This window comes from Thamnophis sirtalis, unplaced genomic scaffold (genome assembly GCF_051295495.1).
Source record: "Thamnophis sirtalis isolate CommonGarterSnake01/CBP01778 unplaced genomic scaffold, rThaSir2_p1.2 scaffold_9, whole genome shotgun sequence".
Classification (NCBI taxonomy): Eukaryota; Metazoa; Chordata; class Lepidosauria; order Squamata; family Natricidae; genus Thamnophis; species Thamnophis sirtalis.
In genome coordinates, this window is record NW_028261389.1 from 3,290,071 (window position 1) to 3,360,503 (window position 70,433).

General features: G+C 44.3%; 3 protein-coding genes across 3 annotated transcripts; all 3 read right to left on the reverse strand.

Annotated features, from left to right (window-relative positions):
• Positions 1–717: 717 nt before the first annotated feature.
• On the reverse strand, positions 718–5,703 carry LOC148044001 (tubulin alpha-4A chain-like). The gene is given in 5 exon segments (XM_087722447.1): positions 718–1,627; positions 1,629–1,690; positions 3,769–3,917; positions 5,486–5,558; positions 5,560–5,703. Coding segments are annotated over 5 exon segments (1,302 nt in total). The 5' UTR covers positions 5,668–5,703.
• A 6,280-nt stretch (positions 5,704–11,983) lies between these two features.
• Positions 11,984–12,671, reverse strand: UCN3 (urocortin 3). Its single transcript, XM_087722448.1, has one exon. The coding sequence runs from the start codon at positions 12,659–12,661 to the stop codon at positions 12,215–12,217; it is 447 nt and encodes a 148-aa protein (XP_087578574.1). The 5' UTR covers positions 12,662–12,671; the 3' UTR covers positions 11,984–12,214.
• Positions 12,672–25,449: 12,778 nt separating this feature from the next.
• LOC148044003 (uncharacterized) lies at positions 25,450–52,039 on the reverse strand. The gene is made up of 13 exons (XM_087722517.1): positions 52,008–52,039; positions 47,350–47,430; positions 46,141–46,194; positions 43,495–43,548; positions 40,127–40,189; positions 38,407–38,469; positions 36,509–36,625; positions 33,972–34,049; positions 32,477–32,530; positions 32,006–32,054; positions 30,401–30,550; positions 26,602–26,776; positions 25,450–25,660 (listed from the first exon to the last, which is right to left on the reverse strand). The coding sequence occupies exons 2-13, from the start codon at positions 47,371–47,373 to the stop codon at positions 25,450–25,452; spliced, it is 1,092 nt and encodes a 363-aa protein (XP_087578643.1). The 5' UTR covers positions 47,374–47,430; positions 52,008–52,039.
• Between the last annotated feature and the right edge of the window lie 18,394 nt (positions 52,040–70,433).

Here is a 70,433-nt window from a genome sequence, read left to right on the forward strand (position 1 = left end):
AAGATGTGTGGACTTCAACTCCCAGAATTCTCCAGCTGGAGAATTCTGGGGTTGAAGTCCACACATCTTAAAGTGGCCAAACTGGAGAATTCTGGGAGTTGAAGTCCACACGTCTTAAAGTGGCCAAACTGGAGAATTCTGGGAGTTGAAGTCCACACATCTTAAAGTCGCCAAACTGGAGAATTCTGGGAGTTGAAGTCCACACGTCTTAAAGTGGCCAAACTGGAGAATTCTGGGAGTTGAAGTCCACACGTCTTAAAGTGGCCAAACTGGAGAATTCTGGGAGTTGAAGTCCACACGTCTTAAAGTGGCCAAACTGGAGAATTCTGGGAGTTGAAGTCCACACGTCTTAAAGTGGCCAAACTGGAGAATTCTGGGAGTTGAAGTCCACACGTCTTAAAGTGGCCAAGTATGAATATCTCTGTTTTATGACTTCAAACGGTCACTAAAATGAACCGTTTGTAAGTCGAGCGCTACCTGTACATTGAGAAACAAGCCCCCGGAAGACATCCTAAGACACCGATTTGCAAAATTGACTTTATTAAGTGCTCAGAAAGGAATGGAAACAAACCACGTTCCTTGCAAGCCAGGATCCCCAGCGTTGCCTGGTTGACCCCCTGCCTTGTCAGGTTAGGCTGACAAGAAGCCGGGATCCTCTTGCCGCGGAAGCCAAACCGTCATCAAAAAGAAAGGTGGTTGCTTTTTTTTCCTGGAGGGTCAATATTCGTGATCATCTTCAGCGTCGGATCCATAAACTTCTCCCACTTCTTCGTAATCCTTCTCCAACGCCGCCAAGTCTTCTCGGGCTTCCGCGAACTCCCCTTCCTCCATGCCCTCGCCCACGTACCAGTGGACGAAAGCCCGCTTGGCGTACATGAGGTCGAACTTGTGGTTCAGCCGGGCCCAGGCATCGGCGATCGCCGTGGTGTTGCTGAGCATGCAGACGGCCCTCTGGACCTTAGCCAGGTCTCCCCCGGGCACCACGGTGGGCGGCTGGTAGTTGATGCCCACTTTGAAGCCGGTCGGGCACCAGTCGACAAACTGGATGGACCGCCGGGTTTTGATCGCCGCGATGGCCGCGTTGACGTCCTTCGGCACCACGTCACCCCGGTACAAGAGGCAACACGCCATGTATTTCCCCCGCCGCGGGTCGCACTTCACCATCTGGTTGGAGAACTCAAAGCAGGCGTTGGTGATCTCCGGCACCGAGAGCTGCTCGTGGTAGGCTTTCTCGGCCGAGATGATGGGGGCGTAGGTGGTCAAGGGGAAGTGGATGCGGGGGTACGGCACCAGGTTGGTCTGGAATTCGGTGAGGTCCACGTTCAGGGCCCCGTCGAACCTCAACGAAGCGGTGACGGAGGAGACGATCTGCCCGATCAGCCGGTTGAGGTTCGTGTAGGTCGGATACTCGATGTTGAGGTTGCGGGTGCAAATGTCGTAGATGGCTTCGTTGTCCACCATGAAGGAACAGTCCGAGTGCTCCAGGGTGGTGTGAGTGGTCAGGATGGAGTTGTACGGCTCCACCACGGCCGTCGAGATCCGCGGCGCAGGATACACGGAGAACTCGAGCTTCGATTTCTTCCCAAACTGTACTGAAAGTTCTTCCATCAGGAGGACGTGAATCCTAACCCGTGCCGCCTCCGAAGCTGTGGAAGATCAGAAAACCTTGGAGGCCTCTGCATTGCTCGGCCTGCAAGAGAAGGACCTTCATTTGAGCTCCTGGTAGGATTTTGGGCATGAAGCATTTGAGACACGCCTGTGGAGAAGAAGGGGAGGTGGGACACATCCGTGGGAGAAGCTGTTCTCACCCGGCCAGGGTGGGATACCAGTACTACTGGTTTAATAACCGGTTCACTGAGCAGGCGCTTCGCTCCCAGCTGGTCTTCAGAGCTACCAGTTGGCACAAACTGGTCTGAAGCAGTTTATCTATCAGTATCTTTTATCATCTGTATCTATCTATATCATCAATCCATCCATCCATCATCCATCCATCCATCCATCATCCATCCATCCATCCATCCATCCATCCATCCTGTCTGTCTATCTATCTAACCATCCATCCATCCATCCATCCATCCATCCATCCATCCATTCATCTCTCTATCTCTCTATCATTATTTTTCTCTCTCTCTCTATCCATATCCATCTATTTATCTGTATTTATCTATATCATCTATCCACCCATCTACCCATCCATCCATCTTGTCTGTCTGTCTGTCTGTCTATCTATCCATCCATCATCTCTCTCTCCATCATTATTTCTCTCTCTCTATCCATATCATCTATTTATCTGTATCTATCTATCTATCTATCTATCTATCTATCTATCTATCTATCTATCATCTATCTATCTATCTATCTATCTATCTATCTATCTATCTATCTATCTATCTATCTATATCTATCTATATCTATCTATCTATCTATCTATCTATCTATCTATCTATCTATCTATCTATCTATCTATCTATCTATCTATCTATCTATCTATCTATCTATCTATCTATATCATCTATCCATGCATCCATGCATCCAGCCATCCAGCCATCCAGCCATCCAGCCATCATCTATCCACCCACCTACCCATCCATCCCTTGTCTGTCTGTCTGTCTGTCTGTCTGTCTATATCTCTTATCTATCTATCTATCTATCTATCTATCTATCTATCTATCTATCTATCTATCTATCTATCTATCTATCTTTTCTCTATCATTATTTCTCTCTCTCTCTATCCATATCCATCTATTTATCTGTATCTATCTATATCATCTATCCACCCATCTACCCATCCATCTTGTCTGTCTGTCTGTCTGTCTGTCTGTCTCTGTCTGTCTGTCTGTCTGTCTATCTATCTATCTATCTATCTATCTATCTATCTATCTATCTATCTATCTATCTATCTATCTATCTATCTTCTATCTATCTATCTATCGTCTATCATCTATCATTCTCTCTCTCTATCTGTCTCTGTCTATCTGTCTGTCTATCTATCTATCTATCTATCTATCTATCTATCTATCTATCTATCTATCTTCTATCTATCTATCTATCGTCTATCATCTATCATTCTCTCTCTCTCTCTCCCCGCTTTATTAGGAGCGCCGGCAGCCCCAGCAAAAAGTTTATCTCACAGGCTGACAAGTCCATCCAGCAGGGAGAGGAATAGTTGTCTGCCCCATCTAGTCATCTCCACCCCCTGCCTTTCATCCCCAGAGCTCAGGTGGGGCTTCTCCAACAGCAGTGGCTCTTCCGTGCTGAGGACCGGCCCATAGATTTCCACTGCTCTCCTCTCCTCTGCCTTCTGTTAATCCGTGTGTCGGGCACTGGACTCAGCTGTTCCTCCTCTTCCTCATCAGCCACCTCCAGACCTGGAGGCTGTTGACCCTCCATCTGAGGGCTGATTGACAGTCCAGACTCCCCCTCTGCCCCCCCCTCTGCCAGCTCCCTTCCCTCTTCCCCCTCGGAGCTCCCAGGTTGCCTTGATGCTGACCCTGACTCCCATGCCCCCCTCCTCCTCCTCCTCCTCCTCCTCCTCCTCCTCCTCCTCCTCCTCCTCCTCCTCCTCCTCCTCCTCCTCTGATTCAGCTTCCGGAGGGGCCACAGAAGCCCTCTAGGACCAGAGATTATGGTAAAGACGCCAAACCAGAGGAACTGGTTAGCCGCAAAGCTTGGAGTCCCTCACAGGCCAGCAGGTCAGAGACGGTGGTGTGAGGTCCTACTTCAGTGCCTTCTACCCGGAGGCAGCGAGGGAGGCGGCGTCCTGCTCACCATTTTGCGAATCCTATCCAGTACTTGCTCGATGATTTGTTTTCCAACCGTGTTGTGGCCTCGGGCGTAGTTGTTGGCGGCGTCTTCTTTCCCGTTGATCAGCTGCTCCGGGTGGAAGAGCGACCGGAAGGGACCACAGCGGATTCCGTCTGTAGAGAAAGGGACGGAGGAGATTTAACAACGTCGAGCCAGTTCTCGAGAGCAAACCACCCAGATACGTCACACACCCCACACCGCAACGATCAGCTGCCACCCCACGCTCGGTGCCAGTCTGCCATGGGCCCCAGGAGGAGAGGGGGGGGGCAGAGGATTAGTTGGGAGGGGGGAGGATTTGAGGGAAAGGGAAAGTTCTCCGTATCTGCCTGAGAGGCTGCTTCAAGGTCACACGGCTGGGATGGGACACGGCTGCACCCACAACCCACCCGCGAAGGGTTCCTTCTGGCTTTGCATTACTGTACAGGTAGTCCTCGACTTAGAACCGTTCATTTAGCGACCATTGAAAGTTACAACGGCACTGGAAAATGTGACTGAGGGCCATTGTTTACAATTATTACAACCGTTGCAGTATCTGCCGGGGTCTTGGGATCAAAATTCAAACACTTGGCAACTGACCCATCCCTCCTTCCTTCCTTCCTTCCTTCCTTCCTTCCTTCCTTCCTTCCTTCCTTCTTTACTTCTTTCCTCCTGCCATCCAGCCTTCCATCCATCCCTTACCTTGCTTTCCTTCCTTCTTTCCTTCCTTCTTTCATCCATCCACTTCCTTCCTTCCTCCCTCCTCCCTCCCTCCTTCCTTTCCTTCCTTCCTGCCATCAATCCTTCCATCCATCCATCCCTTTCATCCATCCATCCATCCTCCCTTCCTCCCTCCCTCTCTCCTTCCTTCCTTCTTTCATCCATCCATCCACCTTCCTTCCTTCCTCCCTCCCTCCTGCTTTCTTCTATCCTTCCTTCCTCCATCCATCCATCCTGCCATCAATCCTTCCTTCCTTTCTTCTTTACTTCCTGCCATCCATCCTTCCATCCATCTATCCTTTCACCCAGAGGTGGGTTCCTACCAGTTCGCACCTATTCGGTAGAACCGGTTCGTCAAATCTACCGAACCAGTTAGAAGAGGTTCCACCAGTGGACCCGGACAGCAGGCCACACCTACAGAAGAGGTTCCCAAAAATTTTTTAAACCCACCACTGACACACACACACACAGACTGACAGAGAGAGAGAGAGAGAGAGAGAGAGAGAGAGAGAGAGAGAGGGAGAGAGAGAGAAAGGAAGAAATAAATAAAAAAAGAAAAAAGAAAGAAAAAGAGTGAGAGAGAGAGATGAAAGAAAAATAAAAAGGGACAGAGAGACAAAAGGAAGGAAAGAGAGAGAGAGAGAAAGAGAAAGAAAGGAAGAAATAAATAAATAAATAAAAAAGAAAGAAAAAGAGTGAGAGAGGGAGACGAAAGAAAAAAGAAAAAAGGGAGAGAGATACAAAAGGAAGGAAAGAGAGAGAGAGAAAGAAAGAAAGAAAGAAAGAAGAAAGAAAGAAAGAAAGAAAGAAAGAAAGAAAGAAAGAAAGAAAGAAAGAAAACACATGGCCGGCAAGCCACTCCCACCAGGTCACATGCCCAGCAAGCCACTCCCACAAAGGAGGCCACACCCACAGAGTAGGTTCCAAAAATATTTTTGAAACCCACCACTGCTTCCACCCACCCTTCCTGCATGTCACCCAGTACCTATGACAGATGGTTCCAGGTCTATAAACACAGCTCGGGGGACGTGTTTCCCGGCCCCCGTTTTGCAAAAAAAACGTCTCGAAGGAATCATTGGCTTGGCCCAGCCCGTCGGTTTTCATGATCGTCCCATCCGGCAGGATCCCGTGTTCCAGGCAATACAGCTCCCAGCATCCGTTTCCCATCTGGACACCGGCCTGACCGACATGGATGGATAGACACTCCCTCTGGAAGACAGAGACATACGGACAGCATGACACTACAGATCCCATCAGGCAGGGGTCCCCAACCTTGGCAACATGAAGACATGAGGACTTCAAGTCCCAGAATTCTCCAGTCTTCAAGTTCTTGAGATAGCTGGGGAATTCTGGGAGTTGAAGTCCACCCATCTTCAGGTTCTCAAGATAGCTGGGGAATTCTGGGACTTGAAGTCCAGCCATCTTCAGGTTCTCAAGATAGCTGGGGAATTCTGGGAGTTGAAGTCCAACCATCTTCAGGTTCTCGAGATAGCTGGGGAATTCTGGGAGTTGAAGTCCAACCATCTTCAGGTTCTCGAGAGAGCTGGGGAATCTGGGAGTTGAAGTCCACCCATCTTCAAGTTCTCAAGATAGCTGGGGAATTCTGGGAGTTGAAGTCCACCCATCTTCAGGTTCTCAAGATAGTTGGGGAATTCTGGGGACTTGAAGTCCAGCCATCTTCAGGTTCTCGAGATAGCTGGGGAATTCTGGGACTTGAAGTCCAGCCATCTTCAGGTTCTCGAGATAGTTGGGGAATTCTGGGATTTGAAGTCCAGCCATCTTCAGGTTCTCAAGATAGCTGGGGAATTCTGGGACTTGAAGTCCAGCCATCTTCAGGTTCTCGAGATAGCTGGGGGATTCTGGGACTTGAAGTCCACCCATCTTCAAGTTCTCAAGATAGCTGGGGAATTCTGGGAGTTAAGTCCAGCCATCTTCAGGTTCTCAAGATAGCTGGAGAATTCTGGGAGTTGAAGTCCATCCATCTCAAGTTCTCAAGATAGCTGGGGAATTCTGGGACTTGAAGTCCAGCAATCTTCAGGTTCTCAAGATAGCTGGAGAATTCTGGGAGTTGAAGTCCAGCCATCTCAAGTTCTCAAGATAGCTGGGGAATTCTGGAGTTGAAGTCCACACATCTTCGGGTTCTCAAGATAGCTGGGGAATTTTGGGAGTTGAAGTCCACACATCTTCAAGCTGCTGAGTTTGGAGACCCTGGCCATAAGGAACTGACATAAAATGCACCTCCCCCATTTAAGGAACCTGGATAGTTATTAGCTGATAATAATTAGCCTGTCACCTGAGAGATCCGCGAGACACTCAAAAGAAACTGGAAAATTAAGAATTTTCCGTGTTGTTTTCTTCTAGTTTTTTCTGTTCTTCCTTCTGATGTTTCTCAAACTTTGCAACTTTAAGGTGGGTGGAATTCAACTCCCAGCATTCCTCAGTCAGCGCCCTTTCAGATATATGGACTTCAATTCCCAGAATTCCCCAGCCAGTAAGTAAGCTAGCTGACGATCACACAAATTAAAATTGCCGAGTTGCCTGGGGAATTCTGGGAGTTGAAGTCCACCCATCTTAAAGTGGCAAGGTTGAAAAAATTCTGCAGGGACACAGGTATTTCAACTACAAGGGATTTAATTAATCACTGGAGGTTTTCAAGAAGAGACTGGACAATTGTCCAAAATGGTATAGGATTTTGTGCTTGAGCAAGGGGGTTGGACTAGAAGACCTCCAAGGTCCCTTCCAACTCTGTTATTCTGCTATTCTCCTTCTTCCCTCCCTCCCTCCCTCCCTCCCCATCACTGGAAGTTTTTTAGAAGAGATTGGGAAACCATTTCTCGGAAATGGGTTAGGGTCTCCTCCTGAGCAGGGGGTTGGACTAGAAGACCTCCAAGGTCCCTTCCAACTCTGTTATTCCATTCTATTCTCTATGACCTGTTGGGACACCCCCCACCCCCACCCCAGCCAGCAATGCTAAATTAAAATATTCCTTTGCCCCTGATTAGTCCTTATTTATTAATTTTTTATCCCACCTTTATTACTTGATAAGGGATTCAAGGCATCAAACAGAACCACTTCGTCCTCTTAATTTCACTGGCGAATTTATGCCAATCCCCAGCATAAACCTTCTTTCCCCTGAGTTCATTCGAACGTCGTGTCTTCTGAAGTTACCTACCATTGTGAGAAAACACTCTTCCGCCTGCCTCCTCCCTTTTTTTCCTCCTGGGTGTAAAAACTCCCGGATTAAGGGCGCTGCTTTCTACAAGGAGACTTATACGAGGAGGGGAAACAGACGCAGCTGTAAAGAGGCTCCAATTTAAAAGCGCAGGTCTGCTTTTTCAAGAAGTGTTTGGCTGCGGTCATCCCACAGGCAACATCTGGCTTACAGGGGTTGGGGATGCAGAAGGGGGTGTCCATGTGTCCCTGGGATGTGGGAACCCTGCTATCTTTTTTTAAAAAATGCCCTTGCGTGGTTTTTAAAAAAAATCTTGCTAATGTTTTTTTTTAATTGTTTTAATTGTTGTGTGTTAGCTAGCACAGATGATGTTCCCTAGTTTGTGCTGGATAAAGTTCTATCTATCTATCTATCTATCTATCTATCTATCTATCTATCTATCTATCTATCTATCCATCTATCATCTATCATCTATCATCTATCATCTATCATCTATCATCTATCATCTATCTATCTATCTATCTATCTATCTATCTATCTATCTATCTATCTATCTATCTATCTCTATCTATCTATCTATCTATCATCTATCTATCCATCTATCATCCATCTATCTATCTATCTATCTATCTATCTATCTATCTATCTATCTATCTATCTATCTCTATCTATCTATCTATCTATCTATCATCTATCTATCTATCATCTATCTATCTATCATCTATCTATCTCTATCTATCTATCTATCATCTATCTATCCATCTATCATCTATCTATCTATCTATCTATCTATCTATCTATCTATCTATCTATCTATCTATCTATCTATCTATCTATCTATCTAAATACGTACCTACCAACCTACCTACCTACCTATCCATCCATCCATCCCTCTCTCTCTCTCTATCATTATCTCTCTCTCTATCCGTATCCATCTATTTATCTGTATATCTATATCATCTATCTATCTATCTATCTATCTATCTATCTATCTATCTATCTATCTATCCATTCATCCATCCATAAAACATCTCTCTCTCTATCATTATCTCTCTATCCATATCCATCTATTTATCTGTATTATATCATCTGTCTGTCTATCTATCTATCTATCTATCTATCCCTCCCTCCCTCCCTCCCTCCCTCCCTCCATCTATCATCTAACATCTATCATCTATCATCTATCATCTATCATCTATCATCTATCATCTATCATCTATCATCTATCATCTATCATCTATCATCTATCATCTATCATCTATCATCTATCATCTATCATCTATCATCTATCATCTATCATCTATCATCTATCATCTATCATCTATCATCATCTATCATCTATCATCTATCATCTATCATCTATCATCTATCATCTATCATCTATCATCTATCATCCATCCATCCATCCATCCATCCATCATCTCTCTATCATTATCTCTCTCTCTCTCTATCCATATCCATCTATCTGTATCTATCTGTACCATCCATCCATCCATCCATCCATCCATCCATCCATCCATCCATCCATCCATCTATCTATCTATCTATCTATCTATCTATCTATCATCTGGCTGGGGAATTCTGGGACTTGAAGTCCACCAGTCTTAAAGTGCCAAAGTTGAAAATCCACATTCCAGATTCCCGTAAGAGATGGAACTACAAAGACAATTGCGTCACATGATGCTAAGCTTCAAGAAAACCGAACCATGATTTAAAGCAATGTTGATTCTTCCCCACGAGGCCAGCCAAAAATGGTCTGTGGAAATCTGGATTTTAAGGTCAAGACCCCAAAACTACAATTTACGGTTTTGGGAAAATGGGAGTTCTGCTCATAAATTCAGGATTTATTTATTTATTTATTTATTTTGAGCAGGGAGTGTAAATTAGGAGAAAACTTGAATGCTTAATCCTCTCTTGGGTTTAATCCCCTCCTCCCCATTTTTGGAGCACAACATTAGATCTCTGTGGTATGTGTCCCAACTCTGTTTTTTTCCTTCTGATTAATAACAACGGCAATGCAATGTCATGTCCTTATCTCCGACTTCGTTGTGCAAATCTGAAAACGGAACTAGAATTCAATAACTTAAGAGCAGATCTGGGAGTCTCTCTTTTTGGAAGGAAATGTCCCTCTGGGTTCAGTTCCAAGTAGGGAAAAAGGCACTGGAAACATGGAGGCTGCTTGGAAAGATGGTTGAATGGTTTGAGGTCCTGGGGAAAAAGGGAAGAGATGCTGAGAGGGTTTTATCCCCTCTTTGGGCTTTGAACTGTAGGAAGTTATAGCAATAGCAATAGCAGTTAGACTTATATACCGCTTCATAGGGCTTTCAGCCCTCCCTAAGCGGTTTACAGAGTCAGCATATTGCCCCCAACAACAATCCGGGTCCTCATTTCACCCACCTCGGAAGGATGGAAGGCTGAGTCAACCTTGAGCCGGTGAGATTTGAACAGCCGAACTGCAGAACTGTAGCCTGCAGTGCTGCATTTAACCACTGCGCCACCTTGGCTCTTCCCACCCCCTCGCCTAAAAAAAATGAAATATCCCGGGAAATATTGAAAAAGGCAGAATGTTATATTTCCCCTGGATCAGAAATGGAGAAACGTGTTTTTTTAGGCAGGAAGCCGACTCACTCTTAATAGCCCCCACCTTTGTCAATTAAAAGGCCTGAGCCAATAGCAATAGCAATAGCAATAGCAGTAGACTTATATACCGCTTCATAGGCCTTTCAGGCCTCTCTAAGCGGTTTACAGAGAGTCAGCATATTGCCCCCAACAATCTGGGTCCTCATTTTACCCACCTCGGAAGGATGGAAGGCTGAGTCAACCCTGAGCCGGTGAGATTTGAACCGCTGACCTGCTGATCTAGCAGTAGCCTGCAGTGCTGCATTTAACCACTGCGCCACCTTGGCTCTATTCTACATAACAAAGATATCCCCCTTCAGCTCCAGGGTGATGGGATTAAGGCACGATAATATTAGCCCTTTACCCATCTCTCAAGCAGGATACCCTAACACCACTTTCCTCCTCCTCTTCTTCCTCCTCCTTTTCCTCTTCCTCCTTCACCTCTTCCACCTCCTCCTCCTCTTCCTCCTCCTCCTCGTTTTCCTCCTCCTCTTCCTCTTCCTCCTCCTTCACCTCTACGCAAACCCCACTCTCTTTTAGCACTGATGATGTTACCTACCAATCATTGGGCCATAAAATGCCTCCAACTCAACACCAAGGATCCCATGGTGCTCCCCCTCCTCCCTCATCTCCCCCTCCGCTCTGCAAACCCCACTCCCTTCTAGCACTGATGATGTTCCCTAGTTGGGTCACGAAACGTCTGCAAGAAAACCACCCAGCTCAAAAACCACCGAGGTTCCCACAATAATCCTCCTCCTCCTCCTCCTCCTCCTCCTCCTCCTCCCCCCTCCTCCTCCTCCCCCCTCCTCCTCCTCCTCCCCCTCCTCCTCCTCCTTCTGTGCACAAACCCCACTCCCTTCTAGTACTGATGATATTACCTAGTGGGGTCATGAAACGTCTGCTAGAAAACCAAGCTCAGGGAGCACCAAGGACCCCACAATCCTCCTCCTCCTCCTCCTCCTCCTCCTCCTCCACCACCACCACCACCACCACCTCCACCTCCTCCTCCTCTCCACAAACTCCACTCCCTTCCAGCACTGATGATGTTCCCTGGTTGGGTCAGGAAACGTCTGCAAGAAAACAACCAAGCTCAGAGAGCACCAAAGATCTCTGTGTCTTTCTCTTCCTCCTCTTCTCTCTGTCCGTCTCTCTCTCTTCCTCTCTCTGAAAACCCCCCTCCCTTCTAGCACTGATGATGTCAGGAGCCGAGGTGGCGCAGTGGTTAAATGCAGCACTGCAGGCTACTGCTAGATCAGCAGTTCAGCGGTTCTAATCTCACCGGCTCAGGGTTGACTCAGCCTTCCATCCTTCCGAGGTGGGTAAAATGAGGACCCAGATTGTTGGGGGCAATATGCTGACTCTCTGTAAACCGCTTAGAGAGGCCTGAAAGCCCTATGAAGCGGTATATAAGTCTACTGCTATGTTCCCTGGTTGGGTCAGGAAACATCTGCAAGAAAACAACCAGAGAGCACCAAGGACCCCCCACTTCAGAATTCTTATGGCGCTTGTGGCAACCAAAGCTGACTTTGGTCGATGCGGTGGGTGAGATATTTGTGACTCCGTGTTGTCAGCAAGAAAAAATAAATAAAAGAACGAAAGAATTAGAAACTGAAGAGAATTTGCTTTAATTGGGACTTGCATCACATGGAAAGCAAGGAACGTTTTTATCCTTAACATTTTTTTTGAGGGGGGGTTCGTCTTTCTAAGTTCCACTTGGCCAAAGTTCCTTGGGGGTTAAACTTGAGAAGGAGGAGGATGAGAGAGAGAAAGGGAGGAGGAGGAAGAGGAGAGAAAGAAGGAACGAAGGATGGGGAGCTTCAAGAGACCATCCCTGGCGGAGAACAGCGGAGAATTCCCATCACGGAAGATCTGGAGATGGGTTTGAGGCCTACTCTTTGGCCAAACTCTTCCTAAACTCTTCCATCACTTTCTCCGCCCGATCTGGGCCATCAGCTGAGCGTTGGTGGCCGCTTTGGCCCTCAGGTTCTTGGCCTTGGCGATGTGGAAGAGGATGTTCATCAGGTTGGTTGGGACGTCCAAGGAAAGAGTGAACTTCGCCCGCCGTTCGTCCTTGGCTTGGTTGCGTGACATCTTCCCTTTGGACTGGGCGAGGGAGACGTAGCGCGTGACGGCCGGGAAAGTCCGTTTCTCCTTCTCCCTCCCCAGGTCCTCCTCCAAGGAGCCTTCGGCCTCCAGAGGGACGACGAAGGAAGTCCTCTTCTCCAGCACCGAGTTCTCCGCCATGAGGTCCTCCTTGGCCTGGGAGAGAGCAGAGCTGAGGCAGCTGAAGATGGAGTCGGTGTTGAAGGACACGCCCGTCTTGGCAGTGGAGAGAACCAGCAGCAGGAGCAGAAGTCTTGAGGAGGACATGGTACCACGAAGCCTGCGCCACCAAAGGAAGGAGAGAAGGTTTACGAACATGGCCCACGGGGGAAGATCTTGGCTACATTTCTAGAGGAGCTGAGTCCATACAAGGTAGTTTCTACCTCTTATATCCGTGACCGGTCAAAACCGCGTTCCACAAAAGCGCGGTCAACGAAATCGCGTATGTGACGTCATCACAACGCGACGAAAAAGATCGAAAAATTGAAATAAAAATTAAATTACAGCAAGCCGATTCACATAAAGGTAAGGGTTAGGTTAAGGGTTAGGGTTAGGGTTAGGTTTAGAGCGTTAGCGTTACGTTTAGCGTTAGGTTAAGGGTTAGCGTTAGGTTTTTCGTTAGGTTAAGGGTTAGGTTTAGGGTTAAGTTAAGGGTTAGGTTTAGGGTTAGGTTTAGGGTTAGGTTTAGGGTTAGGTTTAGGGTTAGGTTTGGGGGGGTTAGGGTAAGGTTTTCGCTTTATTTTTACATTTTTCGATCTTTTTCGTCGCGCTGTGATGACGTCACATACGCGCTTTCGTCGACCGCGATTTTGTCGTCCGCGGTTTTGTGGTGGAACCCTTATATCTAACCACCGGTACAACACATTCCCCTGTTGAATAATATTCTGGATCTGCTTTATCTTTCATTCTTTTTTTTTTTTTAATTGAAAATTTTTTTGGGGAAAAAATGCTTTTATAAATATTTACCTCCCCACTCGAACCCAACCCCCCCAACCTCCCCCCCCCCGACTTCCCAGAATAAATACAGGGTATAAATCTTTTAACAAATATGTTCTAAAATAAACTTTAAAAAAAAGTTAGTATCATCTTTCATTTGAGCTTTAACTCCTCTTTGCTAGGCTAACTCTAAACAGATTATATCATTCCTTGTTTCTTCAGTCATAAACTATCTGGAATTTCTTAGTCCCATATTTATTTTGAGTATAATCAATCCATCTTCTCCACTCCAGTTTATATCTCTCATTGGAGTGGTCCTTGAGATATGCTGATATTTTAGCCATCTCTGCTAATTTTGTAACTTTTAATGTCCATTCTTGAATGGTAGGCAAATCTTCCTTCTTCCAGTATTGCGCCACCAACAGTCTTGCTGCCGTTATTAAATGCAAAATCAAGTTAGTCTCTATAACAGTACAATCAGTAGTTATACTTCCTTTTTTTAAGAACATTTTGCATAATCCACCATATTTTTATCCAAAATGCTTTAACCTTTTTACAAGTCCACCATATATAGTAATATGTAGCATCAACACAATCACATCTCCAACATTTAGGTTGTAAATTCGGATACATACAGGCCAGTTTTTTTAGGATCTAAATGCCATCTATAAAACATCTTATAAAAGTTCTCTCTCAAATTTTGGGCTTGTGTGAATTTTACATTTCTTACCCATATCTTTTCCCGTGTATCCAACATTATTGGTCCTTTATCTTTCATTCTTAATGTCAATCTATCCATCTCTGCACAGTCTCATGTTGTCCAAATATCGGCTCATATTTATGACGATCGCAACATTCTGGGGTCACGCGGTCCCCTTTCGCGACCTGCTGACCAGCCAAGTCAATGGGGGGGGGGGGTTAAGCCAGATGTGCTCAACAACAGCTGTGATTCACTTAACAACTGTCGTAAAACGGGGCAAAACTCACTTGGCATCTTTCTCACTTAGCAACAGAAATTGTGGCCTCAATTGTGCGAGGACTACCTGTATGGATTTTGAAACAGGTGTCCAGTTCTGGCATTCCCCCCCCCCCTATTTCCCCCGTTTGCACTTCCATAAGGCCAATTTTAAACTTTGCATTACAACTTCCACAATTGTCTCTGATGTTGGAATCTGGGGTGCAGAGGTGAGTTCCTACTGGTTCGGTCTGGTTCGCCCGAATAGGTAGTGAAAATCTGGTGCACTTTTCCAAGCCAGTAGTAATGGCAACCTGGCCACCCCCGCCTACTGATTCGGTCTGGTTCGCCCGAATAGGTAGTGAAAATCTGGGGTACTTTTCTGAGCCAGTAGTAATGGCAACCTGGCCACCCCCGCCTACTGATTCGGTCTGGTTTGCCCGAATAGGTAGTGAAAATCTGGTGTACTTTTCCGAGCCAGTAGTAATGGCAACCTGGCCACCCCCGCCTACTGATTCGGTCTGGTTCGCCCGAATAGGTAGTGAAAATCTGTTGCACTTTTCCGAGCCAGTAGTAATGGCAACCTGGCCACCCCCACTCCACGAACTGGTTCCCCAGTCACCACTCACTGGTCCTGCCCCGTTTCGCCCAGTCTCCACTCTGCAGCTTGCCTTCCTCCCAGAACCGCGACAGCAAAGAAACAGAGCTGGCGAAACCAATTTTCGCGGTTCTGTAGATGTGGCTACAGCATGTGACTGCATGTGCGTGAGTGATGTCGAGTAGGCCACGCCCACTCGGCCACATGCTCCTCCCACCTAGCCACGCCCATAGAACCGATAATAAAAAAAATTTGAAACCCACCCCTGCTGGGGCGGGATGTTTCCCCCTCCCACCCCAAACACCAGATTCAGACAATAAACTCATGTGGATCAAACCAGAGGCATCTGTCAGGTATCTATTCTCATCTCCCCTCCGCAGGCCTGCAAAATGAAAATAATTGTTGCCGTTCGGATAATGTCTTTAAAAAAGCAGTATTTTTTAAAAGAAAAAAAAATAAAATAATTTAGCATCGTGGCAGGGCCTTTTTTTCCTTTTTCTTTAATGGTGTCATTATCATAAGTGGAAAGCTGATAACGTCTTTGAGTTGGGGAAAATGTGGAGGGTTATTATAATAATAATGATGATTCTTGGTCTGTTCAAATGGCTTTTGCAATTATTGGGCGCCACCTTGTGGCTGTCATTGAGCGCTGCAACTCCATTCAACTCCATTCATTGGACATTCTTTAAGAGTTTGGTCGCATCTTTCGCCGTTGGCAGAGTTTATGAAAAAGGCAGGCACGTCCGGGCCTTTTCATACATTTGGTGAGTTGTAAAATATGCCCCCCCTCCACTCATTCAGAAAGCAGAATTCCTACGCCTGGTCCATCTCTCATGGAAGCAATTTGAAAATAAAACAAACGTTGATGTAAGGTTTCTAGTAACATTTGTGAATTTCCTGATTGTTCACAAGCTGAATGTGAACTGGCTACTTTATTCTCTGTCTGTCTGTAATGTATGTAGGTATGTATCTATTTATCTGTCTGTCTGTCTGTCTGTCTTTCCATATCTATTTATCACTCTCTCATCGAACAATCTTTCCACATCTATCTATATCTATCTCTATCTATCTATCTATCTATCTGTCTGTCTGTCTGTCTGTCTGTCTGTCTATCTATCTATCTATCTATCTATCTATCTATCTATCCATCCATCCATCATCCATCCCTCATCTATCTCTCTTTCTATCTCTCTCTCTCTGTCTCTCTCTCTCTCTCTTTATCATCCACCCATCCATCTCTCATCTATCTTTCTATCTCTTTCTCTCTCTCTCTCTCTCTCTATCACCCATTCATCCATCCATCTATCCATCCATCCATCATCTATCTTTCTATCTCTCTCTCTCTGTATCTATCTTTATCATCTATCCATCCATCATCCATCCATCCACCCACCCACCCATCCATCATGTATGTATGTATGTATGTATGTATGTATCTATCTATCTATCTATCTATCTATCTATCTATCTATCTATCTATCTATCTATCTATCTATCTATCTATCTATCATCTATCATCTATCTTCATCTATCTATCTATCTATCTATCTATCTATCTATCTATCTATCTATCTCTATCATCTATCCATTTCTATATCTATCTATCTATCTATCTATCTATCTATCTATCTATCTATCTATCATCTATCTATCTATCATCTATCTATCTTTCTCTCTATCTATCTTTATCATCTATCTATCTATCTATCTATCTATCTATCTATCTATCTATCTATCATCTATCTATTTTTCTCTCTCTATCTTTATCATCTATCTATCTATCTATCTATCTATCTATCTATCTATCTATCTATCTATCTATCTATCTATCTATCTTTCCAGAAGTATCTATCTATCTATCTATCTATCTATCTATCTATCTATCTATCTATCATCTATCTATCATCTATCTATTTATTTATCATCTATCTATCTATTTATTTATCCATCCATCAATTTAGGTAGTCCTCAACTTACGAACCACAACAGAGCTCCCACGGGAGCATGGAACACTGCGACCGTCATAAATAGAAGTCGGTTGCCAAGAGGCTGAATTGTGATCATGTGAGTAAAGAGACGCTGCAACGGCATGAAAAACAGTCATAAGTCCCTTTTTCAATGCCGTTGTAACTTTGAGTGGTCGTTAAATGAATTGTTGTATGTTGAGGACTGTCTGTCGTCTGAAATTAAAGCCAGCATCCTAGAGAGATGAGTAACTTTTCCTGGATATGCTCAGTGATAAGTGAACCACCCTTGGTCGAAGATGTGTTATTTAACAAATGTCTCACTTAACAACAGAAATTTTGTGGTCCGTTGTGGTCGTAAGTTGAGGACTACCCATATCAGGACTCTGCATGGTCAAAACTCATCCAAGGGGCAAATAAAAGCATTTCAGCAAACCGGATTTCATAGTTCTGGTCCAGATGATTTTTACTTACTATTGTATTGTTTAAACACCCCCCATCCACGATGGAGTAATGGAGGGGAGGGCATGGAGCATTTTGAATTTCATCAGACTTCGGCTCAGTCTAGAGTTCTTCCTCCTGAATTCCCAGGGGATTCCTTATGGATTTACATATCTTACCATTTCTTTCGTAAAAAAAAAAAACCACATATGATTTTAAGGCTTTTAAAATCTTTGCTCTGTTCTCTTTACTCCAATTGTCATGAGAAAAACAGAAGGCGTTTGTTAAGAAAAAATCACCCTCAGAAATGCCTTCCTCTTTCCTTCCTTCCTTCCTTCCTTCCCTCCCTCTCTCCTTCTTTCCTTCTTTCTACCCTCCCTTTTTTCCTTCCTCTTTCCCTTTCTCCCTCCTCCCCCCTTCCATCCCCCTTGCTTCCCTCCCTCCTCCCTCCCTCTTTCCTTCTACCCACCCACCCACCTCATTCCTTCTTTCCTTCCTTCCCCCTCCTTCCTTTCCTTTCTTCCCTTTCTCCCTTCCTCCCCCTTTCATTCCTCCCTCCCTCCCCCTCCCTCCCTTTCTTCCCTTTCTCCCTCCCTCCTTCCTCCCTCCCTCCCACTTTTCTTACTTCCCTCCTCCCACCTTCCTTCCTTCCCTCTCTCCTTCTTTCCTTCTTTCTACCCTCCCTTCTTTCCTTCCTCTTTCCCTTTCTCCCTCCCTCCCCCTTTCCATCCTCCTTCCTTCCCTCCCTCCTCCCTCCTTTTCCTTCTACCCACCCATCCACCCTCATTCCTTTCCTTCCTTCCCCCTCCTTCCTTCTTTCCTTCCTTCCCTTTCTCCCTTCCTCCCCCTTTCATTCCTCCTTCCCTCCCCCTCCCTCCCTCTTTCCTCCCTCCCTCCCTCCCTCCCACTTTTCTTACTTCCCTCTTCCCACCTTCTTTCCTTCCTTCCCTCCCTCTCTCCTTCTTTCCTTCCTTCCCTCCCTCTCTCCTTCTTTCCTTCCTTCTACCCACCCTTCTTTCCTTCCTCTTTCCCTTTTCCCTCCCTCCCCCTTTCCATCCTCCTTCCCTCCCTCTTTCCTTCTACCCACCCTCCTTCCTTCTTTCCTTCCTTCTCTTTCTCCCTTCCTCTACCTTTCATTCCTCCTTCCCTCTCCCTCCCTCCCTCTTTCCTCCCTCTCTCCCTCCCTCCTTCCTTCCCTCCCTTTCTCCCTCCCTCCTCCCTCCCTCTTTTCTTACTTCCCTCGTCCCACCTTCTCCTTCCTTCCTTCCTTCCTTCCTTCCTTCCTTCCTTCCTTCCTTCCTTCCTTCCTATCCCTCCCTCCCTCCCTCCTTCCTCCCTCCCTCTCTTCTTTCCTCCTGCTTTAACCTATTGGGCAAATAACAGGAAAAAACAAGAAGAATCTTAGTCTAACCCTTCTCTATCTCAGTTTGCCTCTCCTGGTTTATTGTAGCCAATGGAGATTCTGGGTTTTAACCAGCTTTCTCTCTTTTGGCACTTCTAGGTCTATTTTAGGCAGAAACAAGGTTTCCCCCTCTTGTGGATGTCTTCCTAAACTTGCAGCTTCACATCTAATAAATGTTGTTGTCTTTCTTTGGCAGTTGACAATCCAATTGTATTAGAAGTGTTTGTCTCTTTAATGAATCTTTAAACAACCTTCTACTAATTAATTCCAGGTTTTTTTTCCTCAACCTTCACTGGCTGGGGAATTCTGGGTGTTGAAGCCCACCCCTCTTATAGTTGCTAAGGTTGAGAAACATTGGCTTAATTGCTCGGTCTTCTTTTAGCGCTTTGTGGAAGCTCAGAAACCCATATGATAAGGAATCTGCTGAATTCAGATCTCCAACCCAGATCCTGTTTTATGCCAGCCTTTCAGATCATATCCTTCAGCTGCCTTGAAAAAATAATAAACACATTCATGCCTTAAAAATGTGCATATTTTACATACCCGTATGTGTATTCCTTTTAAAAAAGAACAATAACAAATACATATTCTTAAAATGTTAGTATTTTAAACGTTACCTAAAAAAAATAACACGTATGCCTTAAATATGTGCAGATCTTAAATATATGTATAAATATAATGTGTGTGCATTCTTTAAACGTGTATATGTGAAAATAACATTGTAACAAAATAAAATTGTGCATTCTTTAAATATGTCAAAGTCTAATATTTATTAGAGTCCAGAATCAACACATCTTTAAATATGTGTACACTTTAAAAAATAATAACATATGCACACCTTAAAAATGTGCATTCTTTAAATATGTATATGTAAAAAAATAATAACATTTGCACATTTTAAGGCAAGCAAATATTATTTTTTTACATATACATATTTAAGGAATGCACATTTATCTTAATCGTGGGTATACCTAAAAAATGATATATGTGTGTCTTAAAACATACATCCCTTAAACATGGATATAATTTACATAAACAAATAGCGTGCACAGCATAAAAATGTACACACCTTAAACCTACGTATGCTTCAAAATAATAGCATGTGTCCTATAAACCTAGAGAAATGTCTTTAAAATGCACACTATGGACTAGATTTTTGAATTTAAAGGGACTAAAAACATCCTAGGAGGAAAATAAGAGAGAGAAAATACTGGGTTTCCCAAAGTTATTTCCCACGCTGTTGCTAAAACATCTTCGGATGTGGAGGTATTTCTGGAGCAAAAGTTCTGCTTTCAACTGGTTTGAAACTGGTTTGGGGCAGGAAAATCTCCCTGTTAAAGCCAGTTTTAAGGATGCTCCTTTGAATATTTCAAACCTCGACTCTCCTTTTGACCCTCTGCTTTGAATATTTTCTTTGGAAATTAACTATTATCGAAACTGACGCGACTCAATGGGTCCCCCATTCCTTTGCACCTCCTTATTTTGGCAAAAAAAAACACCTGGGGTCACCCCTTCTTCTTCTTGCCCTCTTTTAACGCATCTCTGAAACTCTTCCCTGCCATCCTTTGTGATGATGTCTCTTTCCGAAGATTAACGTGACGGTAAAAAAAAAATTGCAAATCAAAAATCCTACTTTGCAAACAAACTTCCTTCCATCCCTTTGGCAACACAAGACACACACACAGAGAGAGACACACACAGCCTCGAAAAGGTGAATTATTTACATCCTCTGTTTAAAATTTACTTCTGGCTAATTAACTTCCATCCCAGCCTTACCTGCCTCGCAGCTCACCTGTGATCCCGTCCGGTAACTATTTCTCCTCTTCTGCGATTTAAATTCTTACGTTTCCTTTTGCAAAGTTCCCAGGTTCCTTCTCCCTTGCAAAAGCAGGCGAGCCAAAGAAATTCACCTACCTGCAATTGTCTTTTTTGGGGGGGTGGGGGAGCCCAAGTCTTTGCTCGTCTTTCAGGTCAAGATTGAAGAAGGCATCCCAGGTGGCTCCTGAAACTTGGCTTGTTCTTCCCTCGGATTCTTGAAACTGGCTTCTGTGTTCTCTATGGGAAAACACTTTCTTTCTCCTGCCCAGCCTTGGAAATCTTTTTTTAATATCACATATATATAGATATAGATATATATAGATATAGAGAGAGATTTATTTATTTATATAGGGGGGGACGGAGAGAGAGAGAGAGAAACAGAGAGAGCAAATGATACGTTAATGACTTTATAACGTAAATCCGAAAGATAGGGAGCTGTGTATGAAGATGAGGATTCTCCTTTCGAACGAGATAATATTGGCTAGTCACGTCAGCAGGTAGAAATGTCACAGAGATGTCTCTCTCTCTCTCTCTCTCTCTGTGTGTGGGGTGTGTTTGTGTGTGTGTGTTTAGAATGGGGGGGGATTTTATTACACAACTTATCGCTGGCCACGCTCAAATTTATCTGCGGTGTTTTTTTTTTCTCGCCCTGCTGGCTTAAGAGCCCTGCAAAGTATAATCAACAGGGTCGAGAAGCAAAACGAAAAAGAAAAAAATAATGGAGCAAAAATGCACAGGTGGTTAGAAAAGGTGATAGGGAAACATGCAGCTTTTAAACCTGAACTGCTTTTATGAGGTGTAGTATCAGAAAGATTAGATAAAAAGCTTATGTATTTAATATTACATCTCCTAACAGCAGCGAGGATTATCTTCGCCCAACGTTGGAAAAAAGGAAGGGGCCCCACTAGATGACGAGATAATAAAGAAGATATTATGGTAAAGGTAAAGGTTCCCCTGGCACATATGTGCTGGTCGTTCCCGACTCCAGGGGGCGCTGCTCATCTCCGTTTCAAAGCCGAAGAGCCAGCGCTGTCCGAAGACGTCTCCGTGATCATGAGGCCGGCATGACTCAACGCCGAAGGCGCACGGAAGGCTGTTCCCTTCCCACCAGAGGTGGTTCCTATTTTTCTACTTGCATTTTTTTACCTGCTTTCGAACGGCTAGGTTGGCAGAAGCTGGGACAAGTCACGGGAGCTCACTCTGTTACGCGGCGCTAGGGATTCGAACCACCGAAATGCCAACCTTTCTGATCAACAAGCTCAGCATCTTAGCCACTGAGCCACCGCATCGCCTAAGAAGATATTAGATTGTGCAGAAATGGAGACAAACAGATATGGATACAGATGAGAGAGAGAGAGAGAGAGAGGGAGGGAGGGAGGGAGGGAGAGAGAGAGAGAGAGAGAGAAAGAGAGAGAGAGAGAGAGAGAGAGAGAGAGAGAGAGAGAGAGAGAGAGAGAGAGGGAGTTTTAAAGAAGAGATTGGACAATTGTCTCCAGTGATACAGGGTCTCATGTCTGAGTAGGGGCTGGATCAGAAGACCTCCATGTCAAATCTGGAAGGTTTCTGTCGACCTCATTAAATCCCGGAACAAATTGCTTAAGATTGCTTCCTAATTCTCTCCTCCTAATGAATTTGGAAGAGTGAGCTAAGTGGACACTAATGAGAGAGGAGACCAAAGCCTTCTAACCTGTCAGAAAATCTCATTTTTGAAAATCTTTTTCAGAGGGAGGCAGGGTGTGTGTGCAAAACGGACATAAATCAGAGCTACGAAGAAGCTGTGTTCAGCGTGCTGGTGTGAGAGGGATTGCAAGATCAAGTGAGGGACTAATCCCACTCTGTAAAGCCTTAGTAAGGCCACACCTAGAGTACTGCATCCAGTTTTGGTCACCCCACTATAAAAAGGTTGTGGAGACTCTGGAAAGAGTGTAGAGAAGAGCAACCAGGATGATGAGGGGATTGGAGACTAAAACATACGATGAACGGTTGCAGGAACTGGGCCTGGCTAGTCTAGTGAAGAGAAGGACCAGGGGAGACAGGAGAGCAGTCTTCCAATATTTGAGGCGCTGCCACAGAGAGGAAAGGATCAAAGTATTTTGCAAATATCTGAATGCCAGACAAGGCAGAATGGATGGAAACTGACCAAGCAAAGATTCAACCTGGAAATAAGGAGGAAACTTCTGACCGTGAGAACAATCAACCCATGGAACAGAAGTTGACTTAGGAAGTTGTGTGAGATTCATCCCTGGAGGCTTTCAAGAAGAGACTGTACTGACATTTGTATGACATGGTGTTGGGTCTCCTGCTTGACTAGATGACCTACAAGTCAACGCTGAAAACTAGCAGGTTCTGACATTTTCTGGAGAACCAGTAATGGAAATTTTGAGTAATTCAGAGAACCGGTAGTGGAAATTTTGAGTAGTTTGGAGAACCGGTAGGGGAAATTTTGAGTAGTTTGGAGAACCGGTAGCAGAAATTTTGAGTAGTTCAGAAAACCAGTAGGGGAAATTTTGAGTAGTTTGGAGAACTGGTAGAGGAAATTTTGAGTAGTTTGGAGAACCGGTAGTGGAAATTTTGAGTAGTTTGGAGAACCGGTAGGGGAAATTTTGAGTAGTTTGGAGAACCGGTAGCAGAAATTTTGAGTAGTTCAGAAAACCAGTAGGGGAAATTTTCAGTAGTTCGGAGAACTGGTAGAGGAAATTTTGAGTAGTTTGGAGAACCGGTCGTGGAAATTTTGAGTACTTCGGAGAACCGGTAGCGGAAATTTTGAGTAGTTCGGAGAACTGGTAGCGGAAATTTTGAGTAGCTTGGAGAACCGGTAGGGGAAATTTTGAGTAGTTCAGAGAACCGGTAGGGGAAATTTTGAGTAGTTTGGAGAACCGGTAGCAGAAATTTTGAGTAGTTCAGAGAACCAGTAGGGGAAATTTTGAGTAGTTTGGAGAACCGGTAGGGGAAATTTTCAGTAGTTCGGAGAACTGGTAGCAGAAATTTTGAGTAGCTTGGAGAACCAGTAGCGGAAATTTTGAGTAGTTCAGAGAACCGGTAGCAGAAATTTTGAGTAGTTCAGAGAACTGGTAGCGGAAATTTTGAGTACTTCGGAGAACTGGCAAATGCCACCTCTGGCTGGCCCCAGAGTAGGGTGGGAATGGAGATTTTGCAGTATCCTTCCCCTGCCACGCCCACCAAGCCACACCCACAGAATCAATAGTAAAAAAAAATTGAATTTCACCACTGCTACAAAGACCCTTCCAACTTTGTGATTCTGTTAAGATTCTGTCTGCCTCAGAGGATCTCAGTCCTGAGCAGGGTTAGATTAGAAGACCTCTAAAATCCTTTCCCATTTTATTTATTTTATTTATTTAGGGAATTTATATTGCCGCCTATTGGCAACTCACTGCAGTTTACAGAATATAAAATCTCACATTAAAAACAATAAAACTCTTAAATGAAGTGTCATTCGGGGGGGGGAGGGTCATTAAATGGATGGCCAGGAATACATTTTAAGCTGGCTGGTCGGTGCAGGTAGCCACTTCATCTTTGCAGAGTCGGGCTATTTGCTGATATTTTGCCCTAGTTACGTTCCCCTCTTTATAATTGTTCTTTTTGTCTTTCAATTTATCAGAGAGTTCTTTGTGCTGTTTTCTTCTGAGAGCTGTACTTTTTCTTCTTCTTCATTGGTATTGTGTTAGCCTGGGCTTTTATAATTTCCTTTTTCAGAATTTCAAAGTCCTGGACTTACAACCACAGTCGAGCTCCACACCTACGTTTGCTAAGCACAACATGCGTTAAGTGAAATTTGTTGCCCGTTTTACTACCTTTCTTGACACGGTTGTTAAATGAATCGCCGCACTTGTTCCGTTAGTGACACGGTTGAAAAGTGAATCCTGCTTCTCCTTTGACTTTGCTCTCCAGAAGGTTGCAAAGGGGGAATCACATGACCTCAGGACACTGCAACCGTCATAACTACGAGTGCACAAAGCATCTCAATTTGGATCGCAGGACCGTAGGGATGCTGCAAAGGTCGTAAGCCGTGAAAAACGGTCGTAAGTCACCTTTTTTCCGTGCCGCTGTAACTTTGAACGGTCGCTAAATGAATGGTTGTAAGTCAAGGCTTGAGACCTGTGTGCTTTTGACACCTGGACTTCAGGACAAACCGTAGAAAAGGAGAGGAGAGGAGGACAGTCTGAAGTGGTGCAGGGTTTCCTGCCTAGGCAGTGGGTTGGACTAGAAGACCTCCAAGGTCCCTTCCAACGCTGCTATTCTATTCTATTCTATTTCTTATTCTATTCTATTCTATTCCATTCCATTCTACTCTATTTCTTATTCTATTCTATTCTATTCTATTCTATTCTATTCTATTCTATTCCATTCTACTCTATTTCTTATTCTATTCTATTCTATTCTATTCTATTCTATTCTATTCCATTCTACTCTATTTCTTATTCTATTCTATTCTATTCTATTCTATTCTATTCTATTCTATTCTATTCTATTCCATTCTACTCTATTTCTTATTCTATTCTATTCTATTCTATTCCATTCCATTCCATTCTACTCTATTTCTTATTCTATTCTATTCTATTCTATTCTATTCCATTCCATTCTATTCTATTCTATTCTATTCTATTCCATTCTATTCCATTCTATTCCATTCCATTCCATTCTACTCTATTTCTTATTCTATTCTATTCTATTCTATTCCATTCTATTCTATTCTATTCTATTCCATTCTATTCCATTCCATTCCATTCTACTCTATTTCTTATTCTATTCTATTCTATTCTATTCTATTCTACTCTATTTCTTATTCTATTCTATTCTATTCCATTCCACTCTATTTCTTATTCTATTCTATTCTATTCCTTATTCTATTCTACTCTATTTTATTCTGTTTTATTCTATTCTATTCTATTTTATTCCATTCTATTCTATTCCTTATTCTACTCAACTGTACTCCATCCATACATCCCATTCTCTCTTCTCTTCCTGTCCTATGTCAATAACCACATCCTTTTTCCAAATGGATTTATTAACACAAATGTTGTTTACACAGAATATTTCAGGGGCAAAAAGCCTCCAGCTTTCAGTACAATTTGGAGATAATTGTCTTTGCTCTTCCTGATGCCACCTGTATGCTCTGCAGATGGTCACCTTCCTGGGAGAGAAGGGGGGGAAGAAAAACAAAGAAATATAAAAATATTTTAAGCGATCTGGAAGAGCGAGAAACAGAGAGCATGTGGGAATTGACAAACGGTTCAAGCCCCATCCTTAGGAAGCCTGGATCAGGATTCAGGTTTAAGGCAAAGACGTACGAGTCGAGGGAATAAGGTAGTAGGCTAGAAACCAGGAGACGGTGAGTTCTAGTCCTGCCTTAGCCATGAAAGCCGACTGGGTGACTTTGGGCCAATCAGCAGGAGATGGGAGTTCTAGGGCTTCTTTAGACATGAAAGCCGACTGGGTGACTTTGGGCCAATCACCAGGAGATGGGAGTTCTAGGCCTTCTTTGGACATGAAAGCCAACTGGGTGACTTTGGGCCAATCACCAGGAGATGGGAGTTCTAGTCCTGCCTTAGCTATGAAAGTTGGATGGGTGGCTTTGGGCCAATCACCAGGAAATGGGAGTTCTAGTCCTGCCTTAGCTATGAAAGCTGGCTAGGTGACTTTGGGCCAATCACCAGGAAATGGGAGTTCTAGTCCTGCCTTAGCTATGAAAGTTGGATGGGTGGCTTTGGGCCAATCACCAGGAAATGGGAGTTCTAGTCCTGCCTTAGTGATGAAAGCTGGCTAGGTGAATTTGGGCCAATCACCAGGAAATGGGAGTTCTAGTCCTGCCTTAGCTATGAAAGCTGACTGGGTGACTTTGGGCCAATCACCAGGAGATGGGAGTTCTAGGCCTTCTTTAGACATGAAAGCCAACTGGGTGACTTTGAGCCAATCATCAGAACATGGGAGTTCTAGTCCTGCCTTAGCTATGAAAGTTGGATGGGTGGCTTTGGGTCAATCACCAGAAGATGGGAATCGTAGTCCCTGCCTTAGCCATGAAACCTGACTGGGTGCAAAATGGCTCTCCTGCCCCCCCCCCCCTTGGGCTCCAACTCCCCTTTTCCTCTCTGGCACCTCCTTTCACAGCTCTGCTTAGAGGGAAACTGATTCGCGTTTCCACCGCAGCCGCCATAGATGAAGGGACGGCAGGCCTCCGTTTCCTGGTGAAAATACCACAGCACCACGTACTGCAGGCAGGCGCCCTCGTCCATCGGCCAGGCACAGGGATCTGCAACGCAGGACAAAGCCCCCATCCATTAAATTCAGACCACTAAGCTGGAAGGAAGGAGAGAGGGCGGGAGGGAGGGAGGGAGGGAGGAAGGAAAGAAGAAGGTGGAGGAAAGAAGAGAGGGAGGGAAGGAGAAGGGAAAGGAAAAAGGGAAGGGAAAATTAAGGAAGGAAGGAAAGAAAGAAAGAAGGGGTGGAGGAAGGAAGAGAGAGAGGGAAGGAGAAGGGAAAGAAAAAAGGGAAGGAAAATTAAGGAAGGAAGGAAAGAAAGAAAGAAAGGGGTAGAGGAAGGAAGAGAGGGAGGGAAGGAGAAGGGAAAGAAAAAAGGGAAGGGAAAATTAAGGAAGGAAGGAAAGAAAGAAAAGAAAGAAAGAAAGAAAGAAAGAAAGAAAGAAAGAAAGAGAAAGAAAGAAAGAAAGGGTAGAGGAAGGAAGAGAGGGAGGGAAGGAGAAGGGAAAGGAAAAAGGGAAGGGAAAATTAAGGAAGGAAGGAAAGAAAGAAAGGGTAGAGGAAGGAAGAGAGGGAGGGAAGGAGAAGGGAAAGGAAAAAGAAGGGAAGAAGGGAAGGGAAAATTAAGGAAGGAAGGAAGGGGGATGGAAGGGATGGTGGGAAGGAGAAGGGAAAGAAAAAAGGGAAGGGAAAATTAAGGAAGGAAGGAAGGAAGGAAAGAAAGAAAGAAAGAAAGAAAGAAAGAGGTAGAGGAAGGAAGAGAGGGAGGGAAGGAGAAGGGAAAGAAAAAAGGGAAGGGAAAATTAAGGAAGGAAAGAAAGAAAGAAAGAAAGAAAGGGTTGAGGAAGGAAGAGAGGGAGGGAAGGAGAAGGGAAAGGAAAAAGAAGGGAAGAAGGGAAGGGAAAATTAAGGAAGGAAGGAAGGAAGGAAGGGGGATGGAAGGGATGGTGGGAAGGAGAAGGGAAAGAAAAAAGGGAAGGGAAAATTAAGGAAGGAAGGAAGGAAAGAAAGAAAGAAAGAAAGAAAGAAGGGGTAAAGGAAGGAAGAGAGGGAGGGAAGGAGAAGGGAAAGAAAAAAGGGAAGGGAAAATTAAGGAAGGAAGGAAGGAAAGAAAGAAAGAAAGAAAGGGGTAGAGGAAGGAAGAGAGGGAGGGAAGGAGAAGGGAAAGGAAAAAGGGAAGGGAAAATTAAGGAAGGAAGGAAGGAAGGAAGGAAGGAAGGAAGGGGGATGGAAGGGATGGTGGGAAGGAGAAGGGAAAGAAAAAAGGGAAGAGAAAATTAAGGAAGGAAGGAAGGAAAGAAAGAAAGAAAGAAAGAAAGAAAGAAAGAAAGAAAGAAAGAAAGGGGTAGAGGAAGGAAGAGAGGGAGGGGGGGAAGGAGAAGGGAAAGGAAAAGGGAATAGGAAAATTAAGGAAGGAAGGAAGAAAGAAAGAAAGAAAGAAAGAAAGAAAGAAAGGGTAGAGGAAGGAAGAGAGGGAGGGAAGGAGAAGGGAAAGGAAAAAGAAGGGAAGAAGGGAAAATTAAGGAAGGAAGGAAGGAAGGAAGGAAGGAAGGAAGGAAAGAAGGAAGGAAGGAAGGAAGGAAGGGGGATGGAAGGGGCATGGAAGGGATGGTGGGAAGGAGAAGGGAAAGGAAAAACGAAAGGGAAGAAGGGAAGGGAAATTAAGGAAGGAGGAAAGGAAGAGAGGAGGGATGGAAGGAAGGATGGAATGAAGGAAGGAAGGGGGAGGAAGAGAAGGAGGGAGGGAGTGGTAAAGGAAGGATAGATCCAGATCCAGGAGAGATTTCCCAAAAGCCCCATAAAAAGGAGATTCAGAGATGCTGCTGCATTAGATTCCTTGAACATTGGTGACATTCGCCCTCTGGTTTTCTCCCAAAGGAGCAGAAAACGTGGAGAAAGAAAGAAAAGAAAGAAAGAAAGAAAGAAAGAAAGAAAGAAAGAAAGAAAGAAAGAGGCTTGGAAAGAAAGAGCATCAGTGATTCTCCTCCCCCTCCCAGGAAGGCCATCCATTACCTGTGTGAGCTTCCCCGCAGCCCCCCTCAAGGCCGGGGGGGGGGGGGGGGGAAACTTGCAGCTCATGGGGGGGGGGGGAGCATGCAAATAAATTAGCCACAATTCAAACACAGATCATTATGGGCTGCCACAAGACCCACCAACTGCCCCCCCCCTCCTGCTTATACAATACCTCACCAGGAAAATGCCAGGGGGAGGGGCAGGCGGAAGGAAGGATGGGTGGGTGGCTTTTGGGTTTTTACAACTTGGGCAAAATGAGTGAGTGTGTGTGTGTGTGTGTGAGAGAGAGAGAGAGAGAGAGAGAAAGAGAGCGGGGGGGGGGGGGAATAAGGCTGTTGGAGGGAGGGAGGGAGGGAGGGAAGGGAAGGGCGCATAGACCTTCGAGAGCTGGGATTCTCAACCTGAGCCACTTTGATGGGCGAACTACAAACCCCAAAATTCCCAAGCTGGCATCCATGCATATTCAAGTTGGCAAATTGGAACATACAGCAATATCGTTTCTTTCCTTTCCTTTCCTTTCCTTTCCTTCCTTCCTTCCTTCCTTCCTTCCTTCCTTCCTTCCTTCCTTCCTTCCTTCCTTCCTTCCTTCCTTCCTTCCTTCCTTGCATTGCTTTTTCTCCCTCAATATAGTCTTTCTTTCTTTCTTTCTTTCTTTTTTCTCCCTTCCTGACTCAATAATAGTTTTTCTTTCTTTCTTTCTTTCTTTCTTTCTTTCTTTCTTTCTTTCTTTCTTTCTTTCTTTCTTTCTTTCTTTCTTTCTTTCTTTCTTTCTTTCCTTCCTTCCTACCTCCTTTTTTTCTCCCTGCCTTCTGCCTCAATATAGTCTTTTTTCTTTCTTTCCTTCCTTCTGTCTCCCTTCTTCTCTTCCTTCCTGCCTCAATATAATCTTTTTTCTTTCTTTCGTTCTTTCTTTCCTTCCTTCTTTCTCCCTTCTTCTCTTCCTTCCTGCCTCAACATAGTCTTCCTTTCTTTTTCTTTCTTTCTTTCCTTCCTTCTTCCTCCCTCCCTTCCTGCCTCAATATTGTCTTTCTTTCATTCTTTTTCTTTCTTTCCTTCCTTCCCCCTTTTTTCTTCCTTCTCCCTCCCTCTCTTCTTTCCTGCCTCAATATTTGTTTCTCTCCATCTTTCTATCACTCTCTCTCTCTTCTCTCTTTATACCCCTCCCTCTCTTCCTTGCCTCCCCTTCCCTCTTTCAACTCTCTTTCTCCTTCCTTCCTTCCTTCCTTCCTTCCTTCCTTCCTTCCTTCCTTCCTTCCTTCCTTCCTCCCCCCTTCTCTTCCCTGTGTTAAGCAGCCATTGGAAGTTATAATGGCCCCGAAAGAGTAACTTTACAACCAGTCCTTGTACTACAACTCTCGCTGCTTCTCACAATAACACAATCCCATTTGAACGCTTCCCACTCAGCTTCTCACAAGAAGAGCCCATGGCCGTAAAATTTCAAGGGGTGGTTATGGGATGACCGTGGCGATTCCCTTAACATTCCCAAACAGGATTTGGTTGCTGTAACCCCCACTGCAATCATGTGATTTCCTCCTTAGTGGCCGGCCCCTTAGTGACAGAATTGCCCATCCCAATTGCGGTCTATAAGCGAGGACTACGTGTATATACATTTGTTAAATCAATGAATGGATGGAGGGGAGTTTCCCCATTACCAACCCAGTACCTTTCTGCTTCCCTTCTCTGGTTTTGCCCAGGGAGTCTCCTTCTTCTGCTGGATCTTTGCCCAGTGGTGCTTCCTCTGCCATCGGTTGGGCATCTGCCAAGGAGGTGGCACCCGACTCTGCCAGGCGTTTGGCTGCACAGATGTTTTTGTCTGCAGGAAAGGAAAAAAGAGGAAGAATCACGAAAAAAAAAAACTTCTCCATTGCTGCGGGAATTCCACTCATCCTACCACAAGTTCACAGCTGGGCATAGTTAGATTTGCACTGTAGATCCCACGTCAAGGGGAACCGAGTTTCGGGGGATTGCCCGGGATCGGTGATGACTTTGATGCCATCATCTTATTATAATGTGCCAACAAAGCAGATGTGATGTGATCTCTGCCTCCATTGCCCAGCTGTCTCAAGAATTCGAAGGGGAATGGACTTCAACTCCCATATTTCCACAGCTATCTCAAGAACAGGAAGATGAGTGGACTTCAACTCCCAGAATTCCCCAGTTGCCTCAAGAACTTGAAAATGGGTGGACTTCACATCCCAGAATTCCTCAGCTATCTCAAGAACCGGAAGATACCAGGACTTCAACTCCCAGAATTCCCCAGCTGTCTCAAGAATTTGAAGAGGAATGGACTTCAACTCCCATATTTCCACAGCTATCTCAAGAACAGAGCCGAGGTGGCGCAGTGGTTAGAGTGCAGTACTGCAGGCCACTTCAGCTGACTGCTGTCTGCAGTTCGGCGGTTCAAATCTCACCAGCTCAAGGTTGACTCAGCCTTCCATCCTTCCGAGGTGGGTAAAATGAGGACCCGGATTGTTGGGGACAATATGATGACTCTGTAAACCGCTTAGAGAGGGCTGAAAGCCCTATGAAGCGGTATATAAGTCTAACTGCTGTTGCTATTGCTAACAGGAAGATGAGTGGACTTCAACTCCCAGAATTCCTCAGCTATCTCAAGAACTGGGAGATATGTGGAATTCACATCCCAGAATTCCTCAGCTATCTCAAGAACCGGAAGATAACTGGACTTCAACTCCCAGAATTCCCCAGTTGCCTCAAGAACTGGAAGATACTGGGAACAGCCACAACTGGGGAATTCTGGGAGTTGAAGTCCAGCTATCTTCTGGTTCTTGAGATAGCTGAGGAATTCTGGGATGTGAAGTCCACCTATTTTCAAGTTCTTGAGGCAACTGGGGAATTCTGGGAGTTGAAGTCCAGCTACCTTCCGGTTCTTGAGTTAGCTGAGGAATTCTGGGATGTGAAGTCCACCTATTTTCAAGTTCTTGAGGCAACTGGGGAATTCTGGGAGTTGAAGTCCACCCACCTTCAAGCTGCTAAGTTTGAGAAACCCTGCCTTAGAGAATCAAAAGCCCAGAGCCGGGCTGTGATGTGAAAATAAATCACAGACTTTGACACTCTGCTAGCAAGAGGATTGTTTTAAATTAAGATTCTGCAGGAAAACCATCCCCACCCACTCACTGCTAAGGTCAAGGGCCACCCGCCCAGTTTCTGCTATGATTTCTCGATGTTTCCTCGTTTCTAACGAGAGGAAATTTCCTTTGCCGGCCGGGGATGTGCTGGCATTCAAATTGATCCAATTTACAGCCCTTACCATCCTTCCTGCTCATCTCGCTCCTGACAATGACCTCCACGTCTTCCGCCTGGGAAGAGAAGCACAAAAACGTGAGCTTAAGATCCCGCAACAGGCATGTTCCGGTCAGTTTCCTTCCCTTTTCAAGTTTCTTCAGCCCCATAAGTGTGCAAACAAAGCCAATGGGAGGTTCGCTCTGGTTATCAGGGAGCGACCGTTTTTCACACTTACGACCGTCGCAAAGCATCTCCGCGGTCACATAAATCAAAACTGAGACGCAACCGATTCATATTTATGACATTTGCAGCGTCCCGGGATCAGGTGACTCCCCCTTTTTTGTGGCCTTCCGACGAGAAACGTCGAACGGGGGGGGGGGGAGCCGGATTCACTTAACGACCGCATGGTTCACTTCACAACTGTATCCAAATGAGGTCGTAAGTCGAGGACTACCGGTAATCTGAAAGAAGACAACTTGAGTGTACTGTCACTTACAGAAATTCCTGGTTCTCCTTTTTCTCCCTTCCGGCCAGTGAGGCCTTTTTCTCCCTGTTAAAAAGATCCAGTAATAGTCAAAAACGTCCCATCATCAGACTGGCCTTGCATGGAGTTGGAAGGACCACTTTAAGAGTTCAGCTTTAAGACCTGTGGACTTCAACTCCCAGAATTCCCCAGCTGTCCTGAGAAGCTGAAATTGGATGGATTTCACATCCCAGAATTCCTCAGCTGCCTCAAGAACCTGAAGAGGAATGGACTTCACATCCCAGAATTCCTCAGTTATCTCAAGAACCGGAAGATGGGTGAACTTTAACTCTCAGAATTCTCCAGGTGTCTCAAGAACTTGAAAATTGGTGGATTTCACATCCAAGCATTCCTCAGCTATCTGGACTTCAACTCCCAGAATTCCCCAGCTGTCCTGAGAAGCTGAAAATGGATGGATTTCACATCCCAGAATTCTTCAGTTATCTCAAGAAGCGGAAGATGGGTGAACTTCAACTCTCAGAATTCTCCAGGTGTCTCAAGAACTTGAAAATTGGTGGATTTCACATCCAAGTATTCCTCAGCTATCTGGACTTCAACTCCCAGAATTCCCCAGCTGTCTCAAGAACCTGAAGAGGAATGGACTTCAACTCCCATATTTCCACAGCTGTCTCAAGAACCTGAAGAGGAATGGACTTCAACTCCCAAAATTCCCCAATTGCTTCAAGAACTTGAAAATAGATGGACTTCACATCCCAGAATTCCTCAGCTAACTCAAGAACTGGAAGATAGGTGGACTTCAACTCCCAGAATTCCTCAGTTTGTTTAAGAACTGGAAGATAGGGAATTCTGGGAGTTGAAGTCCTCAGGTCTTAAAGTCACCCAAGGTTGGACATCTCTGTTGTAGATCATACATAGTGCTTATTGGACATAAAGCTCAATGCTTTAGGACAAGATGTCTCCAAACTCAACCACTTGAAGACTTGTGGACTTCAACACCCACAATTCCTCAGCTATCTCAAGAACTGGAAGATAGCTGGACTTCCACTCCCAGAAGTCCTTAGCGTTCTCAAGATCTGGAAGATAGGGAATTCTGGGAGTTGAAGTCCTCAGGTCTTAAAGTCACCAAGGTTGGACATCTCTGTTGTAGATCATACACAGGGGTCTCCAAACTCAACCGCTTGAAGACTTGTGGACTTCAATTCCCAGAATTCCACAGCCAGCCATGCCATGCTGGCTGGGGAATTCTGGGAGTTGAAGTCCACAAGTCTTCCAGCGGCCAAGTTTGAAGGCCCTTCCTTGAGAAGCTTGGAAGGAAGATCCACCTGGCCCAGGAGGACAGGAAGGTAGGACATGTTACGTTGGCATGGGTTAGGGATGTACAACTGGTGGGGTCACAGAGAAGGACCTTCTCGGTGGTGGCCCCTTCTCTGTGGAACATCATTCCCCTGAGATAAAGACTTGAGGATTTCAGATGTTCAGATCTACTCTCGGACGATCAAATCCTCACCGTTTCTCCTTTCTTGCCGGGGCTCCCCGGGGGTCCCCGGAGGCAGAGCGAGGGTCTCCCTCTTCTTCCTTTTTCTCCCTGAAAGCAAAAAAAGAAGACTTTGTTGAAAAACGTGTGGCTTAATTCACGCTCTCCTTGTTATTTATTTATTGGCTTTTGCGCCTAAGGTGATACTAGAACTCACCATCTCCTGGTGATTGGCCCAAAGACACCCAGTGACTTTCATGGCTAAGGCGGGACTAGAACTCACTGTCTCCTGGTGATTGGCCCGAAATCACCCAGCGGACATTCATGCCTAAGGTGGGACTAGAACTCACAGTCTCCTGGTGATTGGGCCAAAGTCACCCAGCAGGTTTTCATGCTTTAAGGCAGGACTAGAACTCACATTCTCCTGGGGATTGGCCCAAAGTCACCCAGCCGGCTTTCATGCTGGCTGGCTGGGGAATTCTGGGAGTTGAAGTCCACCCTTCTTAAACTTACAGAAGTTGGGAAACAGAGCCGAGGTGGCGCAGTGGTTAAATGCAGCACTGCAGGCCACTTCAGCTGACTGCAGTTCTGCAGTTCGGCTGTTCAAATCTCACCGGCTCAGGGTTGACTCAGCCTTCCATCCTTCCGAGGTGGGTAAAATGAGGACCCGGATTGTTGTTGGGGGCAATATGCTGACTCTGTAAACCGCTTAGAGAGGGCTGAAAGCCCTATGAAGCGGTATATAAGTCTAACTGCTATTGCTATTGCTAATTCTGATTTAATGGGGATTAAATCTATACGTAAAGAAGTGTAAAAGTTTAGCCTAAGCAGAAAAAAAAAGCCTGCTTCCCTCCCCCTCTTTCTTTCTCATTTGAAAGTGCAGGAGATGAATAATGGATTTGAAATGAAAAGCTAAATTTAAATTCCAGTTGACTGTCAGAAAAAGCAAAAAAATTCCCAAGAGTAAATGCATTTTAATAATTGGAACGAAGATCGTAGTTTATCGTTTGATTCATTCACTTTAAAGGAGTCACATTTAATAGTTTTAAGTATTATTATTTTTTAAAAATTCGTGATGCCGGCTGAGATATTTAGCAGGCCCCAGACATAAATTTGTGTGACGAAAAAGACAAATGCATACAGGGATCAGTGAATCTGCCCCTCTAAAGGTAGTCCTCGACTTACGACGGTTCATTTAGTGACTGTTTGAAGTCACGACGGCACTGACAAATGCTGACTTAATGACCGTTTTTCACACTTACGACCACTGCAGTATCCCCTATGGTCACGTGGTCAAAATGCAGACGCTTGGCAACTGACTCATATTTATGACGGTCATAGTATCCCAGGGGTCACGTGATCCCCTTTTGCGACCTTCCGACAAGTAAAGTCCATGGGGAAGCCGGATTCACTTAACGACCGAGGTTACTCACTTCACAACTGCGGGGATTCAACTTAAGTAACGTTGCAGAAATAGTCGTCAAATGGGGCAAAACTCACTTAACGAACGTCTCCCTTAGCAACGGAAATTTGGGGCTCGATTGTGGTCGTACGTATTGTGGGAGGGCTACCAAGAATTGCTTTGCAGAAAATCCAGACTTTCAATTTAGCTCATGTGAATTCCTCTCATTCACATCCAGCAAAGTCCCGGCAAACGGTCTTTCAAGGGTGTATTTACAACCACAGACCTTATCAGGCTTGGAGAGCTGCCAGGCCGATATCTTCCAAACTCCACGCTGTAGCAGCAATTCCTCGGCAAGGAGTCAGGAACTGTCAGCCTCTGCTTTGCTATCGCTTCGGCTGTCATGAAACGGGGAGGGAGGGCATGGTATTTGGGAGGGGTTACTCATTGTGCTGGAGGAAGGTTCTGGAGTTCACCGGCTGATCGGACAACACATGCGTGGGTGTTTCCCGCCAGGACTAACGGCACCGACATTCCATCTTTGTGATGCCTTTTGAAGTTATCTCACACCTGACACTTGGAAGAATTATGATTGGACTGGAACTGTGATGCCAAGGGGTGGGGAATGGGCTATTCTATATATCAATTGCTTTCACGCCTAAATAATCAGACTTCGCTTCGCTATGCCTTTAATCATTCTTAATTAGTAAAAGTACACTTGATTTCCACACATGGAGTCTTGTGGTCTTTCTTTCCTAATTAATTAATGGAGAGGTGTTGACAGGAACAGATTTTCACCCTTATCCATTGAACTAATGTTCTCCTGCAAACTCCACTCCCCTTTCGCTCCTCTTTATTCCCTCTGGGAGGGGTCATTCACCGTCCACCTGTGGCCTTACTCCCGAGTTTGCCCTTGTTCCTTAACTGTTCCCTTCTCCTGACAGCTCTGCGCATGCGCACATCGGGAACAGGCTCCAGCTGTTCTTCTGCCTCACTGATGTCCGATTCCGAAGGCAGCTGATAACTGTCGGACGGCCCTGCCCCCCTCTCTGCCTCCGACGCAGAGCCCTCATCTGAGCCTTCCCCAGACTCCAGGATTGGCCCAAGTTCTTCCCCAACCCTCCTCACTGTCCGAATATGCTGGTGTCCCACAACACTTCCTTCTTACCTGTGATCCTGGATCACCTCGTGGTCCTTGGTTCCCCGTTGGCCCAGGAACGCCGGCCTTGCCAGGTAGGCCCCCTTGGCCCTTGAAGCCAGCCAATCCAGGAACACCTTTAGCACCCTGAAAATCCCCCCCCCCAAAGAGATAACTATGGTGTTGGAAGGAACATTTTTTAAAAATATCAGATTTTAATGAAGCTGAAAACCTTTTCTCCGTTGCTCCCGGGAATGAGACCGGATCAAAATTCCAGATTTTGGTGGGACATTGGGACGTTTTTATGAATGCGGGGAGGTGCTTCTCGGCACCACAATTTCTGCATAGATAAGTGGGATTTGTCTATCCGCATTCTTTTCTGCTAAAGCTGGAGGGTTGCTTGGGAAAAATTAAGATCTTTTTGTCCCTCTGAGCTTGGCTGTTTTCTTGCGGACGTTTCGATACCCAACTAGGCAACATCATCAGTGCTAGGAGGCTAGGAGCTAGAAGCAGACCCCCCATTGACTTCTAGCACTGAAAATGTTACCTAGTTTGGTAATGAAATGTCTGCAAGAAAAGGGTCAAGGTCAAAGAGCACCAAGGGACCCCACAGGCTTCCTTCTCTTCCTCCTCCTCCTCCTCCTCCTCCTCCTCCTCCTCCTCCTCCTCCTCCTCCTCCTCCTCCTCCTCCTCCTCCTCCTCCTCCTCCTCCTCTTCCACAAACCCCACCCCCTTCTAGTACTGATGATGTTACTTGGTTGGTTCATGAAATGTCTGGAAGAAAACCAGCAAGTTCAGAGAGGACCAAGGCCTCCACAGAACTTTCTTTATTTTCTTCTTTCTTTCTTTCTTTCTTTCTTTCTTTCTTTCTTTCTTTCTTTCTTTCTTTCTTTCTTTCTTTCTTTCTTTCTTTCTTTCTTTCTTTCTTTCTTTCTTTCTTTCTCTTTCTTTCTTTCTTTCTTTCTTTCTTTCTTTCTTTCTTTCTCTCTCTCTCTCTCTCTCTTTCTTTCTTACTTCTTTCCTTCCTGCCTCCTCCTCCTCTTTCCCCCCTCTGCTCCTGCCTCTCCTCCTCCTCCTCTTCCTCCTCTTTTTCTTCTCCTCCTCCTCTTCTTCTTCTTCTCCTCCTCCTCTTCCCCCCTCTGCTCCTCCCTCTCCTCCTCCTCCTATTCTTCTTCTTTTTCTTCTTCTTGTTCTTCTCCTCCTTTCCTCCTCCTCTTCTTCTTCTCCTCCTCCTCTTCCCCCCTCTGCTCCTCCCTCTCCTCCTCCTCCTCTTCTTTTCTTCTTCTTGTTCTTCTCCTCTTCTCCTCCTCCTCCTCTTCTTCTCCTCCTCCTCTTCCCCCCTCTGCTCCTCCCTCTCCTCCTCCTCCTCCTCCTCTTCTTCTTCTTTTTCTTCTTCTTGTTCTTCTCCTCCTCTCCTCCTCCTCCTCCTCCTCTTCTCCTCTCCTCCTCCCCTCTGCAAACCCCACTCTCTTCTATCAAGGATCAAACCAATATACATATCTTAAAACCACTTCTTCCCCTATTAAACCCACCAGAGTCCAACCCACATACCCCATTGCCCTTTCACCACCCGTCCATCTGCTGCCAACCGTAATACTTTGAGATGGTACATTCTGGATTATTCCAGAACCCAGCCTCATTTTATTATTTAAAATAGACCGTCCAGCCTCTGGGGGACAACAGGAGCAGCCTCTGGATGCCAGAAATTAAATAAAAGATAATGCCTCTGCGGAGATAATGTCCTAATAGCCAGACGCCTGGAGCAACAGGGTTAAACGTGCCACGCAGGGCCCACCTTGAACAAACCATCATTGGAGAAACGTGACATCCGCAGAGCACGCAGGGATCGGGATAACCTTGTTTGCAAGGGGTTGATGGATGTCCTACCACAAACTGACCTTTGTTAAGATGACATTTGCAGACCTCACCTTTTCTCCTTTCTGGCCAAAAATTCCTTTGGGACCATCCGTGCCCGACAAGCCACGTTCTCCCTAAGCAGAGTGCAAAAGTCGAGGTCAGCGTGCTTGAATAAAATAAAAAGAAAACTTACCAATGCTCTTGGAGAGAGAAAAAGGAGTTTGGAAATGAAGAAAAGCTAAAAAAAAAATATAAGCAGACAACCCACTTAGATAAAGATATAAAACTGTTAGTATGGGTATGATGAGAATAATGATGTTTAATTGAAATAGGAGCCAGCCGTGCGCAGCAGCTGCCAAAAAGGCCAACACAGTTTTAGGCTGCATCAACAGAGGGAGAGAATCAAGATCACATGAAGGGTTAATCCCACTTTATAATGCTTTGGTAAGGCCACACTTGGAATATTTGCATTCAGTTTTGGTTGCCACAGTACAAAAAAGATGTGGAGACTCTGGAAAGAGGGCAGAGAAGAGCAAGAAAGAGGATTAGGGGACTGGAGGCTGAAACATATGAGGAACGGTTGCAGGAACTGGGAATGTCTCGTTTAATGAAAAGAAGAACTAAGGGTGACATGAGAGCATTATTCCAATATCTCAGGGGTTGCCCCAAAGAAGAGGGAGTCAAACTATTCTCCAAGACACCTGAGGGCAGGACAAGAAGGGGGCTCTGCTCATCTCCGTTTCAAAGCCGAAGAGCCAGCGCTGCCCAAGGACGTCTCCGTGGTCATGTGGCCGGCATGACTCAACGCCGAAGGCGCATGGAAGGCTGTTCCCTTCCTACCAAAGGTGGTTCCTATTTTTCTACTTGCATTTTTTACGTGCTTTCGAACTGCTAGGTTGGCAGAAGCCGGGACAAGTTACGGGAGCTCACTCCGTTATGCAACGCTAGGGATTCGAACAAACTGCCGACCTTTCTGATGGACAAGCCTAGTGTCTTAGCCACTGAGCCACCATGTCCCTCATGTTTACATGGTATATATTGGAAGTGGTTTCCCTTTGACAGCTGTGTGCAATGAAATTTCATTTTAATGTATGCCAATTAGTGTACATTTAACTGACAATAAATATTACTTTCTTTTCTATTCTATTCTGTTCTGTTCTATTCTAATTCTATTCTATTCTAATTATTCTATTCTATTCTTTATTCTTATTCTATTCTATTCTATATTCTATTCCATTCTTTATTCTTATTCTATTCTAATTATTCTATTCTTTATTCTTATTCTATTCTATATTCTATTCTATTCTAATTATTCTATTCTATTCTTATTCTTATTCTTATTCTTTATTCTTATTCATTCTTATTCTTTATTCTTATTCATTCTTATTCTTATTCTATTCTATATTCTATTCTATATTCTTATTATAATTCTATTCTATTCAATTCTATTCTTTATTCTTATTCTAATTAGTCTATTGTATTCTATTCTTTATTCTATATTCTATATTCTATATTCTATATTCTATATTCTATATTCTATATTCTATATTCTATATTCTATATTCTATATTCTATATTCTATATTCTATATTCTATATTCTATATTCTATATTCTATATTCTATATTCTATATTCTATATTCTATTCTATTCTTTATTCTTATTCTATTCTATTCTATATTCTATTCTATACTCTATTCTAAGTTCACATCTCTCCTAGTGTTGGGCTGGGGAATTCTGGGAGTTGAAGTCCGCTTATCTTAAAGCACCTTTAAAAGGGCCTGTATTTTACCTTTGATCCCTGGATTCCTTCTGCACCTGGGATTCCTGGTTTGCCAGTGATGCCACCTTCCCCCTGTACACCGAAGGAGAGACAGAGAACTTAATTAGGAAGGAAGGAGGGAGAAGGAGAAAGGAAGGCGGGAATGAAAAAAGGAGAAAGGAAGGGAGGGGGGAAGAGAGAGGAAGGAAGGGAGGAGGAAGGAAAAAGGAAGGTGGGAAGGAAAGGAAGGAGAAATTGAGAAAGGGAGGAAAAAGAGAGGAAGGACGGAGGGAGAAGGAGAAAGGAAGGAGGGAATGGGAAAAGGAGAAAGGAAGGGAGGGGGAAGAGAGGAAGGAAGGGAGGAGGAAGGAAAAGGAAGGTGGGAAGGAGAAATTGAGAAAGGGAGGAAAAAGAGAGGAAGAAAGGGAATGGAAAAAGGAGAAAGGAAGGGAGGGGGAAGAGAGAGGAAGGAAGGGAGGAGGAAGGAAAAAGGAAGGTGGGAAGGAAGGGAGGGAGAAAGGAAGAGAGGAATGAAGGGAGAGAGGGAGTAAAGAGTGTGGAAGGAAGGAGGGGGAAGGAGAAAGAAAGGAGGGCGGGAAAAAGGAAGGAGGAAAGAGAGGAAGGCAGGGAGGAGGAAGGAAAAAGGAAGGTGGGAAGGAAGGGAAGGAGAAAAGGAGGAAGAAAGGAAAATAGGAAGGAAGGAAGAAGGAAGGAGAGAGGACGAAAGAGTTGAAGAGGGCAGGAGGAAAGAAGGGAGGGAGAGAGCAAAAAGAAGGGAAGGATGGATGAAGGAAGGAAGGAAAGAACAGAAGGAGAAAGGGAGGAAGGGAAGGAGGAAAGAAAGAGGAAGGAAGGAGATGGAGAAAAAGAAGGAAGGCGGTAGAAGGGAAGGAAGGATCGTAGAAGCAGGAGTGAAACAAAGGTAAATATTTTTAAATCTATATTTACACCTGCACCACTCCCTCAGCTCTCCATTCCCTCCATCTTTGTGAATCCTTCCACCCCATCCTTCTGCGGCCTTGGGTTCGAAACTCCCCCATCTCTCTCCTCCCTCCCCTTCTGCAGGACCTCACCAACTCCCTCCAAGCCCAACCTTCTCCAGCTTCTTCTGGGCCCATCCTCTCTTCCTCCCAAGGTTGGTCTCCAGTGAGCCCATCCGTATCCATCCTCCCCCCTGCTTCCACGCTCTTCCTTTCCAACCCGTTCCTCCCTCCCTTGGGCATTCACTCCACGTTCTCCCCGGCACCCACTCAATCTTGACTCAACCCTTCTTGGTTGCGTGAGCCGCTTCGGAAGTCACGCCCACCGCTTCTCAGTCACTCAGCTGTGACAACCAGACAGCCAAGTGGGCGCAATAGCAATAGCAATAGCAGTTAGACTTATAATGCCGCTTCATAGGGCTTTCAGCCCTCTCTAAGCGGTTTACAGAGTCAGCATATTGCCCCCAACAACAATCCGGGTCCTCATTTTACCCACCTCGGAAGGATGGAAGCCTGAGTCAACCTTGAGCCGGTGAGATTTGAACAGCCGAACTGCAGAACTGCAGTCAGCCTGCAGTGCTACATTTAACCACTGCGCCACCTTGGCGCAGACCCACTCTGACGTGAATGTCTAGGGCAGAGGGGGGGGTGGTATTCCTACAGGTTTGGACCGGTTTGGCCGAGCCAGTAGTAACTTGGCGGCCTGGGTCGCGGGAACCGGCAGCGGCCCAGGCCTGCCACGCCCGCGAACCGGTTCTCCCCTGGCGCCGCCATCTTGATTCTCATTGCAGAAATGTATTTATTTGTTATCTTTTAATTTTTTAAGGTTTCGCACATGCGCAGACCTTTTTACTTGCAAATGTGCACACGTGTGTGCAAGCGAAGGAAGCATGCACGCACACAATTTTTCCTCGCACTAAACCGCCAGTCATGCTGGTAGCAACCCACCACTGGCCTAGGGAGATTCTCAGTCATCCAGGTCATTTTTGTCTCGCAGGGGGCTTCCCCCACCCCACTTCGAATGGCCTGGGAGTTTGAACGGTATCTAAAGTAAAATTGCAGGCTAAAGGAACAGTTTGCACCACTCAGGTGGCCCTGAGGACACAGGTAACTCTCCAAGTGGCCTCAATGACCCTCTAAAAGGATGCAAATGACCAGCTGCCTGCAAGGAGTATCAATCCTTCCATCTTCCACCATTTAGTCAGAGCTGAAGAAGCTTCTTGGTAAGAAGCGAAACGTATTTAAAGACACAAATAAACCTCCAAGTGGCCTCAACGACCCACTAAAAGGATGCAAATGACCAGCTGTCTGCAAGGGGTATAAATCCTTCCATCCCCCACCATTCGGTCAGAACTGATGAAGCTTCTTGGATGAGAAGCGAAATGTCTTCAAAAGAAAAACCTCCAAGTGGCCTCAACGACCCACTAAAAGGATGCAAATGACCAGCTGTCTGCAAGGAGTATCAATCCTTTCATTCCCCACCATTCAGCCAGAGCTGAAGAAGCTTCTTGGGAGGAGAAGTGAAATGTCTTCAAAGAAAAAAAATGGGAAAACCCAGCTGCCTCTTGAAAAAGCACCTTTGGGGCAGCCAAGACCTGGGTGGCTGAGAATCTCCGCAGGTTTTTAGCTATACAATTTGAGATGGAGACCCTGTGAATGGTGTGGGAGTAGGAATGGATTTAAAGGGAATTCATCTCCAGCAAAGACCCAGCCAATAGTCTTTCAAGGGTGAATAAACAACCACAGACCTTATCAGGCTTGGAGAGCAGCCAGGGCCGATATCTTCCAAACTCCACGCTGTAGCAGCAATTATTTGGCAAGGAGTCAGGAACAGATCTTCACTCTAATGAATTGAATTAATTGTCTCCTGCAAACTCCACTCCCCTTTCGCTCCTCTTTATTCCCTATGGGAGGGGCCATTCACTGTCCACCTGTGCCATTACTCCCCAGTTTGCCCTTGTTCCTTAGCTGTTCCCTTCTCCTGACAGCTCTGCAGAGGCTCACACTGAGAACAGGCTCCAGCTGTTCTTCTGCCTCACTGATGTCTGACTCCGAAGGCAGCTGATAATTGTCAGACGGCCCTGGCTTCCTCTCTGCCCCCGACACAGAGCCCTCATCTGAGCCCTCCCCAGACTCCAGGACTGGCCCTTGTTCCTTAGCTGTTCCCTTCTCCTGGCAGCTCTGTGCATGCACACATGGGGAACAGGTTCCAGCTGTTCTTCTGCCTCACTGATGTCTGACTCCGAAGGCAGCTGATAACTATCGGACGTCCCTGTCCCCCACTCTGCCTCTGACGCAGAGCCTTCCTCAGAGCCTTCCCCAGACTCCAGGACTGGCCCAGGTTCCTCCCCAACCTCCTCACTCTCCGACTCTGCTGCCAGATCCGCTGGCCGATGGCGGGCCACAACAGGTGCTTACCTTCACGCCATCAGACCCGGGAAATCCCGTCTTCCCTTGCAAGCCGCGTAAACCCTGAGGATAAAGACGGCCAGAATGAGAGACTTTACAGGGGGAACCCTCAACTTACGACCGCAACTGAGCCAGAAAATCTCTGTGGCTAAGCAAGACGTTTGCTAAGTGAGCTTTTCCCCGTGTTACGAACTCTCTTGCCTCCGTTGTTAAGCGAATCGCTGCCGTTGATTAGTTAGTAATCTGGTTGCTAAGTGAATCTGCTCCCCCCCCCCCGTGCATTTCGGCTTGTCGGAAGGATCGCAAAAGGGGATCGCGTGACCTTGGGGACCCGTGATCAATGGTCGTTAAGTGTGAAAAATGGTCACGTCCCTTTTCTCAGTGCTTCTGTAACGTTGAACGGACACTAAATGATCGGTCGTTAAATCAGGGACTATCTGTATGGGCTACTTTTGGGTGGCTGGCACATTTTCAGGGAATCTAGAAGAAGATAAGTAAGGAAACGGAAGTAAGGGAAAAAGCAAGTCGAAGGAATCAGAGTGAGGCTGTGACCAGGGGGGCCTTTGCCCAGGTTCGCCTGGTGCACCAGTTGCGGCCCTATTTGGACCGGGAGGCACTTCAAACAGTCATTCACGCCCTCGTCACCTCAAGACTGGATTACTGTAATGCGCTCTACTTGGGGCTGCCCCTGAAAAGTGTTCGGAGACTACAATTAGTCCAGAATGCAGCCACGCGAGCGATATTGGATGTACCAAGGTACACTCATACTACACCTCTCCTCCGTGAGCTGCACTGGCTTCCCATTGGTCTCCGAGCACGATTCAAGGTGCTGGTTATCACCTTTAAAGCCCTACATGGCCTAGGACCCGGATACCTGCGAGACCGTCTTCTGCCACATACCTCCCTTGGTTCCACCACAAAACCGCGCTCGACTAAACCGCGTCCGACTAAACAGCGTAGCTGACGTCATCAACAGGGCGACAACAGCGCGGAGACAGAAGCACGCTGTAAACCCTAAACCTAAAATTAACCCCTAAACCTAAACCTAACCCCCCTAAACCTAACCCTAAACCTAACCCTAAACCTAACCCTTAACCTAACCCTTAACCTAACCCTTAACCTAACCCTAAACCTAACCCTAAACCTAACCCTAACCCTTAACCTAACCCTAAAGCTAACCCTAAAGCTAACCCTAACCCTTAACCTAACCCTAACCCTAACCCTAACCCTAACCCTAACCCTTACCTTAAGTTGAATCGGCTTGCTTTCAAAGCGCTATTTAAAGCGCCCTTCTTTCTCCGCGCTGGCTGTTGTCGCCCTGTTGATGACGTCAGCGACGCGGTTTAATCCGGCGCGGCTTAGTCGAGCGCGGTTTTGACGGGTCACGACCTCCCTTAAACTGATAAGATTGCACAGGATGGGCCTTCTCCGGGTGCCTTCAGCGGGACAATGCCGGCTGGCGACGCCTCGGAGTAGGGCCTTCTCTGTTGCCGCTCCGACCTTATGGAACGAGCTGCCCCCAGAGATCCAGGCCCTACCCACTCTCATGGCCTTCCATAAAGCTATTAAAACCTGGCTTTTCCGGCAGGCTTGGGGCTGTTGACCTCTTGATTGAGGTCCAGCCCCGCTCTGATTGGGTGTATGTTGTGCTTCTTTTTAACTTTGTTGTGTCCTATTGTTTTTAAATTCTTGTTTAATATTTTCATTTCTGTAAGCCGCCCGGAGTCCTTCGGGATTGGGCGGCCTAGAAATTCAATAAATGAAATGAAATTATATAAATGAAATGCGTGAGCAAATTTGCAGGCTGGGGAATTCTGGGAATTGAAGCCCGCTCATCTTTCCAATAGGCAAGTTTGAGAAACTCCAGATTAAAAGCCTGGCCTTAAAACAGCAGCAACCAACTGGTGGTTCGTGGACCACTGGTGGTCCCCGGGAAAATGTTGGTGGTCCTCAAGAAAAAATACTTGCATTTTTTAATATTGCACTAAATCAGGGGTCCTCAAACTACGCCCCCTGGGACGGTTGCATGCAATGGACGCTTGTGTTGCTGCAGAGAGTCTCCCCTTTTGGGGTCTTTTTGTGAGGGTCGGAGGGGGGGGCAGAAATTCCCACTTGGGGTCTGCTTCAGCCTCCTGGGGCTTTGGGCGAAGGCTGGAGGGAAGAGACGCTGGTGGGGAAGAGCCGGAGGGTCTCGTTCCAGTGAGACGGCATCATGGCCTGGAACTGGCTGACTGTCTCAGCCCGCTGAGCCTCCAGGCACCATCACCTGGCCTTGCACTCCCACAGGTCTTCCCTCTGCTTGGAAAGCCTATGCGCCTAGTCCTCATTGAGGTGCTTCTGCTGAGCCGCCTCCTCGGTCAGATCCAATTTGAACTCTTTTGCCAACTCTTTCTCCTGGGGGCTGCTTAGCTCCAGCAACGGCTTCCGGTTGGGGCCCTAAGGAGCCCGGGCGGGTAGGCGAGGCGCCCTTTGACGTGAGTGACATCGAGTTGGCCACGCCCACCCAGTCACATGACCACCTTGCCGCCCCCCCCCCCCCCCCAGCCGGCCATTAGGCAGATCACATTAGTGGTCCGCGGGATTTTAAATTATGAATTTAGTGGTCCTTGAGGCCCCAAAAGGTTGGGGATCCCTGCCTTTAAAAATGCACATTACCTTTGAGCCTTTCCGGCCAGGGTCTCCGGCTGTTCCGGCAAGTCCTTTTTCACCCTAAAAAGACGGAATCAGCGCAATTCACTTGTGGAGGAAGAAAAAGAGCAAGGCTGACATACGAAACCCTCCCACGCACGCCAATAAAATTTTGAGGAGCATAATAAAATCGGCTAAAACGAATGTGTGTTGTGAATTTTAAATTATTTTTATTTTTTCCCTTTTTCTTTCGCTTTGCAAGCCGCCCAGAGTCCTGCGGGATTGGGCGGCCTATAAATTTAATAAATAAAAATAAATAAATATAAATAAAACTGGCCCAACTCCAGTTTCCTTCCGTAAACGTTACTTCGTTAACTTCAGGTTCTGCAAATTTCTCAGTGGAAGATTATAATTTTCAATTCCGGTTTCGCTTGGATCCAGCTGCTGATTGGAGCTGTGTACTTCAGGGGGTGAGGGGGTGAGGGGTTCTCGTTTAGCGTCGACCTCTTACGTCAAGCCTCACCGATTGCAAGAAGCAACCAACTCTCTCCCTGCCTTTCTCCCAAGCGACGATAAATGGGACGTTGCCTGAGATCCGTCAGTTAAAGGATGAACGGACGAAAAACATTCGGGTGTCAATTACAAGCGAGGAGAAAACCGTCCTTAAAAAGCACTGATGGTGCTAACAAGTTGGGTCATGAAATGTCTGCAAGAAGACAACTAAGCTCAGAAAAAACCAAAGATCCTTCAGTCCTTCTCCACTCCTCAACCTCACTCCTTTCTAGCACTGATGATGTTCCTTAGTTGGGTCATGAAATGTCAAGAAAACAACTAAACTCAGAGAGCACCAAGGACCACACAGTCGTTGTTGTCCTCCTCCTCCTCCTCCTCCTCCTCCTCCTCCTCCTCCTCCTCCTCCTCCTCCTCCTCCTCCTCCTCCTCCTCCTCCTCCTCCTCCTCCTCCTCTTAAACAAATCCCGCTCCCTTCTAGCACTGATGATGTTCCTTAGTTAGGTCATGAAATGTCAAGAAAACAACTAAACTCAGAGAGCACCAAGGACCACACAAGTCGTCGTCGTCGTCATCCTCCTCCTCCTCCTCCTCCTCCTCCTCTTAAACAAGTCCCGCTCCCTTCTAGCACTGATGATGTTCCTTAGTTGGGTCATGAAATGCCTGCAAGAAAAACAACCCAGCTCGGAGAGCACCAAGGACTCCACAGTCCTAAAAATTCCTTACCGACTCTCCTTTTTGCCCCTGCATGCCTCGATCTCCTTTTTCCCCTTTCGCTCCATTCCTCCCATTCAGGCCCGCAGTTCCCTGTAAGGAGTCAAATTGATTTATTCACAGTCCCAGTCTGGGAAACTGTAAAGGGCTTTGAAACCTGAGTCGAGAAACTAAGAAGGATTCATGGAGCCTATAGATAAAGTATAGGAAAAAACAGGAAGTTCTCAACTTATAACTGTAAATGAGCCCAAAATCATGGCTGTAGTGTGTGGAGGTCATTAAGCAAGTCACCAGATGACTACATCCAATTTTACATATTTTTTTGCAGACGTTTCAAAGTTAAATAGCATTTGTATGCTGCCCAATCCCGAAGGACTCCGGGCGGCTAACAATACAATACAATGCTATTAAGTGAACACTGTGATTGTTAGATTGTTAAACCAATGGTTCACTATGGGCTTGCTTTGCCAAAACCCTGGTAAAATGTTATCACAGATGTGGATGCCACAAATGGCTATAAATATGAGAGAGAGAGGGGGGGGAGGGAGGGAGGGAGGGAGGAACAGAGAGAGAGGGGGGTGTCATTTTATTTTGACCCCTGAAATAAGTCTTATTTTTTTTGAGGTTCAGGAGGCGGCGAGCGTGGTCACCTCATGGCTGCTGCTGTCTGTGTTGCAATATTTTCACGGAGGGCTTATTTTAGTTCATGCGCTCAAAAGCCCGATTGGGCTTATTACACGGGGAGGTCTTATTTTCAGGGAAACAGGATAGATGATAGATAGATAGATAGATAGATAGATAGATAGATAGATAGATAGATAGATAGATAGATAGATGATGGATAGATGATGGATGATGGATGATGGATGATGGATGATAGATGGATAGATAGATGATAGGTAGGTAGGTAGGTAGGTAGGTAGGTAGGTAGATAGATGATAGATAGATAGATAAATAAATAGGAGATAGATAGATAGATAGATAGATAGATAGATAGATAGATAGATAGATAGATAGATAGATAGATAGATAGAAAGAAGGAAAGAGAGAGATAGATGCCGGATAGATACACAGATATAAGATAGATGATAGATAGATAGATAGATAGATAGATAGATAGATAGATAGATAGAAAGATAGATAGATAGATAGATAGATAGATAGATAGATAGATAGATAGATAGATAGAAAGAAAGAGATAGATGATGGATAGATAGATAGATATGATAGATAGATGATAGATATAAGAGATGATAGAAAGATAGAAAGATAGATAGATGATAGATATAAGATAGATAGATGATAGATAGATATAAGCTAGATGATAGAAAGAAAGATAGATAGATAGATAGATAGATAGATAGATAGATAGATAGATAGAAAGAGAGAGATGATGGATAGATAGATACAGATAGATATGATAGATAGATGATAGATATAAGAGATGATAGAAAGATGGATAGATGATAGATAGATATAAGAGATGATAGAAAGAAAGAAAGAAAGAAAGAAAGAAAGATAGATAGATAGATAGATAGATAGATAGATAGATAGATAGATAGATAGATAGATAGATAGAAAGAGAGAGATAGATGCCGGATAGATACACAGATATAAGATAGATGATAGATAGATAGATAGATAGATAGATAGATAGATAGATAGATAGATAGATAGATAGAAAGATAGATAGATAGATAGATAGATAGATAGATAGATAGATAGATAGATAGATAGATAGATAGATAGAAAGAGATAGATGATGGCTAGATAGATAGATATGATAGATAGATGATAGATATAAGAGATGATAGAAAGATAGAAAGATAGATAGATGATAGATATAAGATAGATAGATGATAGATAGATATAAGCTAGATGATAGAAAGAAAGATAGATAGATAGATAGATAGATAGATAGATAGATAGAAAGAGAGAGATGATGGATAGATAGATACAGATAGATATGATAGATAGATGATAGATATAAGAGATGATAGAAAGATGGATAGATGATAGATAGATATAAGAGATGATAGAAAGAAAGAAAGAAAGAAAGATAGATAGATAGATAGATAGATAGATAGATAGATGATAGATATAAGATAGATATATGATAGATAGATATAAGCCAGATGATAGATAGAAAGAAAGAAAGATAGATAGATAGAAAGAAAGAAAGAGAGAGATGATGGATAGATAGACAGACAGATATGATAGATATGATAGATGATTGATATAAGAGATGAGAGAAAAATAGATAGATAGATAGATAGATAGATAGATAGATAGATATAAGATAGATAGATGATAGATAGATAGATAGATAGATAGATATAAGATAGATGATAGAAAGAAAGAAAGAAAGAAAGAAAGAAAGAAAGAAAGAAAGATAGATAGATAGATAGATAGATAGATAGATAAGATGATAGACAGGAGAGAGATACACACACTCACACACAGAGACAGAAATAGATAGATGATGGATGGATGGATGGATGGATGGATGGATGGATAGGGATAGCATCACTTAAAATAATAAAAAAGATAACTTCCTACTTATCTTGTGCAAAAGAGAGAGAATAAAATGGAAGGCAATAAATATATCTTTCTCGCCCAACAAATCACTTTGCAAATTGATGTGCCATTAGAGGCTGTTGATTCACCGCGTAATCGGCCTCAGAGAACATCCACGCATCCTGCCCTTCGCTGGAGGCAGCGGTGATGGAGCTGGGCTGGGGCAGCGGCTGGCGTGCCCACAGAGAGGGTCTCTGGGTGCCACCTTTGGCGTGCGTGCCATCGGTTTGCCACCATGGATCTAGACTGAGAATGGGAACCACCCCAGAAAGAAAAACCTCCGAGCAACTTCTTCATTATCTCCAAGAAATCACCAAAAAACGATTCTTGGTGCCCCCAAAAGGCTGATTTTGCCCGCAGGGATAAAAATGAAGGTACGAAAGAAGCTACATCACAGGAGAAATTCTGCCTCTCCCTGAACAAACAAGGCACAAGCTTCAGTCAGGCAAACAGCTGTTAATATTTATCCTCTGGTAATTGGCCTTTTCAGTGCCCCAAAAATAAATAAAATCAAGATAGAGAAAGCCTCAATAAAGGTCATTTAGAAAAAGGGAAGTGTTGACCAAGTGCCGGAAAGAGCAAATAGGACATCACGAACGAAGCAGAAAACCTGGCGGACTATAGATAGGGAAATACGGGTAGTCCTCGACTTACGACCAGAATGGGGGCCTGAGATTTCTGTGTGGTTAATCGGGACAGGGGTTAAAGTGAATTTTGCTCCACTTGGCAATCTTTCTTGCCGCTGTGGTTAAGTGAATCACTGCAGTTGTGACTGCAAGAAAAGGAAGGAAGGAAGGAAGGAAGGAAGGAAGGAAGGAGGGAGGGAGGGAGGGAGGGAGGGAGGGAGGGAGGGAAGGAAGGAAGGAAGGAAGGAAGGAAGGAAGGAAGGAAGGAAGGAAGGAAGGAAGGAAGGAAGGAAGGAAGGAAAGGAGATTATTTCCAAATTACAATAAATCCAAAATATTGAATGAATGAATAAATAAGATGCCATCCAACTTACAGCAAAATCAACAAAAGGAGGGATAAAAGGATGGATGGATGGAAGGAAGGAAGGAATAAGATTTCCAACTTACAATAAATTCAAAATATTGACCGAATGAATGAATAAGATGCCATCCAACTTACAGCAAAATCAATGGAACGAAGGATGGATGGATGGATGGATGGATGGATGGATGGATGGATGGAAGGAAGGCAGGAAGGAAAGAATCAGGTGACTTCTAACTTACAATAAATCAAAAACAATCAATGAATGAATGAATGAATGAATGAATGAATGAATGAATGAATGAATGAATGAATGAGATGACACCCAACACAGCAAAATCAACAAAAGGAAGGATGGAAGGAAGGATGGAAGCAAGGAAGCAAGGAAGGAAGGAAGGGAGATTATTTCCAAATTACAATAAATTCAAAATATTGAATGAATGAATAGATAAGATGCCATCCAACTTACAGCAAAATCAACAAAAGGAGGGATAAAAGATGGATGGATGGATGGATGGATGGATGGATGGAAGGAAGGAAGGAAGGAAGGAAGGAAGGAAGGAAGGAATAAGATTTCCAACTTACAATAAATTCAAAATATTGAATGAATGAATAAATAAGATGCCATCCAATTTACAGCAAAATCAACGGAACAAAGGATGGATGGATGGATGGATGGATGGAAGGAAGGAAGGAAGGAAGGAAGGAAGGAAGGAAGGAAGGAAGAAGATTTCCAACTTACAATAAATTCAAAATATTGAATGAATGAATGAATAAATAAGATGCCACCCAACTTACAGCAAAATCAATGGAAGGAAGGATGGAAGGAAGGCAGGAAGGAAAGAATCAGGTGACTTCTAACTTACAATAAATCTAAAACATTGAATGAATGAATGAATGAATGAATGAATGAATGAATGAATGAATGAATAAGATGACACCCAACTTACAGCAAAATCAACAAAAGGAAGGATGGAAGGAAGAAAGGAATAAGATGACTTCCAACTTACAATAAATCCAAAATATTGAATGAACGAATAAATAAGGTGATATCCAATTTACAGCAAAATCAAAGGAAGGAAGGAATAAGATGACTTCCAACTTACAGCAATTCCAATCAGACCTGGTTCTCCAATTTCACCCTGCCCAGGAAAAGAAAATTACAGAGACAATTTTAAATGCCCAAAGGACCATCATGAACTTGCCACCAAAATGGATCATAAATAGTCGGTTGTATTTCGTCGAAATCTCAGAGTTGTTTCACTGACCTTCTGCCCCACCGGTCCTCTTCGGCCAAATAAACCCATGATTCCTTTGGCCCCTGGATCTCCTTTCATCCCCTAGTGGGAAAAAAAATAATAAAGATAAATTTCTCTCCGATTTTTTTTTTAACTTAACAACTGCCTTTCTCAGCAACGGACCTTCTGTTCGCAGCTGTGGTCGTAAGTCGAGGACTGCCTATACATTGTAATTTAGGATTAGGAGGGGAAACGTGCTATTACTGTGGCACTTAATAATATTCTATATCATCTTCCATTAAACAATGTCCTCTGGGTACAAAATGTCTCTGTACAATTACCATCAAGATTTACAATATTTGTTGCATTGATGATAATTCTCTAATCTTATAATATTAATAATCAGCATTATAACTATTCATTTCTCCCTCTTAACATAATCTTCTAATGTAAACATAATATTATATTTGAGTATGGTCATCTTAACAATCATATATCTTAACATATATTCTTTATTTCACTCGTCTCAATTTATTTCTCACTTCTATTTTTATTCTCCAACCATCCTTAAAATGACTCCCAGGTCATATAATATTCCGTTTGTTTGGATAGAGTGGATGGAGGGAGGAGTAGAAGGAAAGATAGGAAGGGGAGGAGAAAGGAGAGGAATAGGAGAAAAGGAAAGGCAGAGGAAGAATGGGAGGGAATGTAAGAGTAGGAAAGAGGGGAGGAATGGGAAAAAGGGGAGGAAGGGGAAGGAGAGAAGGGAAAGGAGAGGAGGAAGGAAGGAAGGAAGGAAGGAAGGAAGGAAGAAGAAAGAGAAGAAAGGGGGGGTAGGAAGGAGGGAGGGAAGGAGGAAGCAAGGAGGGAAGGAAGGAGGGAAGGAAGGAGAGAAGGAGAGAAGAAAGGAGGGAAGGAAGGAGGGAAGGAAGGAGAGAAGGAGAGAAGAAAGGAGGGAAGGAAGGAGGGAAGGAAGGAGAGAAGGAAGGGGGAAGGAAGGAGGAAAGGAAGGGGGAAACGAAGGAGAGAAGGAGAGAAGAAAGGAGGGAAGGAAGGAAGGAGGGAAGGAAGGAGGGAAGGAGAGAAGGAGGGAAGGGGGAAGGAGGGAGGGAAGGAAGGAGGGAAGGAAGGAGAGTAGGAGAGAAGAAACGAGGGAAGGAAAGAGGGAGGAAGGGAAGAAGAAGTAGGACCGTTGTAAGATAAGATGGATCTATGGGATGGTAAGAAAGCAATCTTCAAGTATATTATCAACAGTAGGGAAAAATTGTTATAAATACATATTATTAATAACAGTTATGAGATCATATAATTGTGAATGTATATATGAAATTGAAAAAATAAAAGTTAAAAAAAATCCGTTTGTTCTTCCTCTTTTATAGCAAGCGTTAATCTATTCATTTCTGCACATTCTAATATTTTTCTAATCACATTCTCATCTGTAGGACTCTCATTACTTTCCCAGTTTTGGGCAAATACAATTCTAGCTGCAGTTAATACATATATAATTAATTTACAGTAAAGGGAAAGGCACTTAAAACATTTTGATCGTGGCTTTCCACTTGGACAGAGACATAATTGTTCCCCTCCCCCACCCCACCCCCAAATTAAAGACACGGAAATCTTTAAAAATACCTTTTCTCCAAAAGGCCCATCTTCCCCTTTCTCCCCCTTGTCTCCATCAAAACCAGGAAGACCCCGTTCCCCCTAAATAAAAAGGCACAAATTCGATTGCTTTAAGATGGGAAATAATAATAATAATAATAATGTAAGCTGTGCTTCTCTTGGTTTGGAATAATCACGATTAAGAGTTAAAAAGCGATTGAGAGAGAGAGAGAGAGAGAGAGAGAGAGAGAGAGAGAGAGAGAGAGAGAGAGAGAGAGAGAAAGAGAAAGAAAGAAAGAAAGAAAGAAAGAAAGAAAGAAGGAAGGAAGGAAAAAGAGAGAATTTATTCTGTCTTTAAAGTCTTCTGTCCTCTTGTAGGCATCTCCTGGATAAGCTAATGGCTAACTTCTCCATATCTTGACTTCCACCAAGATGGCGTTCTACAAAGAAACTTTTCTGGAGGAACAAGAAGGGATTTGATTTTCACCCAAAAAGATGGAGAGAACAAATATCATATGGGTTTGCTTGGTGCTCTCTGAGCTTGGTGTTTTTCTTGCAGACGTTTCGTGACCCAACTAGGTAACATCATCAGTGCTGGAAGGGAGTGGGGTTTGTGGCGGGAGGAGGAGGAGGACTGTGGGGTCCTTGGTGCTCTCTGAGCTTGGTGTTTTTCTTGCAGACGTTTCGTGACCCAACTAGGTAACGTCATCAGTGCTGGAAGGGAGTGGGGTTTGTGGCAAGAGGAGGAGGATGAGGATTATGGGGTCCTTGGTGCTCTCTGAGCCTGGCTGTTTTCTTGCAGATGTTTCCTGACCCAATTAGGTAATTGGGAAAGCAGTTTGCTTCCTAATCTTACCCCAATCAAGGAACTACCAACACAGGAAAACAATCAAATGGTAAACAACTTAATCAAGGAACTGCCAACAACATTTCCACCAACACTGAAAGGACAAGACATTTGTGTAAACAGGGAGTAGCATTTCCCACTCTCTACTAGCACGGATAATATTAATATTAATGATAATATCCCCCTCCCCAGATTTCCCCATCTCAACGAGCTTCGAAGAAAGCAAAAGTTTCATTCCTGACAATATTCAAGTCAACACAACTTACGGCATCTCCTTTGTTGCCTTTGTAGCCTTGAGGTCCAAACATTGTGATCGAATCACCCTAGGGTTCAAAGATACAAGAGAAACATAGTTTGCACTGGGTGTTCTTGGGGGTGGGGCCTTCTCCACCAGTGGTGGGTTTCCCAAAAAATTCGAACCTACTCTGTGGGTGTGGCCTCCTTTGTGGGAGTGGCTTGCCGGCCATGTGACCTGGTGGGAGTGGCTTGCCAGCCATGTGTTCTCTCGTTCTCTCTCGTTCTCTCTCTCTCTCTCTCTCTCTCTCCCTCCTTCCTTTTGTCTCTCTGTCCCTTTTTCCTTTTTTCCTAGAGCCGAGGTGGCTCAGTGGTTAAATGCAGCACTGCAGGCTACATCAGCTGACTGCAGTTCTGCAGTTCAGCTGTTCAAATCTCACCGGCTCAGGGTTGACTCAGCCTTCCATCCTTCCAAGGTGGGTAAAATGAGGAGCCGGATTGTTGTTGGGGGCAATATGTGCTGACTCTGTAAACCGCTTAGAGAGGGCTGAAAGCCCTATGAAGTGGTATATAAGTCTAACTGCTATGGCTATTGCTATTTTTCTTTCATCTCTCACTTTTTCTTTCCTTTTTTCTTTTTTTTTAATTTTCCTTCTTTCTTTCTTTCTTTCTCTTTCTCTCTCTGTGTGAGTCTGTGTGAGTCTGTGTGAGTCTCTCTGTGTGTGTGTGTATCAGTGGTGGGTTTCAAAAATTTTTGGAACCTCTTCTGTAGGTGTGGCCTGTTTTCCGGGTCCACTGGTGGAACCTCTTCTAACCGGTTCGGTAGATTTGACGAACCGGTTCTATCAAACCGTTGCGAACCGGTAGGAACCCACCTCTGTTCTCCGCCTTAGCAACTTTAGGGTTCCATAGACTAACTCCCAGAATTCCCCAGCCAGTGGTGTGCTGAACATATGATGGTTGTGGACGGTCCTTGGAGTTCCGGCCATCCCATTCCATCGATGTGGTTGGAATCTGGGCACTTAGCAACTGACCGGCATTTACAATCAGTTGTAGTGCCCCTGCAGTCACATGATCGGCATTTGCAAAATAAAAAAATTCCTGCCGTTTTCCCAGAAAGCCATTGGGGAAGACAGCAGGAAGTCATGCATTCAAGAGCCGAGGTGGCGCAGTGGTTAGGGTGCAGTACTGCAGGCCACCTCACCTGACTGTTATCTGCAGTTCAGCGGTTCAAATCTAAACTGCTTTTTTATTCTCCAACCATTGGTAAAATACTTCCCAAGTCATATAATATTCCGTTTGCGTTTTCTCTTTAATTGCTAATGTCAATCTGTTCATTTCTGCACATTCTCATCTTTTCCTTATCACCTTCGCATCAATGGGAATCTCTACACTTTGCCAATGTTGTGCAAATACAATTCTAGCAATGGTTAATAATATGGTTAAGAGCCGAGGTGGCGCAGTGGTTAAGGTGCAGTACTGCAGGCCACTTCAGCGGACTGCTATCTGCAGTTCAGCGGTTCAAATCTCACCGGCTCAAGGTTGACTCAGCCTTCCATCCTTCCGAGGTGGGTGAAATGAGGACCCAGACTGTGGGGGCGATATGCTGACTCTGTAAACCGCTTAGAGGGGGCGGAAAGCCCTATGAAGCGGTGTATAAGTCTAACTGCTATTGCTATTGCTATTCTTGGGAAAAATCTACCACACCTGTGAATCTTTCCTTAGCGCTTTTGCATTTCTTTTCTTTTTTAAAAAAATAATTTTTATCGCACTTATTTAAACATTAAAAACAAAGCACGAATTCCCACTCATTACAGCATTTTCGTATCGGTTCCCTTAATATCATTCACATTTACATAAACTCTATTTTTATATCCTCCAATGTAATCTACACTATATAGTCACATGACGGTGAACTTAAAGCCACAGGTGGCATGTGGAACCATATCTGCCAGCGCCCGAGCTGTCAGCTCCAGCGCGCATGTGCGTGCTGGCCAGCTGAATTTTGGGCTTCCCAGAAAGCCTCCGGATCCTGGGAGGCGAAAAATGGGCCCGACGGGCCAAATGGAAGTTGGCCCTCCCCTTGTTAGCCGGTGAGATAAAGCTTTTTGCCAGTTCTGCCAACGCTTCTAATAAAGGAATCTTGGAGTTCACTTCAGAGGGCTGGTGGTGTTTGGGGAGCTGGGTCAGAACAATACTTAACTTTGTGTGCCTGGAGAAATAACCTTTCTCTCGCCCCCGCCGTCTTCCAGGAGCGGCTCACGCTCCCTCCCAAGGAGAGGTGAATAAAACATTAGGAACAAAATGATTCTTTAAACGGCCTGGGAGTGATCGTTACATGGACGGACGGATGGATTGCTGCTGTTGCATTGCATCCGATTTCTCTTCCTTTCTTTGGGGAGCAAACAGCCTGCCAGTTCTCCCTCTCACAACAATCTTGTTAGGTAGGCTAGGTTGAGACGGAAGGATTGGCAGGAGGCCATGAAGTGGGCTTCCAGGGCTGGGGGTGGGTGGGATTGGGAGGGCTTGACCATGAATTGAACCCAGCTTCAGGTCCAGCATCTTCACCAACACCTTCTTCATAAGCTCTTGGTGGGCTCTTCCAATCGGAATAATATATAATCACGACCATTTTTTCTCTTAGTACAAGAGCAGAGTTAGAAGAGACCTTGGTGGTCTTCTAGTCCAACCCCCTACTCAAGCAGGAAAGCCTATTTCAGATAGAGGGCTGTCCAGTTGTTAGAAATTCTGTTTATATAAAGCACCACAGACCAAACATAGTACAGTCACCATGTGCTTTACTGCTCATCTATTTTAACTGTAACAGAAAACAGGAAACTCTACTTAGAAGGAAAGAGCATAGAGTATACTCTACACCATAGATGCAAACGTGTAAACACTGCCATCTATTGGCTGAATATTACTGTAGTTGTTGCATAAAAATACATTCCCAACAATGAATTCCAAATCCAGTCCCATGTTAAAAAACTCCATCCCACCTGCCCCTCCCCAACTTGGATCTTTCTTACTTTCTCTCCTTTGAGACCAGGAATGCCAACGTCACCCTAAAAATGTAAAAAAAAAGGAATGGCAGATGGATTTGTGTGGGTTTTGTTACCCAGATATTTACAGGTCCTCCTTGATTTGATTTAGTGACCGTTTGAAGTTGCAACGGCATCGAAAAAAGTGACTTAGGACCATTTTTCACACTTACGACCATTGCAACAATCCCATGGCCACATGATCAAATTCATATGCTTGGAAACTGACTCATATTTATGACGGCTACAGTGTTCCCCAGGTCACATGATCCCCTTTGAAGAACATCTGACAAGCAAAGACAATGGGGAAACCAGATTCACTTAACAACTGGCGTGATTCGCTTAACAGCTGTGGCCAGAAGGGTGGTAAACTGGGGCAAAATTAACTGAACAACTGTTTTACTTCACGTTCCATTTCTCTGGTTCTCTGGGGATGATGGGCACTGTAGTCCAATTCTTCAAGAGGTTACCATGTTAAGAAATTAGCATCAAGGATATTATTGTTAATATTTTTAGTATTTTAAAAAAGATTCATTTTTTTTTCCAATTTTTCATACGTTGAGGATTACCTATATCGGGTTCCTTTCAGCCAGTGATAATGACAGCACAAACATTTCTCCATGAAAATTAGAGGGATGGGCCAATATTCAATAGAATTTGTATTTCTAGAAATATCACATGCACTCAAAAATAATCAGAAAATAAAAGAAATGTTTGCCATTTAAGACATGTTTGAATTTTGTTCTTCTTACCTTCTCTCCTTTTAAACCATCAGGGCCTTTCTCTCCCTGGAAAACAAAGGAACAAAGCCTGGTTTTTATTTTATTTTATTTTATTTTATTTTATTTTATTATTTTATTTTATTTTATTTTTTATTTTTTATTTTTTATTTTATTTATTTTATTTATTTATTATTTATTATTTATTATTTTATTTTTATTTAATTTATATTTTATATTTTATTCTTTTATTTATTATTTTATTTATTTCATTATTTTATATTTTATATTATTTTATAGTTTATATTATTTTATATTTTATATTATTTTATAGTTTATATTATTTTATATTTTATACTTTATATTTTATATTATTTTATATTTTATATTATTTTATATTTTATATTTAAATTTTAATATTTTATATTATTTCATATTATTTTATATTATTTTATATTTTATTTATTTTATTTATTTTATTTATTTTATTTATTTTATTTATTTTATTTATTTTATTTATTTTATTTATTTTATTTATTTTATTTATTTTATTTATTTTATTTATTTTATTTATTTTATTTATTCTTTTATTCTTTTATTTTAGTCTTTATTTTATTATTTTATTTTATTTTTATTTTACTTTATTTTATTTATTTTAATTATTTTATTTTTTATTCTTTTTATTCTTTTCTTTTATGTTTCATTTCATTGTATTTATTTTATTCTTTTATTTTATTTTTTATTGTTTTATCTTATATTTTATTCTTTTATTTATTTTAATTTTTATGCTGTCTATCCCACGAAATTGAGCGGCTTAGAATACACTAAAAGCAACAATTAAAATAATAAATTACCCAATTAAAAAAATCCATGTTTAAAATGCAAAATAATTAACATGGGGCCTCGCATGCTTTGGCTCTTCTCTTCAACAGGTTGATGGGCTCCAGAATCTCCGGCCAAACTTACCATCATGCCCAGAGGCCCCCGAAGACCGACGGTTCCTTCCTCCCCCTGTTGAAAATAGGTCATATTGGCGTCAGTGGTTATAAATACGAGACATCCCCGAAAACTTTATACACTAGTCCTCGACTTACAAAGCCGCAAATTTATGTTGCTAAGCCAGGTATTCATAAAGTGCCCCATTTTATGACCTTTCTGGCCACCTCCGTTAAGTGAATCACTGCAGTTTATAAGTCAGTCACACCGTTGTTAACTGAATCTGGCTTCCCCATTGATTTTGCTTGTTGGGAGGTCGCAAATGAGGGTCATGTGTCCCTGGAACACTGCCACCATCATAAATACAGATAATCCTCGACTTACGGCCACAGTAGGGCGGTGAGTTTGAGTCCCGCCTTAGGCATGAGAGCTAACTGAGCGACTTTAAGCCAGTCTCCTCTCCCTTCCTCCCTCTCTCTCTCCCAACCTACCTCACAGGGTTGTTGTTTTTTGTGTTTGAGGAAAATAGGAGGATACGGCGTGTTTTCCTCACCTTGGGTGGCGAGTTCAAGTCCTGCCTTAGGTACGAGAGCTAACTGAGCGACTTTAAGCCAGTCTCCCCGCTCTCTCTCCCCCAACCTACCTCACAGGGTTGTTGTTTTGTGTGTGTGAGGAAAATAGGAGGATATGGCGTGTTTTCGTCACCTTGGGTGGCGAGTTCAAGTCCTGCCTTAGGTATGAGAGCTAACTGAGCGACTTTAAGCCAGTCTCCCCCCCTCTCTCTCCCCAACCTACCTCACAGGGTTGTTGTTTTGTGTGTGTGAGGAAAATAGGAGGATATGGCGTCTTTTCGTCATCTTGGGTGGCGAGTTCAAGTCCCGCCTTAGGTATGAGAGCTAACTGAGCGACTTTAAGCCAGTCTCCCCGCTCTCTCTCCCCCAACCTACCTCACAGGGTTGTTGTTTTTAGTGTGTGAGGAAAATAGGAGGATATGGCGTCTTTTCGTCACCTTGGGTGGCGAGTTCAAGTCCCGCCTTAGGCACGAGAGCCAGCTGAGCCACTTTATGCCAGTCTCTCTCCTCCCCCACCCCCCCACAACCTACCTCACAGGTGCAGTTGTTATTGTGAGGAAAATAGGAAGATACGGTGTGTGTGTGTTCGCCGCCTTGAATGATTTATAAAAATAATAAAATCCCAGATCGGAGTGCATAAATAAATGAACGGGGACTCCAAGTTGTGAATTAAAACACTTCGGCAAAAGGCCGCCGCAATTTATTTCCCTTCAGACATGCCCACGCCGCCTTGACTCACTCTGTTTGAACTTCTAATGAATTAATCTCATTTTTTTAATACCGTCCTGTCAAATTTAAATTCCGCAAGCAGCCTAAAGTTGCTTACCCGGCTGCCTTCTTGCCCATTAGTCTTTAATGCCCTATTTATATGCCATTGTATTCAAAACGCCGAGAGAAATAAGGATATTTGGCTTGCTAATTTTTTAAGCGCCTTTGCTTGGAGCTGGGTGTGAGCTGCCGAGGAGCCGTGCCCGAAAATAAAGCCATTTTGGGACACGTATCCGGAGATATTCATTATTTAATATTTAATATTCAATTTCTTTTTTCTTTTTTTTTAAATCATCAGTTACATATCTATTTAGCATGTCGTTTGCTCACAAACATTTGTGCATCACCGCTTTCAATTCCATATAGAATCAGTAGTTATCAGCCCAATGTACATTAATACATTGATTATCATTGTAAATCATATATTCAATTTACTCTGATAATTTCTCCCTTTTGAACATGTATTCTAAGGTTGAAATAAATAAATAAATAAATAAATAAATATATATATATATATATATATATATATATATATATATATATATATATATATATATTTAAAGTCACAATCCCTGGTATGCCCAAATATGGGAGGAAGGTCACACTTCCACTCTCTGTCTTCGGCTCGTCACAAGAGACCATCCAGACAGAAACCCAATATTTTTTACTGTTGCCTTTTTTGTTACATTTGTTATATTTATGCTGATAAATAAATAAAGGGAGACTAGTATAGATCTATTTCAAGCTATTTAGCTCTCGTCAGCTAGCCACACCCTTGTTGGGAATCGAAGAGGCAATAGAGCACAGGTTCGATTCCCAACAAGGGTGTGGCTAGCTGATGAGAGCTAAATAGCTTGAAATAGATCTATACTAGTCTCCCTTTATTTATTTATCAGCATAAATATAACATATATATATATATATATATATATATATATATATATATATATATATATATATATATATATATATATATATATATATATATATATATATATATATATATATATATATATATATACACATACACATACACATACACATACACATACATACATACACTAGCTATCTGTCACATCATTGTAAATCTATTAAATAGCAACAAATCTTAATGGTACCATCTTCTCTTATTTTAATATTTCTTGCAGTGTATAATATTTAATATTCAATTTCTACAGAGGTTTCCGAGAGGGGCGGAATTCGGAGGGTTAGGAAGAAGAGGAGAATTTTAATCTGAATAGTCATTGTGGAATCTGGATCGCGGCAGACGAAACCGTCCCAAGTATGCACGGATGGCTTGCGCAAAGCGATGCAACCTTCTGCAAAACTCGTTGGCTGGGAAGAAAATGTAGGATGGAGAGAAAAGGATCCTTCCTGGAGGAACTCTATCTAATTCTAGTCCAATGTTTCTCGAACTCGGCGACAATTCCCAGAATCCCCACCCCCTTTGCTTCTCGGCTCCACCCATTATGGTTCCTGGCCCTGCCCACTTTGTTTTTGGCCCCACCCACTTCATTTATTGGCCCCACCCACTGGTTCTCGGCTCCACCCACCTTATTTTGGATGCCACCCACTCTGGTTGTGACTCCACCCACTTTATTTCTTGATCCCACCTACTTTGGTGCTTGCCTTCACTCCCTGAGGTTCTTGGCCACACCCGCTTTATTTATTGACCCCACCCACTTTGGTTCTCAGCTCCACCCACTTCATTTATTGACCCCACCCACTTTGGTTCTCGGCTCCACCCACCTTATTTTGGATGCCATCCATTCTGGTTGTGACTCCACCCACTTTATTTCTTGATCCCACCTACTTTGGTTCTTGGCCTTACTCCCTGAGGTTTCTGGCCCCAGCCACTGTGGTTCCTGGCCCCACCCACTATTTCCTAATCCCACCCACTTTGTTTCCTGGTCCCACCCACCATATTTTTGATGCTACCCGCTTCGGTTGTGACTCCGCCCAGTTTATTCCTTGATCCCATCTTCTTTGGTTCTTGGCCCCACCCACTGCAGTTCTTGGCCCCACCCACTAATTTAAATCCCACCCAATTTGTTTCCTAGTCCCACCCACCATATTTTTGATGCCACCCACTCTGGTTGTGACTCCACCCACTTTATTTCTTGATCCCACCTACTTTGGTGCTTGCCTTCACTCCCTGAGGTTCTTGGCCACACCCGCTTTATTTATTGACCCCACCCACTTTGGTTCTCAGCTCCACCCACTTCATTTATTGACCCCACCCACTTTGGTTCTCGGCTCCACCCACCTTATTTTGGATGCCACCCACTCTGGTTGTGACTCCACCCACTTTATTTCTTGATCCCACCTACTTTGGTGCTTGCCTTCACTCCCTGAGGTTCTTGGCCACACCCGCTTTATTTATTGACCCCACCCACTTTGGTTCTCAGCTCCACCCACTTCATTTATTGACCCCACCCACTTTGGTTCTCGGCTCCACCCACCTTATTTTGGATGCCATCCATTCTGGTTGTGACTCCACCCACTTTATTTCTTGATCCCACCTACTTTGGTTCTTGGCCTTACTCCCTGAGGTTTCTGGCCCCAGCCACTGTGGTTCCTGGCCCCACCCACTATTTCCTAATCCCACCCACTTTGTTTCCTGGTCCCACCCACCATATTTTTGATGCTACCCGCTTCGGTTGTGACTCCGCCCAGTTTATTCCTTGATCCCATCTTCTTTGGTTCTTGGCCCCACCCACTGCAGTTCTTGGCCCCACCCACTAATTTAAATCCCACCCAATTTGTTTCCTAGTCCCACCCACCATATTTTTGATGCCACCCACTTTGGTTGTGACTCCACCCACTTTATTTCTCAACCCTACCTGTTTTGGTTCCTGGCCCCACCTACTGCGGTCCTTGGCCACACCCATTTATTTCTTGGCCCCACCCACTTTGCTTCTTGGCCCCACCCCACTTGGAAAGCATGCCCTCAGCCTCTGTGGCCTACTGCCAAGCTAAAGAATCCGTGCCAGATCTAAATTTTGGGATAGTTCAAAGCAGACCCTGGATGAACAAAAAGGCAGAGAGAAGCCAGGTAGCCACTCATCCTACCTGCGGGCCAGGAGGACCCTGGTAGCCTCTGGGACCCAGTTTGCCAAGGCCGCTCTCCCCCTGCAAAGCAGCCGGAAAATGGGGATTAATGCAAAGAAATACCCAGAATCCCCAGATGTGTGGCATGGGTAAAAAGGGGCATTTTTAATCCCCCTCCACTCCTGAATGGGATATGGTGGGGGTCGGGGGGGGGAGAGGGAGGGGGAGCTGCTGGGGGTTTGCAAACTGCCCATTTCTACCCTAATGCTACCCCTGGGGTCCTTGGTGCTCTCTAAGCCTGGTTGTTCCTCTGGAAGTTCTATTACCTAAACGGGTAACGTCATCAGTGATAGAAGGGAATGGGATTTGCAGGGAGGAGGAGGAGGAGGAGGAGGAGGAGGAGGAGGAGGAGGAGGAGGAGGAGGAAGAGGAGGAGGAAGAGGAGGAGGAAGAGATGGAGGAGGAGATGGAGGAAGAGAAGGAGGAGCAGGAGGAGGAGCAGGAGGAGGAGGAGGAGGAGGAGGAGGAGGAAGAGAAGGAGGAGGAGGAGGAAGAAGAAGAGAAGGAGGAGATGGAGGAGGAGATGGAGGAAGAGAAGGAAGAGGAGAAGGAGGAGGAGGAGGAGGAGGAGGAGGAGGAGGAGGAGGAGGAGGAGGAGAAGAAGGAGGAGGAGGAGGAGGAGGATTATGGCTTCCTTGGTGCTCTCTGAGCTTGGCTGTTTCTTTGCAGACGTTTCATGGCCCAACTAGGTAACATCATCAGTGCTAGAAGGGGAGTGGGGTTTGCTCTCTTCATAAGCTAGTGACTTGTCCTGTGCACTTGTCCTATTAAAAACTGCTATAATTTCAAATAGTCACTAAATGAATGTTGTAAGTCGAGGGCTACCCGCATTATAATTTCAATAAAGTTTCTTTTAGAAAAGAGAAAAGCCCCAGGGTTTCTCCTGATCAGGTGAGGGGGATTTACCTTGTTTCCTTTGTTCCCTGGGGTCCCCGCCTTTCCCTGGAGAAGAAAAAGAGAAAGACAGGATCTCAGAGATTCCCTCGGATCTGAACTGGACAAAAGAAGGAATCAATGCAATGTTTCCCAGGATACAACATTTAGCCATTTCTCTCTCTCTCAGTCTGTCTCTGTCCCTCTGTCTCTCCCCCCCTCTTTTTCTCTCTCTGTCTCTTTCTCTCTCTCTCTCTCCCTTTCTCTGTCTTTCTGTCTCTCCCTCTGTCTCTCTCCTTCTCTCTCTCTCTCCTCTCTCTCTATATATATATCTGTCTCTCTCCTTCTCTCTCTCTCTCTATATATATATATATCTGTCTCTCTGTGTGTCTCTCTCCTTCTCTCTCTCTCCTCTCTCTCTCTCTATATATATATATATATTGTCTCTCTCCTTCTGTCTGTCTGTCCGTCTGTCCATCCATCCATCTATCTATCTATCTATGTCTCTCTCTGTCTCTCTCCTTCTTTCTCTCTCCTCTCTCTCTCTATATATTTGTCTCTCTCCTCTCTCTCTCCTCTCTCTCTCTCTATATATATATATCTGTCTGTCTCTCTCTTTCTCTCTCACTCTCTCTGTCTGTCTCTTTCCCTCTCTGTCTGTCTCTTCCCTCTCTATTTTTCTCTCTCCGTGTCTCTCTCTTTCTGTCTCCCTTTCTCTCTCTGTCTTTCTGTCTCTCTCTCTCTGTCTCTCTCCTCTCTCTCTCCTCTCTCTCTCTCTATATATATATCTGTCTCATATATATATATGTTGTATTTTTGCTGATAAATGTACAAAAGGCAACAGTAAAATATTGGGTTTCTGTCGTGATGGACTCTTGTGACGAGCCGATTGACAGATAATGGAAGCAATTAGCTTCCTCCCATAATTGGGGCATACCAGGGGTTGTGACACTAAATATATATATGTCTGTCTGTCTGTCTGTCTGTCTGTCTGTCTGTCTGTCTGTCTGTCTGTCTATCTATCTATCTATCTATCTATCTATCTATGTCTCTCTCTGTCTCTCTCCTTCTTTCTCTCTCCTCTCTCTCTCTATATATTTGTCTCTCTCCTCTCTCTATATATATATCTGTCTCTCTCCTTCTCTCTCTCTGTCTCTGTCTCTTTCTCTCTGTTTCTGTGTGTGTGTGTGTGTGTCTCTGTCTCTCTGTGTGTGTCTCTCTCTCTTTCTTTCCCTTTCTCTCTCTCTTTCTCTCTCTCTCACTCTGTCTCTGTCCCTCTGTCTCTTTCCCTCTCTCTCTGTCTCTTCCCCCCTCTCTCTGTCCCTCTCTCTCTCTCCCTTTCTCTCTGTCTATCTGTCTGTCTCTGTCTCTCTCTCTTTCCCTTTCTCTCTGTCTCTCTCTTTCTTTCTCTCTTTCCCTTTCTCTCTGTCTCTCTTTCTTTCTCTCTTTCCCTTTCTCTCTGTCTCTCTCTCTCTGTGTCTGTCTGTCTCTCTCTTCTCATTTCCAAGGCAAACCCACCTCTGTTCCAGAGAATCCAGTGGGGCCTCTCGGTCCCATTGCTCCCGTCCGGCCTCTTTTCCCTTGGTCTCCCTGAAAAGAGAATATTTTCAGTGAATATTACCTGGGGGAGGAGAGGAAAATGCTTGTGGAGTCCTTGGACCTCTAGAAAGTTAGCACCCACATCTCTCCTAGAAGATTGAAATATTTCGGGGGATATTTTAAAAAGCAGAATATTATATTTCCCCTAAAAGAGAAATAGAAATCTTATAAAATATAATTTTTATTAAACATTATTACCTTTAAAAACAGAAAGAAAAATACAAGAAAAGACAAAACATACATAGTAATATAAAGTAAATATACAGCCTTTTGTATCGGCATTCATTAGTTATACTTTTTTTTTTAAGCGTAAAACATACAGATACAAATACAATTTTAAACATACAACCCCCCTCCCCTCGCGGTGACAGTCATTCACAGCCCAACTTTTTTCTTTCCTTCCTCATTGTTAGGTCTCTAAGCCACATCTTCTCATTACAAAGTTCAGGGATCTATTGCAATACCCATGTTCACTTTTAACTTTCCCCATTTTAAGTCCCCGCTGTTCTCCTTGTCGCCCACATATACCATAAGTTCCAGCTAAGATAATGTTCCGTTTCTCCTTTGTCCCTCAGCCAACCTGTCATTCTGTCCATTTCTGCACATTCATAGATCTTTTTAATTATAGCATCTTCCAACGGTATGGTAATAGAATAGAAAACTTAAGACAGACAGAAACTCGGACTTTACCTCCCAGATATTGGGTACCCATTGAGAAGGACTGGGCCATCCTATCTACAAGATCAAAGACCTCCGGCTCCAGGATGATGGGATGAAGACATGACCCTCCAGGACACACTAGGATTAACCCACTGCCATCTAGCAGCCAAGCTCACCACATGGCACAATTGCATCACCGTCCAAACTTCAACCAAACCTAGCTCAGGCAGCCTACAGAGCCAGCTATGACCCCTACAACAGCCAATAGAAGTACATGTTCTTGCACAGGAACAGGAAGCTCAAGTGCAAATCCCAAGAGAAGGTATAAAAGCCGCCCACTCGCAACTCCATGTGGCCAGCTACCCGAACCCATGATTCATCATTAAACCATCTTCCCAATCAGCCTCCATCTTTCCACTGACTTCTTCCCGGCTTGGAACTGAACCAAATGGATATTTGTTCCAACAGTACTGTAGCTTGCCTTCCCGGGGGTGTAGTTTTCTCCCTGGGAATTCCACTGCTTTCTGCTTGAGTGTTTGTCTGGTGTTAATCCCTGCTTATCTAAATGTTGTTTGCTGCGGAGGATGGGTTCAGGACTTGCCCAACTTGGCTATAAACATGGATCTTTCATCCTGAGATTGGCTTGAATGCTTATGGCTATTTTTTTTAAAAAGTTTTTTATTTATTCATTTTCATAACAAATAACCACATGTATACTGTTACATAACCAACATTATTTTATATTATTAAATATTAACATCAATTCACACCACCAATCCCCAAAAACGATTATTGGCTCCTCTGCTCTCCATACACCATATTTGTACCTTATCCATCACTTTCTTCTCCCTCTCTCCTCCTCCTCCCTACCTCCTTTCTTCCCTCTGTCATCCTTCTCTACTTCCCCTTCCTCTCTTCTTCTCCTCTCTCCCCTTTCCAGTCCTTCTTTCTCTCCTCCTCTTCCCCTTCTGCCCTCTCTCCTTACCCTCTCTTCTGTCCTTACCTCTCTCCTCTCTTCCACACTCTGTCAGGCCTGCAATTATATTCCTTTTAGAATTTGGGCCTGCCACACTTTCTCTTATTTCATTATGCTGTTTCTTTAGTATAGTTGATGGGAGGGGGGAATAGACAGGAGTAGGATTGTGGAATGCATTTTCTATGGTGGGAAAATGGGAGGGGAGATTGTATGGAGTGAGATGCGATGTAGCCATAACAACATTCTTTCTAGAAAGCCAAGGTGATCCTTTCTTCTTTGCACCTCTGCACCTGACCGGAACTGGGTGGGTGGAACTGCCAGCATGGCAGTGGGAGATTGGACCATGGGATGGACTTGTGGGTGTGGGGGGGGAAAGATCTTGAACTTTCAACTGGGTGGGGAAAACCGGGAAGCTTTCAGATTCGGGTTTTCCCAGATGTGCCAACATGGCTCTCTTCATCAATTGGAACTTTGAGCAATACTTTGCCTCGGACTCTGATTTAATTTTGGATGCTATCTGGAACCCTGACAAGTCCATTTCCTCTTCCCCCTTGGAGTTCTCAGGGTGCCTTGAGGCTGACCCTAACTCCCATGCCTCCTCCTCCTCCTCTGATTCCTGCTGCCGGAGTGGCCGGCACCCGACTGGCCACAACACCACAGCAATGGCAGGGAACCATTTCACAACTGAAGCAAGGATGGTTGTAAAATAGGGCAATCCTCACTTAACAATCGTTTCGCTTAGCGACAGAAATTTGGGGCTCCGTTGTGGTCGTAAGTCGCGGACTAGCTGGATTTCCTTCCGATGTTGTTTCAAATTTCCAGGTTAATTTTCGCATCTTGGTGGTCTTCTGAATGCTACCCATATTTGTGACTACCGTATTTTTTGGAGTATAAGACGCACCTTTCCCCCCCCCCAAAAAAAGAGGGTGAAAATCTGGGTGTGTCATACACTGAATACAGCATTTTTGGCCTCCCGAAACCCCGCCCCTCCCTTCAGAAAAAATGGACGTGCAGAGGGTTTGGGAGGCCTGCAAAGGGCTCCTGGGGGCTGGGGAGGGAAAAAACGGGCAGTTTTTTGCTCGTTTTTGCCCCCCCTCCCCAGGAGCACATTGTAGGCCTCTCAAACTCTTTGCATGCCACGTTTTTCACAAAAAAATGAGCTGTGCAGAGCGTTTGGGAAATCTGCAGAGTGCAAAAACTTTTTTTTAAAAAATTACCTCTTCAAATCTCGGTTCGTTTTATACTCCATTGCGTCTTATAGTCCAAAAAATACGGTATATATATCTAATCAAGACTGCTGGGTGATCTGAAGTCCGCAGCCTTCTTCCTCAAACAAGGAATGCTTTAGAATCAACTGTCTTATTATTATTATTATTATTATTTTTGTATAGAATAGGGTGTGGGTCACTCTAACCTGGATTCAACATCCCGATGGCTTAGAAGATGCATGAATCTGCCCAGTAATAGCTTTGTCTCAAAAATGATACAGGAAGATAATTTCTCGGCCCATTTTCCAATTTTACCCGCCGAGTGACTTTGTTCCTTTTGTTTTTCAGGTTGTTGTTGCCACTGAAAAAGCGATTTTCTATATTTTAGACTGTGATTGTCAAAAAGTTATACCATGTATGGGCTCTGGGAAGTCGGGGGGGGGGAGGGAAGGGAGGTGGGGATCTAGGGGGAGGGGGGGAGGGGGGGAAACATAATATGTGTTAAACCTTAAGGTACATGATTGCACTTGTATACTGTGGCTTTTTAATGTTAGTGTTAAAACAGAACAAACCGAATATATTGGATGGTAATAGAAGTATACCGAAGGGAGGAGTTGAGTGAAAGAAGAAGGAGGGCACCGTCCATCAAGATTGAACTCCTGGCAGTTGGCAAAATTAGCCTGAAATATTGCATTCCAACCACTGTGCCACATACCCTTCCTCTCTTCCTCCTTCCCTCCCTCCTTCCTCTTCCTTCCTTCCTTCCTTCCCACTTAGCAATAGCACTTAAGACTTATATACCGCTTTAGAGTGCTTTTACATCCCTCTCTAAGCATTTTACAGAGTCAGCCTCTTGTGCCCCCAACAATCTGGGTCCTCATTTTACCCACCTCGGAAGGATACAAGGCTGAGTCAACCTTGAGCTGGCCAGGATCGAACGGCTGGCAGTGGGCAGAATTAGCCTGCAATACTGGATTCTAACCACTGCGCCACCACGGCTCATGTGGCTAGAGGAGACCCTTAAATACATCTAATTGTTGAGGTGCTGTGAGACTCTTACATTCTTGTCTATGAGTGGCCATTCACAACTTGGGGAATGGTGAGATTTGGGCAGTGGTGGGATTCAGCCGGTTCGCACCTATTCGGGA

Bases quoted from the DNA above. Each gene is read 5' to 3' on its own strand.
- UCN3 (XM_087722448.1), bottom strand. From the start codon at position 12,661: ATGTCCTCCTCAAGACTTCTGCTCCTGCTGCTGGTTCTCTCCACTGCC.
- LOC148044003 (XM_087722517.1), bottom strand. From the start codon at position 47,373: ATGCAGGGGCAAAAAGGAGAGTCG. The intron at 30,551-32,005 runs GTAAGGGCTGTA...CCTTTCCTGCAG, and splicing joins CGAGATGAGCAGGAAGGATG to ACAAAAACATCTGTGCAGCC. The intron at 25,661-26,601 runs GTTGGAGCCCAA...CTTCTCTCCCAG, and splicing joins TGCCAGAGAGGAAAAGGGGA to GAAGGTGACCATCTGCAGAG.